Source organism: Nycticebus coucang, chromosome 11, assembly GCF_027406575.1.
Source record: "Nycticebus coucang isolate mNycCou1 chromosome 11, mNycCou1.pri, whole genome shotgun sequence".
NCBI classification, from domain to species: Eukaryota; Metazoa; Chordata; class Mammalia; order Primates; family Lorisidae; genus Nycticebus; species Nycticebus coucang.
Window position 1 is genome coordinate 120,267,568 of NC_069790.1, and position 60,948 is coordinate 120,328,515.

At 40.8% G+C, this 60,948-nt stretch overlaps 1 protein-coding gene across 1 annotated transcript; it reads right to left on the reverse strand.

The window, feature by feature from the left end:
• Window positions 1–15,352: 15,352 nt before the first annotated feature.
• GIMAP8 (GTPase, IMAP family member 8) lies at window positions 15,353–56,745 on the reverse strand. The gene is made up of 5 exons (XM_053609170.1): window positions 56,329–56,745; window positions 31,052–31,712; window positions 21,131–21,176; window positions 17,582–18,205; window positions 15,353–16,692 (listed from the first exon to the last, which is right to left on the reverse strand). The coding sequence occupies exons 1-5, from the start codon at window positions 56,394–56,396 to the stop codon at window positions 16,001–16,003; spliced, it is 2,091 nt and encodes a 696-aa protein (XP_053465145.1). The 5' UTR covers window positions 56,397–56,745; the 3' UTR covers window positions 15,353–16,000.
• Between the last annotated feature and the right edge of the window lie 4,203 nt (window positions 56,746–60,948).

Here is a 60,948-nt window from a genome sequence, read left to right on the forward strand (position 1 = left end):
CACATTAATTTGAAAAAAAAAAAATCAACAAAAATTAAGTACCCAGTGAGGAGCCAATATTGCATTAACTTTCAGAAAACCAGTTAGAAGAAATGAAGAAGTCATTGATCTTAAGTTGCCTGATAAGGGGGCCACACAGATTATGAAACTATAAGGGCAAATTACAACTCATTTCCAAAAATAGCCCCTACAAAGAAAGAATAAGGCCCAAAGCAGCAAAACAGGAAGCAGAACACAAAATATCTTCTCTCAGCCAACATCAGATGACTTTGAACTAGGCAAAAAAAAAAAAAAAAAAAAAATTTTTTTTTTTTGAGAACCTGAATAAGAAATTGAAAGCAATCAAACAGGCAAACTGTTAGAAAAATCAGTTGGAGAAAATTGAAAAAGAGATAGCCTTCTCTGGGAGCTAGGAGATTTGGAATTGAGTCTTTTAGATATTTATAAAAAGCAAGAAATCAGTGCAAATATATCTTCTTGTTGAACCCAATGAAGTATCCTGAATATTCTTATCTCCATACTTGATGTTCATCTATCATTTACCCAATATTCTGGATATGTAGGGTTTTAAAATGTTTATTACATTGATTTTTACTACCTTCAATATAGCATGGAGGGGAAAGGAGTGAGGTTTCCTTTTAACCAAAGCTTGACAAACTAAAAGAGAAATATTCTTGTTATCCACTAAAAACACTATCTCTTATACACAAATAAAAGAATCTTATAACTTCTTTAAAAGAGGAGAAAGGGTGCAGACACAGTGGTTTACACCTGTAATCCTGCCACTCTGGGAGGCCAAGGCAGGAGGAAAACTTGTACTCAAGAGTTTAAGGCCAGCCCAAGCAAAAGCAAGACCCCATCACTACAAAAAATAGAAAAAATTAGCTGAGTATTGTGGCCCATGTCTGTAGTCCCAGCTACTTGGGAATCTGAAGGAGGAGGGATCCCTTGAAGCCAGGAGTTAGAGGTTGTTATGAGCTAAGATGATGCCATGGTATTCTAGGCTGGAAAACAGAGTGAGAATGTGTCTTTAAAAAGAGAAAGAGTGGGAGATAGAAAGGAAAGGAGGAAAGGGAAGAGAGTGATCAAAATAAGGAAGGAAGGCTGTGTCCTGACTCTTGTATTCTGCATGATCGCCATTAAATTTTCTGAAAATAAAAAGGAGGGAAAAGATAAGCTAAATATGAGTATTGTATGTGTGTTGATATCAGTTTTTTTTAAAGTAAAAGTAAATAAAGCCATAATATAGGCTTTCAGAATCATGGGCTGGCATAGAACACAGTGCATAACTTCATGAGACTGAGAAAACAGAGGAAAAAGTACAGAGAACTCTTAGAATCAGTGAGAAGGATTTTGAACTTGTACCTATTGTGTAATTATAATTTGGACCAAATTTAACCAATTCATCAAAGAGTGAGCATATTCAACTGACATCTGAATGATAAATTATAAATCGAGGGCCTCGGACATATCAGATATTTACCAAAGAGTCTTCTGTCTTCAAGGATTTCACAACACACTTGAGGAGAGGGACAAGCAGCGATAAACACTTGATCAGGGCATAGAATGTGATATAATCAAATAGGAGGAGTACATAAGTCAACCTTGAGAGGTTCAGAAAACATTGCTTCAGAACATGAGATTTAAGATTGATTTTTTTTTTTTTTTTGAGACAGAGTCTCACTATGTTGCCCTCAATAGAGTGCCATGGTGTCACTGCTCACCCAACCTCCAACTCTTGGCTTAAGTGACTCTTGCTTCAGCTTACCAGGTAGCTGGGACTACAGGTGCCCACCCCAATGCTAGGCTATTTTTGATTGCAGTCATCATTGTTCTTTAACAAGCCCAGGCTGGACTGTAACCCACCACCCTTGGTGTATGTGGCTGGCGCCCTACTCACTGAGCTACGGGCGCCTAACCTAAGACTGATTCTTAAACCTAAATGATGAATTGCAGCAGCCATCCAAGGCATGTGTGTCTGTCTGGGGAGGAGGGAGGACTGTCAGAGATGGGGAAGCTGCTGTCGGGTAGCAAGGCAGGAGGAGGCCAGGGCTTTTCATATGGATGCTTGAGGGAGAATGGTGACAGGTACAAGTAAAGACTTAATGGAGGCCACAAAAGAAAGAACCTCATTTAAACCCCTAAGGAGTCTGGACTTTGTGAGGAGAAAGGAAAGGCATAAAAGGCTAAAGCCAAAGAGCATCAAGATTATGTGTATTTCTAATTTGTTGGTGTTTTAGTCATAAACCGATGTTGGATTTCATCAAAATTTTTTTCCATCTATTGAGATGATCATGTGCCTTTGTTCTTCATTCTACTAGTATGGTGTGTTACACTGACTAATATTTGTCTATTGAACCAGCCTTGCATTCCTAGATAAACCCCATATATAAGGAACTTGTACATGGATTATGCTTCTTCGTACAAGCTGCTGCATTCAATTCACTAGCATTTGTTGAGGATTTTAACACCTAGATTTATGAAGGATACCTGTCTGGAGTTATCTTTCTTTACATACCACTGACCTCATAGAATGAATAGTAAAGTAACATTCCCCCTGCCATTTTCTAAAAGTGTGTGCAAAGTATTAGTGTTAATTCTTCTATAAATGTTTCTTAGAATTTAACAAAGCTATCATGCACTGAGATTTTCTTGGTAGGTGAGCTTTTTGCAATTATTTATTCAATCTATTTCTTTGTGATAGGTAGATAAACATTTTTATTTCTTTTTGAGTCATTTTCAATAATTTGCATCTTTCTAGGAACTTATCTATTTCATCCATGTTATATAATTTGTTCCTAGCATTTCCTTATAATCCTTTTTATTTCTGTAAGGGCAGTAGCACTGACCATCTTTCATTCCTGATTTTAGTAAGTTTAGTCTTCTACCCATTTCTTGGTCAAACTAGGTAAATATTTTTCAATTCTATTGCTCTTTTCAAAGAACAAACTTTCAGTTTTTGTCTTATCTTGATTTCTCATCTAGTCTCTATTTTATTTCCATTCTAATTTTTACCTTTCTTTTCGTTTATGTGTAGTTCCTTATTCCTGTGTGTTGGTCATACTTTCTTGTTTCTTTTCCTGTTTAATAATTTCTGTTGGAAACTGGACATTTTCCATAATATAATGTGGTAATCCTAGAAATAATATACTTCTCCTTACCCCTAGGGCTTGTCTTTATTGCTGATACTGCTGTTGTTTTTGGTTAGTGACTTTTCTAAACCAATTTTGTAAAGTCTGTATTCTTTGTTATGCGGGGCCAATGACTTCTCTGCCCAAGAAGTTTAGTGGTGAACTAATGATTAGACAAAGAATTCCTTAAATTCCTGGAATCTATAAATCCCCCAATCTTGGCCCCAGGGCTCTGTGTGCTTCTTGGGACATACAATACTCAGCTGGGAGGTTAAAGCTCTGCCTTTATTTTCACTTCCTGCTTGGGCAGCATCTCTAGCTCAGCCAGAAGTGGAATAAACTAGGGTGTTCTCGGTTCTTTCTGGGCATTTGCATTTTCCTGGGCATGCACACAACATGGTGCATTTATGTGGCCTTCTGGAGTTCCAGGAATATGTCAAGCCTTTTTCAGATTCTCAAAGATATCTGGTTCCACAGCTTTTCCTTTTAAGCCTTTTGTTATTTTGTTATTTAAACTGTTATCTTCCTCATTTGTTATCCATTGGCCTATGCAATCATGACGTTAAACAATTATTATTATTTTTTTTTTTGGCTTTTCTATTTTTTTTTCTTTCTTTTTTTTTTTTTATTGTTGGGGAGTCATTGAGGGTACAATGAGCCAGGTTACCCTGATTGCAATTGTTAGGTAAAGTCCCTCTTGCAATCATGTCTTGCCCCCATAAAGTGTGACACACACCAAGGCCCCACCCACCTCCCTCCGTCCCTCTTTCTGCTTCCCCCCCATAACCTTAATTGCCATTAATTGTCCTTATATCAAAATTGAGTACATAGGATTCATGCTTCTCCATTCTTGTGATGCTTTACTAAGAATAATGTCTTCCACTTACATCCAGGTTAATACAAAGGATGTAAAGTCTCCATTTTTTTTAATGGCTGAATAGTATTCCATGGTATACATATACCACAGCTTGTTAATCCATTCCTGGGTTGGTGGGCATTTAGGCTGTTTCCGCATTTTGGCGATTGTAAATTGAGCTGCAATAAACAGTCTAGTACAAGTGTCCTTATGATAAAAGGATTTTTTTCCTTCTGGGTAGATGCCCAGTAATGGGATTGCAGGATCAAATGGGAGGTCTAGCTTGAGTGCTTTGAGGTTTCTCTATACTTCCTTCCAGAAAGGTTGTACTAGTTTGCAGTCCCACCAGCAGTGTAAAAGTGTTCCCTTCTCTCCACATCCACGCCAGCATCTGCGGTTTTGAGATTTTGTGATGTGGACCATTCTCACCGGGGTTAGATGATATCTCAGGGTTGTTTTGATTTGCATTTCTCTAATATATAGAGATGATGAACATTTTTTCATGTGTTTGTTAGCCATTCGTCTGTCATCTTTAGAGAAAGTTCTATTCATGTCTCTTGCCCATTGATATAAGGGATTGTTGGCTTTTTTCATGTGGATTAATTTGAGTTCTCTATAGATCCTGGTAATCAAGCTTTTCTCTGATTGAAAGTATGCAAATATCCTTTCCCATTGTGTAGGTTGTCTCTTTGCTTTGGTTATTGTCTCCTTAGCTGTACAGAAGCTTTTCAGTTTAATGAAGTCCCATTTGTTTATTTTTGTTGTTGTTGCAATTGCCACGGCAGTCTTCTTCATGAAGTCTTTCCCCAGCCCAATATCTTCCAGTGTTTTTCCTATGCTTTCTTGGAGGATTTTTATTGTTTCATGCCTTAAATTTAAGTCCTTTATCCATCTTGAATCAATTTTTGTGAGTGGGGAAAGGTGTGGGTCCAGTTTCAGTCTTTTACATGTAGACATCCAGTTCTCCCAACACCATTTATTGAATAGGGAGTCTTTCCCTCAAGGTATGTTCTTGTTTGGTTTATCGAAGATTAGGTGGTTGTAAGATGTTAGTTTCATTTCTTGGTTTTCAATTCGATTCCAAGTATCCATGTCTCTGTTTTTGTGCCAGTACCATGCTGTCTTGACCACTATGGCTTTGTAGCACAGACTAAAATCTGGTATGCTGATGCCCCCAGCTTTATTTTTATTACTAAGCACTGCCTTAGCTATACGGGTTTTTTTCTGGTTCCATACAAAACGCAGAATCATTTTTTCCAAATCTTGACAGTATGATGTTGGTATTTTGATAGGAATGGTATTGAATAGGTAGATTGCTTTGGGAAGTATAGACATTTTAACAATGTTGATTCTTCCCATCCATGAGCATGGTATGTTCTTCCATTTGTTAATATCCTCTGCTATTTCCTTTCTGAGGATTTCATAGTTTTCTTTATAGAGGTCCTTCACCTTCACCTCCTTCGTTAGGTATATTCCTAGGTATTTCATTTTCTTTGAAACTATGGTGAAGGGAGTTGTGTCCTTAATTAGCTTCTCATCTTGACTGTTATTGGTGTATACAAAGGCTACTGACTTGTGGACATTGATTTTATATCCTGAAACACTACTGTATTTTTTGATGACTTCTAGGAGTCTTGTGGTTGAGTCTTTGGGGTTCTCTAATAAACAATTACTTTCAAAAACACCCATAGAAAACACTGTTGGCACTGAGTGGGCTCCAAGTCAGGTCAAAGAAAGATAAACCTTGTTAGTGGGAATCACTGGACAGGTCAAAATGACATTTCTCCAGGAATGGGGTTTTTAAGGAGCTGCAACTTCACTGGGTCCTTCCAGCAGCTGCTGGGTTGCTAGTCTTCACTGGATTTCAAGGCTACCACAGAGTTGGGGGTGATGGTTATGAGGTCAGTTGAAATACTATAAAACTCACAGTTCTTATTATTTTCTTCAATTAACTCTCCAGTATAGCTTCAAGCCTTGGTTAACTAACATCCAGAGCTCTGAAAAAAAGGGAATCTCACTATGTTCAACATTGTTCTCCTTGTTTGCATGGAGATAAAAATTTTGGATGACATTATCCTGCCATTCCCACTGACATCACCTCATAATTATATTTAGGCCTCATCAATAGCATCATGGGTGCAGCATGGAGGGTAGTCAGAGAGCAGCAAGCCCTGAGACAAGCTCCATCCTCAGAGACAGTCGCAACCAGATAAGACCATAAGTGGAGTAGAGACAAAGGGAAAATGTGGATGCTCCAGAGAGAGCTAAAGCCATTATAATGCACAATTTTTTGTTATTTATTGGGAAGAAAAGTCAAGATTGACTGGTTTGGACATCTTGACAGTTATGGTACCATTCCCAGGTCAGGAAACCTAGGGAAGAAGGTTGAGTAGACAGTGGGACCAAGAGAGGCTGCATGAGAACCGCACTGCCCAGAGAAAACTAAACAGTGAGAAGAAACACTACCGGTGTTTGGTGAGTTCTCTGGTACACAGGAGACCTACAAATATTGACAACATAAAGACATGGTGGGGCCAACAGGACTGAAAGTCACGCTTTGTATTAATAGTGCCAAGTAAGCAGTACCCAGAAGAGAAGGATTCAGATCAGAGGAGCGTAAAAGCTTGGTAAATGCCACGACATGTGACAGAAATGTTCAATAGGTAATAGGGCTCATTCCCGGGCCACCTCAAACATATATCCTGGGAAAATGGGACCTGAGGGAAACTAGAATGCTGCAATAGCAGGCGGGTGCTGGCTGTGGACACACTCCTAATATTGTCAATGTGGCACCATTTTAAACTTCAGGTTACTGTAGACTCAGGAAGATGAATCACAGGTATGTTTCCTGAGGCTCCTTTGGGCTTAACAGCTTGGCCGTGGCTTGACCCCTTTTAATCTAGCTACACACTGCCTATATCTGTGGTCAGGACACCCAAGCCGGCCACACCACTACCCTCTAAGGTATGTGAGAATGGAGCTAACTGAAGAGCAAAAAACAGGAAATGTTTATAGCTAGAGAGAGAAATGTATTATTCTGATCACAGTTTGACTTCACATCAGCCTGTGGAGCACATCTTGTGTCAATTCCTGAAAACAGAGAGATATGAGGGTAAAGGCCACAGAGGTTTCTCACTAATGACAAGCTGCCTCTGTGGTAAAATGGAGAAGAGGTGCTCTGGTTCCTAGAGCCCCAGCAAGGGTGGCAGCACACCAGCAGGAGAGGCTGGACTGATGGGTTCCAGGAATACAGCAGTGTAATGGTGGGATAGGAAGGTGAGGGGCTTACTGGAGAGGGGGATATTTGGTTTGAGGTAGAAGGAGAAGGGGCTTTTGATCAGGGATCTGGGGACTTTGTCATGGGGGCAGCCTGTTTTTAGGTTCCATGAATTAGGCCATTCTGCCTACCCTTCAGGAAATTAGCCAATTTTATTCAATTTTCTATCTTTTTATAATCATGAAACTTTTTGTTTACTCTTTAAGCTGAAGTCATCACAAAAGCTGTGCTCTTCAGAACATCTTCTCAATGCAGGAAGGGAGAAAAGTGAAATAAAAAGGACTGCAGGGAGCCTTGAGGTGCTGAGTGATCCAGTGTGACAAATGTCACATGCTTACTGTCTAAAAAGAAAGACACTGTGATCAGGGAGAAACCACTTCCTTAGAGGTTGCCTCTCCCACTCTGCAGTATGTTACTGAACCAGTGCACCAGGCTCTCAGCCTCAGGACTGCTGACACGTGGGGCCAGATAATACCTTGCTGTGGGGGACTGTTGGGGGCATTTGAGGGTGTTCAGCAGCATCCCTGGCTTCTACCTAGTACATGCCAGTAGCTCCTACGTCCTACATTGACAGTTAAAACTATCTCCAGAAATTGCCAAATGTCCCCTACAGAGCAAAATCATTCCCTGTAGAGAACCACCACATCCCATCATTGACATCACATTGAAGAGGCAGGATGGGCAGCAGCTGTAAAGGATGCCAGTGGCATTGATAAGACACATAGACTAGGGACAATGGGCTATCAGTTCTGGTTTCCAGCTGAGAGAAGTGTTCTGGCTGAGGTGTGGTGCGTGACAGCCATTTCTGGCAGCGTGAAGGAGCTCTACTCCTGAAGGCTCTCCATTCAAGAAGAAACTTGCTGATCAGCTCCAAGCAGTGCAGCTGGCTGGAGCCTCCAGCTGCAACGCTATCAGGCCCAGCCAAGCTCCTGGAAGGCCTGATTTTTCCAGGCACTTCTTAAGGCCAAGCAAAGTAGAGAGCTGCTAGTGTCTTCCTAGTGCAGTACTCATCTGAGGGCCTGGCTTTGCCCCAGAAGGCCTGGCTTTGCCCCGAAGCTCCCTGTGGAACCAGCCTAGCCTTTGTCAGACCTGAGGCCTGGCCCCACCCAGCTCAGATCCTCCCTCTTTTCCCTTTCCTTTTCTCCATCACAGTCCAAAGGCTTTCTTTGCCAATTCTGCTTCCTCCCCTTCTACCTTTCTCTGGCTTTGTCCCCAATGAGTCCCTTGCACCTCTAACTCTCTCCCATCATGTCCTCAGAGAAGCTGACACAGCAGCTTTCTGTGGCCTGCAGAGGAATGTTCTGAAAAGAAAACAGTGTGAATGTTACAACCTACCTGTGAGAAGATGCCACATTGTTTAACCCACGCAGCCTCCACCATGTGCAGCTTCCAGTGTCCCCTGCTCAGCTGTGGGCAGCATGCTGGGATTTGTTCCTACTTTTAAGCAGAAGGGAAACCCAGGGAGGAGACACAAAATGCCCTCCAGACCTTATTCCTTCCATGTTTCTGGTCCCAAGACTGGTTACATTTATGTGTTCTGGGTGTAGCAAAATGTCCAGAGTGGAAAACACCTAAGCTGGCCAACACCTGCCACTCAAGTGGCTGCCACCAATCTAAAGGTTCTGAGTCACCAAAATTGCAAAAACCTCGGCCTTGGATTAAAGATGGCAGCCGAATAACAGCGTCCCTGCAACTGGGCACCGTGAGTCTGGGGAGATAAGACTCCAGGAATCTCTGGCTGGTGGGGTCTGCCTATATTTATCCCTTTGAGGATACAGGGAGTCAGCAAGGGACTTCTGGACCTCAAGAGGAGGACAAAAACTGTGGGAAACTGGCAAGTGGTTGCGTGTGTTTGATCGACCTAATCACACTGGCAACTGTAAGTACAAGCAGCAGTGAGACTGCAAACCAGAAAGGCCTTACCTATGAACTGTTTCGGTGTTTTTGGATGTGGCACTCAGTTGAACTGCCTTGGGGAGAGCTTGAGCAGGAGTGCGAAGAATGTTGGGCATTGTCTGGGGCTCCAGACAGAGCCACCTAGCTGGGCAGTAGGGAGCCATTGTGTGAGAGAACTTCCCCAGCAAGCTCCACCATCAGGGTCCCAGAGCAAGGATCGGGCGAGACCTACTAACCTAGTGACTGAGCAGCCTAAAGGCGGGGACTGAGTGCCTTACAGCCTTAACCCTGAGGGGCAGAGTGAGATGGTTTTGGCACAAGGCTCGGGCTGTTGCCCTGGGTAGAGTGCTGTGGTGTCACAGCTCATAGCAACCTAAACTCCTGGGCTTGGTGCCGCCTGGACCTCCATAAGATCTGTGCCGGGACCCGCACCAACCGGGCCTCCACATGCCCTGACCAGGAACTGCGGGAGCCCCGCAACCCAGTGTCCTCCCTCCTGTGTCCTCCCAGCCTCCACACTGGCCCACTCATCTGGCCAGGGATACGGGTAGCCGCCTGCCCTCTGGAGCCCTCCCTGCCTCTGTGCAGAGCCCTTCCCCTGGCCAGAGACTGCTGGAGCCTTGGGCTCTCTGTGCCAAAGTCACTGGGCACCAGGCACTCCCAGAACTGTGCACACTACCTCCGGCCCTGTTGCTGGATCCGGGTGTGTCACACGCCAGAGCTGCTTCCACAACCAGAACTCCCTAGCTGGAGCAGCCCCAGAGGAGCTACACAGGGTCACTCCCTACAAAGATCCAGCAACAATAGAGTGATCCCGCTGGAGTCTAATCTTGGAGAGACACCTCCCGAAGTCTGAGGATGGCCAGAGGCAATGGTGAAAAACAATCATGAGGCGAAATCAACAGAAAAACTCTGGCAATATGAATAATCAGAGTAGATGAACTCCCCAAGGATCAATGGGGCAGACACAGCACAAGATCCCATGCTCAAACAAACAGCTGAGATGTCAGAAATCGAATTCAGAATCTGGATAGCAAATAAGATTGAATTAGAACTCCAAGCAGTAACCCAAAAGATATCTCAAGAATTCAACAAATTCAAAGACCAAATGATCAAAGATTTTGACACATTGAGACAAGAAGTTGCATCCCTCAAAGATCTGACAAACACAGTAAAATCCCTCAGTAACAGAATGGAGCAAGCAGAAGAAAGGATTTCTGACATTGAAGACAAAGTTTTCGAATGCTCTCAAACTCTCAAAGAGGAAGAGAAATGGAGCAAAAACAGATCACTGTCTCAGAGAGCTCTGGGATAATTCAAAGAAAACCAATATTTGTCTTATAGGGATCCCTGAAAGCAACAAAGTGGCTTCACAAGGCACAGAGTCTCTTCTCCATGAGATGATGAAGGAGAACTTTCCAGACATGCCAAGAGATTCTGAAATTCAGATAGCAGACAGTTTCAGAACTCCAGCACGACTCAACCCAAATAAAACATCTCCCAGACACATCATAATCAATTTCACTAAAGTTAATATGAAGGAGAAAATTCTGAGAGCTGCCAGATGAAAGAAAAGCATTACCTACAAGGAGAAGAATATTAGAATAACTGCAGATCTCTCTGCTGAAACCTTTCGAGCTAGAAGAGGATGGTCATCAACTTTTAATCTCCTAAAACACAGTAACTTTCAAACCAGGATCCTATACCCAGCTAAACTGAGATTCATTTATGATGGAGAAATTAAATACTTCAATGACATTCACATGTTGAAGAAATTTGCCATAACTAAACCAGCTCTCCAGGATATTCTCAGACCTATCCTCCATAAAGACCAGTGTAATCCTCCACCACAAAAGTAAACTCACGCAGAAAATTTTGATCAAATTCCAACTTCCACAGTTGCAAAAGGATTAAAAATGTCCACCGGACTCTCGAAAGGCTTATCAATATTCTCAATTAATGTGAATGGCTTAAACTGTCCTCTCAAGAGGCACAGGTTGGCTGACTGGATACAAAAACTCAAGCCAGATATCTGCTGCGTACAAGAATCACATCTTACATTAAAAGACAAATATAGACTCAAGGTGAAGGGATGATCATCTATATTCCAGGCAAATGGAAAGCAGAAAAAAGCAGGCATTGCAATCCTGTTCACAGACACAATAGGCTTTAAACCAACCAAAATAATTAAGGATAAGGATGGACACTTCATATTTGTTAAAGGTAATATTCAATATGATGAGATCTCTATTAGCAATATTTATGCACCCAACCACAATGCATCTCAATTTATAAGAGAAACTCTAACAGATATGAGCAACTCGATTTCCTCCACTTCCATAGTAGTTGGAGATTTTAACACCCCTTTAGCAGTGCTGGATAGATCCTCTAAAAAGAAGCTCAGCAAAAAAATCTTAGATTTAAACTCAACCTCTCAACACCTGGACTTAACAGACATCTACAGAACATTTCATCCCAACAAAATGAATACACATTCTTCTCATAGCCCACAGAGCATACTCCAAAATCGATCACATCCTAGGCCACAAATCTAACCTCAGCAAATTTAAAAAAATAGAAATTATTCCTTGCATCTTCTCAGACCATCATGGAATAAAAGTTGAACTCTATAACTACAGGAACCTGCATACCCATACAAAAACATGGAAGCTAAACAACCTTATGCTGAAGGATACATGGGTTATAAACGAGATTAAGAAGGAAATCACCATATTTTTGGAACAAAACAACAATCAAGACACAAATTACCAGAACCTCTGGGATACTGCAAAGGCAGTCTGAAGAGGGAAATTTATAGCACTGCAAGCCTTCCTCAAGAAAACAGAAAGAGAGGAAGTTAATAACTCAATGGACATCTCAAGCAACTGGAGAAGGAAGAACACTCCAACCCCAAAACCAGGAGAAGAAAAGAAATAACCAAAATCAGAGCAGAACTAAATGAAATTGAAAACAAAAGAATTATACAACAGATCAATAAATCCCAAAGTTGTTTTTTTAAAAAGATCAATAAAATAGATAAACCTTTGGCCAACCTAACCAGGAAAAAAAGAGGAAAATCTCTAATTTTATCAGTCAGAAATGGTAAAGATGAAATAACAACAGACCCCTCAGAAATTAAAAAAATCATTAACAAATACCACAAGAAACTCTACTCTCAGAAATATGAAATCTGATACAAATCGACCAATACCTGGAAGTACACCACCTACCAAGACTTAGCCAAAATGAAGTGCAAATGTTGAACAGGCCTATATCAAGTTCTGAAATAGCATCAACTATACAAAATCTCCCTAAAAAGAAAAGCCCAGGACCAGATGGTTTTACGTCAGAATTCTACCAAACCTTTAAAGAAGAACTAGTACCTATACTACTAAACCTCTTCCAAAATATAGACAAAGAAGGAATATTACCCAACACATTCTATGAAGCAAACATCACCTTGATCCCCAAACCAGGGAAAGACCCAACAAGAAAAGAAAATTATAGACCAATATCACTAATGAATATTGATGCTAAAATACTCAATAAGATCCTAACAAACAGAATCCAACAACTCATCAGAAAAATTATACACCATGACCAGTGAGATTTATCCCAAGGTCTCGAGGCTGGTTCAATATATGTAAAACTGTAAATGTAATTCAACACATAAACAAACTAAAAAATAAGGACCATATGATTCTTTCAATTGATGCAGAAAAAGCTTTTGATAATATCCAGCATCCCTTCATGATCAGAACACTTAAGAAAATTGGTATAGAAGGGACATTTCTTAAACTAATAGAGGCCATCTACAGCAAACCCACAGCCAATATCGTATTGAATGGAGTTAAATTGAAATCATTTCCACTTAGATCAGGAACCAGGTAAGGTTGCCCATTGTCTCCATTGTTCTTTAACATTGACCTGGAAGTTTTAGCCATTGCAATTAGGGAAGAAAAGGCGATCAAGGGTATCCACATATGGTCAGAAGAGATCAAACTTTCACTCTTCACAGATGATATGATCATATATCTGGGGAACACTAGGGATTCTACTACAAAACTTTTAGAAGTGATCAAGGAATATAGCAATGTCTCAGGCTACAAAATCAACACCCATAAATCTGTAGCCTTTATATATACCAACAATAATCAAGCTGAAAAAACAGTCAAAGACTATTCCTTTCACAGTAGTGCCAAAGAAGATGAAATATTTGGGAGTATACCTAACAAAGGATGTGAAAGATCTCTACAAAGAGAACTATGAAACTTTAAGAAAAGAAATAGCTGAAGATGTTAACAAATGGAAAAACATACCATGCTCATGGCTGGGAAGAATCAACATTATCAAAATGTCCATACTACCCAAAGCAATATATAATTTTAATGCAATTCCTATTAAAGCTCCCTTGTCATATTTTAAAGATCTTGAAAAAATAATACTTCGTTTTATATGGAATCAGAAAAAACCTCGAATAGCCAAAACATTACTCAGCAATAAAAACAAAGCAGAAGGAATCACGCTACCAGACCTCAGACTGTACTATAAATCGATTGTGATCAAAACAGCATGGTATTGACACAAAAGCAGAGAAGTAGATGTCTGCAACGGAATAGAGAACCAAGGGATGAATCCAGGTACTTACCATTATTTAATCTTTGACAAGCCAATTAAAAACATTCAGTGGGAAAAGATTCCCTATTTAACAAATGATGCTGGGTGAACTGGCTGGCAACCTATAGAAGATTGAAACTGGATCCTTTCACAATTAACTAAGATAGACTCTCACTGGATAAAAGATTTAAACTTAAGACATGAAACTATAAAAATACTTGAAGAAAGTGCAGGGACAACTCTTGAAGGAATCGGCCTGGGTGAATATTTTATGAGGAGGACTCCCCAGGCAATTGAAGCAGTATCAAAAATACACTACTGGGACCTGATCAAACTAAAAAGCTTCTGCACAGCCAGGAACATAGTAAGTAAAGCAAGCAGACAGCCCTCAGAATGGGAGAAAATATTTGCAGGTTATACCTCCGATAAAGGTCTAATAACCAGAATCCACAGAGAACTCAAATGTATTAGCAAGAAAATTACACATAACCCCATCTCAGGGTGGGCAAGGGACTTGAAGAGAAACTTCTCTAAAGAAGACAGATGCACAATCTACAAACACATGAAAAAAAGCTCATCATCCTTAATCATCAGGGAAATGCAAATCAAAACTACTTTGAGATATCACCTAACCCCAATAAGAGTAGCCCACATTACAAAATCCCAAAACCAGAGATGTTGGCGTGGATGTGGAGAAAAGGGCACACTTCTACTCTGCTGGTGGGAATGCTCACTAATACGTTCCTTCTGGAAGGATGTTTGGAGAATAGTTAGAGACCTAAAAATAGACCTGCCATTCTATCCTATAATTCCTTTACTAGGTTTATACCCAGAAGACCAAAAGTCACAATATAACAAAGACATCTGTACCAGAATGTTTATTGCAGCCCAATTCATAATTGCTAAGTCATGGAAGAAGCCCAAGTGTCCATAGACCCACGAATGGACTAGCAAATTGTGGTACCTGTCTACCATGGAATATTATGCAGCCTTAAAGAAAGATAGAGAGTTTACCTCTTTCATGTTTACATGTATGGAGCTGGAACATATTCTTCTTAGCAAAGTATCTCAGGAATGGAAGAAGAAGTATCCAATGTACTCAGCTCTACTATGAAGCTAAGTTATAGCTTTCACATTAAGGCTATAACCCAACTATAGCACAAGACTATGGGAAAAGGGCCAAGGAAGGGGAAGGGAGTGGGGAGGTTTTGGTGGAGGGAGGGTAATTTGTGGGGCCACATCTATGGTGCATCTTAGATGGGTACAGGCGAAACTTACTAAATGCGGAATACAAATGCCTACATACAATAACTAAGAAAATGCCATGAAGGCTACGTTAAACAGTTTGATGAGAATATTTCAGATTGTATATGAAACCTGCACATTGTACCCCTTGATTGCACTAATGTACCCCTTGATTGCACTAATGTACACAGCTATGATTTAACAATTAAAATAAAGAAATTAAAAAAAATTGCAAAACCCTCACCTGAATCAAGGTGTCAAAACATCTCAATTGCCCTTTATGAAGGCATACTCTCTCTCTAAGTCAGAAAAATAGAAATCAGAATGATACCAATTCATAATCTAATTCATCTTTATTACTTGTTTCAACTGAACATATTTACACATACATTTTCCAGAAGTTATTTTGTAAAGTGTTATGTGAAGTCCAAAAATAATAGTGACAGTCCCTGCTTTTATGAATGGGCTAATCTTGAAAGCTATCCGATATTATGGGGGTCAGGAGAAACCAAATGACAAAGTTCCTACCATCAAAGCATGTATAAATAAAGTAGTTAATATTGAAAACATCTGAGCCTGTATCTACCCTGAGGATGATTCCTTGTTTTCTATCTCACACACCTCTGGCAGCTTTCCATGTTACCCGCACAGCCACAGATAGAGCACCAGGGTCTTGAAACCAAGAAGCAAGCCTCAGTGTGGAATCTGCATACCAATGAAGATGGGTAGAGAGAGAGAGTGAAGCTGGAATGTCCATGCCTGCCAACCCAGACCGTTTATTCCTGGACTTCTTTCTCCTTTACAATTCCCTACTATTTGCCCCTCACAGTTCATTACCTACAAGTAGCTAAAGCATCACAAGATGGGATGCTTACCTCACAAACCTCAAAGCCGTGGACCCTCCTCCCATTTATCAGTCCTACTATGCCCTGCTCCCCAACCCAAGGGTGTCCCTAACTTAAAGAGACTCCAGACATTTCAGCTACTTAAACTATCTTTTATATTCTTTAGGAAGTTTTTGAAAGAGGGCTTTTCCTGGGCATGTTTAATTTGTTTACTGACATATTCCCATGTATGTGGGTACCCTTTCCCATTATGGCTCCTTCTCAGATCATTGGCCATTCTCAAAAGAGTATTCACCTGACTTTCTCCAGCTAGGCCAGTTTCTTTGTTATTAAAACCACAATATCGCTTTTTACACTTTTTAATTATGTTTTTAAGGGCTTTGTTATTTGCATTCTCGATGTAATTTTCAAGCATCCCATCTGCAAGGTCCTCTGTCCGGGTGAACAGCACAATGGCATGACTCATAAGTTCCTCTCCAAAGGTGGCCTCCAGTTCCTCCACTACTGCTTTGTCCTCTTCTGTGAACCGCCCCAGCTGGAACACCAGGACAAATGTCTTGGTCCCTTCTTCGCAGAAGGACCAGCAGCGTTTGACCTCCTCCTCTAACCAGGATGGATCTCTCTCAGCACCAGGCATCTGGTTGAAGAAGGGAGTGTCTACAACCACCACGTCCTGCCCATCCCACGTGGTCCTGCTGCTCTGGCACGCCAGGGTGACTGACTGGGCTTGGAGCTGAGACAGGAAGATGTCATGCTTCAGGATGGTGTTCCCAGTTGCACTCTTCCCATTCCCACTCCTCCCCACAAGGATGATGCTCAGGGCTTCTGTCAAAAGGAATGTGGGAAAGATTAATGACCCTGGGCTGATCTGGAATTGGACTTTAAAATTAATGTAATAGACAACCTATAGAATGGGAGAAAATGTTAGCAGACTATGCATCTGACAAATGACCAATATCCAGAATGAAACAACTGAGCAAGAAAAAAAATGAGCAACCCAATTAGCAAGTGAGCAAAAAACAAAAAAAGGAAAAAAGTGGGCAAGGGCATGAACAGGCATTTTTCAAAAGAAGCTGTACAAATGACCAACAAATATATGAAGAGATGCTTCACATCACTTATCATCAGGGAAATGAAAATTAAGACCACAATGAGATACCATCTTTCTCCAGTCAGAATGGTCATTATTAAAAAGTCAAGAAAACAATAGATGTTGTTGCAGATATGACAAAATGATAACGCTTATACACTGTATACACTGTTGGTGAGAATTTTAATGAGTACAACCTCCATGGAGATCAGTATGGAGATTTCCCAAGAACTAAAAGTAGATCCACCACTCAACCCAGCAATCCCACTACTGGGTATTGACCCAGAGAAAAAGAAATAGTTATATCAAAAAGACATCTGCATTCTTCCATGTTTATCCCAGCACAATTCACAATCACAAAGATATGGAATCAAGTCCTTCCCTCAAGACCTTCACCATTCAGTTGGGGAGATGAGGTAAGGGTCACTTAAAGACTAGTTCAATAAGGCATGCATAGAAAGGTCAGCACAATCTGAGAAAGAAAGGAGATAGGGGAAAGTGTTAGTCAATGGAATACACCCATTCTTTCTATCTCATCTATGCCTTTTAGAAGATAAATGTTCTTGTATACTGTATATCTACTTTTAAACATTATATGTGAAAAGATTTTCTTTGTCATTTTACCTTTTTCTCTAAAGATGCAAGGCTTGCTTCCATTCTGCTGCACCATGTTCTCAATGTTTTGCAAGAGCTCATCCACCTGCCTTTGTTCCTCTCTTCCCGTTACACGGTAGTTGAAGGCATTGTATCTGTTTTTGCATTGCTGGATGAGCCCATTGAGATCAGCTTCTTGTGTTAAGAACATTTCTAAATTTCTATCCCCTAAATCTTCCTTCCTGGTTAGGAGAATGATCATGTACTGAATGAATTTGTCCCCAAAATTTCTTTTGATGGTTTCCAGCACCGCTTTATCTTTCTTGCTGTATGAGCCCAGCGGCGTCACCAGAAGGAAGGCATGAGGGCCTGTACAGATGTGTTTCCTAAGCTCTGATTCAACATTCATTGAAGATGAGATGTCTGGAGAATCAATGATCAAAACTTTCTTCTCTCTCCAGATTCTGCTCCCACACCTAAAGCTCTGGGTTACTGGACACTCACTAAATTTGGTCTCAAAGACCCGCTTCCCCAGAATGCTGTTCCCTGCTGTACTTTTTCCAGCACCGTGCTTCCCCACGAGGAGGACCTTCAGCTCTGATGTCCCCAAGCTATGCTCAGGTCCTGTGTCCTGCTTCTTCATCTCCCCTGGGCCTGTGAGATGACAAATAAATTCAGTGTCTCTTCCTGCAGTTGAATATGAATGTGGATGGATTTTATGGTTTCTCATCCCTGTCAATTGCTGTAGAGAAAAGCAACAGCACCCTGAACCACTCTGGACTTAGTTTCAGCCAGAAACTTTTGATCAGGGTAAAAGTCATAAAAGGGGGCATGAGCAAACTGAAAGATATGTCAGGAGCTTGAGATTTCCCATAAACAGGAACGTGGAAATCTGGGCCTCATTGGTCTTGCTCCTTAGGGTTTCCCTTATTTTGCCACCAAAGGCAAGTACTGGGACCTGAGTACATGGGCTAAGGCAGGAGTGGAGAGAATCTGATTTTTAAATGGCCCTTAGTGGTATATTGATAAAATCAAATATACTCAGCAATTTTTAAAAAATAGACTAAACTAGTGACATGGAACATGGATGGATCTCAAGTGAAAGATGCCAAATACAAAAACTACATACTGTATGATTCCATTATACAAAGTTCAAAAACAATAAAAATTACTCTATGTTGACAAAAGTCTGCACAGTGGTTCTCTCTGGAGAGGGACAGTAAGAATTTCTAAGGTGAAAGAAATGCTCCATATCTTTATCTAAATGGTGTTCACACCAGCCTGAGCTAGACAGAGACTCCATCTCTAAAAAATAGCTGGGCATGGTGGTGGCACCTGTAATCTCAGCTACTCAGGAGGCTGAGGCAAGAGGATCACTGTGCCCAAGAGTTTGAGGTTAATGTAAGCTATGACACCATGGCACTCTACAAAACATGACAAAGTAAAACTCTGTCTAAATAAATAAATAAATAAAAACAAATAAATGGTGATCACATATGTGTTGATACGAGGAAAACATTGAGATGTATACTTAAGATTTGTACATTTTACTCAGCTATATCATGGCACATTGCTATAAAACCCTGCAAACTGGCACCCTAAAACTATCTGTCCACTCATCCCCTGCTCTTATCACTTCTCCTGTGACCCAAGGTCAATACCAGACTCATGTACTGAGCAAAAGATAGAGTCAGCAACTGCAGGGAATATTCACAGGGGCTGATGCATCAACAGCCCTCAAGGACAGGGACCATCACTCATCATCTGAGCAGTAGACCAGGAAGATGCAATGAACATGGCATTGTGTGCAAAGCAAGGTGGCTAAAATGCTAGTGACATAGGTCTATCTTATGTCATCTTGGAAAAGTTCCCACATTGTGAATCTCAGCTAACATGTTGGTAAGATGGGATATTAATGCCCGTATCTTGGGGCTGTTGAAAGGACTAAAGGAACAGCATGAGTAAAGTCCTTACTGTCCTGACTAGCTTCCTGGATGAGGAGGAAATTGAATCTGGCCTCAAAGCCTACCTTCCTCACTGCTTTCATCCTTTACAACTTTTGGGACTTCAGTAGACATGGCAGCGCTTTCCTCCTCTCTTATCCTGTCTCCCTCTTGCTGCTGTTCAAGTTCACATCTATATAACTCCTTAGAACTTCCCCTAAAGTGCTTTCCCCAAAACCATACAAATTAGGTGCCACATATTTTTCCTTATGACTCTTACCAAAATAATAATTCATTCTTTCAGATATTGTCTCTGCCTTCAATTTGAGAGAGACCATACAATGTAGTGGTCAAATGCTAGAAACTGAGGAAGAAAAATGGAGCCCCCAAGAGCTGGTCTGGCATCCACAGGAAGACCATAGCACCCTCCTCTTCCTCATGTAACAGCATCACAGATCATCAGACACTGGTGTTCTGTGGCCATGATTACTCCATAGTCATGTCTGAACACAGAAAACCCTCCCTTTCCTGGCTAAGAGGACAACAGCTGCTTCCCAACAGCATTAGCATCACTTCACCCTTACCCCATTTGAGAAAAGAATTATTAAAATACCCAGTCATAAAACTACTCTCACTGCCTGAGAGCATCCATTAGGAGCAATGGCCCCCACCTTCTTTCTGAGGTGCCCCATGGTTCCCCATGGTGGGCTAGGCCCTCACTGCCGTAAGTCAATAAATCCAATTTCATTCATTCATAGGTTTGTTCCAGGGGGTCTTGGTTGAAGAATATCAACAGAATTTCGAAGCCCTACTGACTGAATTCACGAATTTCTGCCTTAGTTCCTTCATTTGTGAAAAAAGGATAATGATAATAATGCTTTCTCTACAGCCTTGTTAGGAGAACTAGACTATATATTTTTAAGTGGATTGTATATTATAATATACAATAGTGATGATTGAATTAGATATATAAAAGTTATTTCCATGCACATAAAGTCAGCCATGTTTATCAGTGTTATCAAATTTATGATTTTATTTTATGGGGAAGTTCCATGAGGAACTCATGGAATAGTCTCTGCTAAATACTTAGATCGTGCACTGGGTTGACCCAGAAATAACCTGCAAATCCATCAGTGAAGGTCTGGCTGCACAAGTTCTGGATGTCCACATTATGAAGCAAATTTCTATATAAACAGAAATAGATAGAGCTATATGTATTGATGTGTGCAGATGGGCAGGATATATCACTAATAGCCATCACTATGTGGCATTGTTGTCCATCAGCAAATTCTGAAAGTTGTTATTGTCCATGAAGGACTAACTTCTGCTTTCCAAACAGTGCTGGATCCAGGGCCAGAAAGAAGAGGCTTAAGTTAGGAAAGAAGCCATAAAAGGCAAGCCCAGCTCTATAACATTTCAGAAAAGTCCAGAGACAATGTGTCCAAGACCCTTGCTGGTACTGCACCTATTCATAAGTGTCAGGAGTTCCTTGGAGAACAGTTTGTGGTCGTTAACCTAGACTATGTCTCCAGGGTACATTTTTGTTTTGATTTATATGGATAATTTATCCACTTTGAATAATGCATTAAGAAGAATACAGATAGGAGCTTAACATTTTTTTAAAGGTCCAACTTACCATGTCGATGGCCCTTCTCCTGTGGTACAACTTCATTTACGCAATTCTGGAAAATAGAGAGGAAAATGATGCATGTAGATCTAAATCCCATCATCTCACAAATAAAAAAAAAAAAGGAAACTCAAGTATGTAATTCAGAGTAATCTGCTGATTAGAAGATGGTTAAATCAAAGCCCTGGTCATGGTTTTCATTAGCCTTTGTGGACCTGTCCAGAATGACAGTTGATCTGCTGTATCCAGTTCCCAGAGATGTCACCCCTGTCTCCAATATCTCCTTTCCTCTCTGCTCCCAATATGGAGATGAAGCTTCTTTTAACAGGAGAGCCAATAAAATTTGAAAACTCCCTACAATTTTGGCAAATAGAGACAACAAGATAGAGGGCCAAAAACATAATTAACATCCCCTTTTCCTGCCTGGAAAATCCTGTACTCAGTCCCCAAATTTAAATTGTCAAGGAATAAAGAAAGGGAGTTAAAAAAATGATATGCAATCCTGATGAACCTGCTATTCTTAAAACTTTGTGGACTGCATTGTAGCCTCATCTTTGTCAGCCAAAGAAACCTGCTATCTGCTTTCTTGCCTGGCTTTGCCACATATCATGATACTTTCTCCCCCCAACCCTTTTTTTGAGGCAGAGTCTCACTCTGTCTCATTGGGTAGAGTGCCATGGCATTGTAGCTCATAGTAACTAAAAATCTTGGGCTCAAGAGATCCTCTTGATTCTTCCCAGTAGCTGGGACTACAGGTACCAACCAGGACTCCTGACTACTTTTTCTATTTTTAGTAGATAAAGGGTCTCACTGTTGTTCAATCTGGTCTTGAACTCCTGAACTCAAGTAAGCCTCCTGTCTCAGCTTCTCAGAGTCTATACACTTGTGAGCCACCTCTCCTGGCTTGATACCTTCAATCATCCCTCTCCCAGAGTCCTCTACATTCAGCTCTGATATCTTTCACTTTGCGTAGCCCAGTCAAATTTCTTTGGGGTTATTTAAATACAGAAGACTGTTACAAATTAAATGTGTATAACATAAAGGTTAATAATCTCCAACACACCATAAAAGTTACAGTTTATATTTATATCCTTCTGTGTTTTTCTTTATTTATTTATACAATACAAGCATACATGAACCTATGAAGACACTAGATTTTTGTTCTGCAGTCTACTTAACAATATATCCTGTACATTGGTAGAAGTCAATGTAGATATATCTACATCATTCTTTTTAGTAGATACAATTTATTCCATATGTGGACATACATAACTAATTCTACCATCCCTTTATTGATTGATCTCCAAGTTATTTCTGGTTTCACTATATAAAAGATGCTGTGATAATTATTCTTATACATATATCTTTGTATATATTAATCTTTTTATTTCCATGACATAGAGTCCTAAAAGTAGGGATCTGGTTTATTTTCCATATTGTTAAAGTTGTTAACATCTCCATAATTTATTTGATTCTCATACATTTTCATAATGATAGATTTAAGAGCAAGATGGCAGACTAGAGACAGCTTCTTTGCAGGCAGGCATGGTGAGATTGGGGAGAGAAGACTGTGGGAACCTCTGGCTTGTGGGCTTCAGGGGCACAGAGAGGCAGCAGGAGACTTCAGGACCCCAACAGAAAGATGAAAGCCATGGAGATGTGGCAAGTGTTTGTGTTTAGGCAGAGGCTGGCCAGCTGTTATGGCTGCAGCAGCAGCAGCAGTGAGACTTTGCATACAGGGAAAGCCTTCCCTGCAGTTCTTTTTTTGGGGGGAGGGGGGAATTCAGCACTTGGTTAAGTTACCTTGGGAGAGTTTGAGTGAGTGAGCAAGTGAGTTTGAACAGCCACCGAGTGAATTTGAACAGCACCCAGAAGCCAGAACTGAGCCACTACAGTGGAGCGAAGCTTTCGTTGTTCAGCTGCAGGGCAGGTGCAGCCATTGTGGGAGACCTGTTTTGCAGGCTCAACCCTCAGGATACTAAAACAAGGTTGGTCTGGCTTGCCTGGTAAATGGGCAGCCAATTTTGGAGAGATATGAGCAACACATGCTTTCCTGGGAAAGCCACTGCATAGCCAAGGGACACAGTTTGGAAAGGTGGAGAAGCGTCTATTAAGTGGGCTGAGGTGAGATCCAGGCTCCCAACCCTGCAGGGGTTGAGGGCAAAGAAGTCAGCAGAGACTTCCAGTCTTTGTCTCATACAGCTATATTAGCATTGTGATTAGCATCTCATACCCCAGTTGATCATCTATTGCCCAGGCAACATTCAACAAGATAGTTTTTTTTTTTTTTTTTTTTGCGACTTTTTCCCCAAGATTTTTCTTTTCTCTTCATTTTGCTCATGTAAGTATAATGTTTCATTGTTGCATTCTTTAATAATAGGGGCTCTATTTTTGCTTGTTTTTCTGCCCCTGTTATTCATTCCCCCCCTTTCCCCAATTCTATCCCTTAAGTTTTTTTGTTTGTTTTTGTTCGGTTTATGGTGTTTTTGTTTTTCTTCTCTATTTGGTGGAAGTGGTGTCTTGTGTCTACTCAGGCTGGCAAAGATCTGCAGACGTCAAGGGACCCACCCAACCCAGCTCTGCCAGAGGTTGGGACTTGTGGTTGTGGGTCAAAGTACCCTACTGTACACCATTACTACTCCTGTCTCTCTCTTTCTGTTCCTCTCTTCTTTTTGTCAATATTCCCTTTTACTTCCCAGCTTACCTTTCTATTTTCTCTCTTTTTATTTTTTATCCCTTCTTGTTCTTCACTTTTCCCTTCCTTTTAGTCTTTTACCAAAAGGCCACTTCAACACTTTAGGTCAGAGGTATGGTAACTTAAAGAGCAGGAGGAAGTGAAAGGAAAAGGTAGGGCAAGGAAACAGACAAAAAGAAAACAGTCATGAGGAAGAAACAGCAGAAAAATCCTGGCAACATGTAAAACCAGAACAGAGAAACCCCCACAAGGAATCATGACATAGGTACTGCAGAGGATTCCACCTATAAAGAAATGCTAGAAATCACAGAAAGGGAATTTAAAATATGGATGGTAAAAATAATGAAGGAAATTTCTGAGAAAGTGGAAAATAAACAAAAGGAAATCCAAAAACAGAATCATGTAAGAGATGAATGATATGAAGAATATAGAGAGGATACGGCAGAGTTTAAGGACTTGAAGCAGTCAGTCAGTGAACTTAAAGATGCAGTAGAAAGTATCAATAACAAATTAGACCATGAAGAAGCAAGAATCTATCTCAGAGGTAGAGGATAAAGCTCTTGAGGTGACTCAGGCAGTTAAAGAGACAGAAAAAAGAGAAAGAAAACAGAACATTCACTGGCAGAACTATGGGACTTCATGTAGCATTCAAACATATGACTTATAAGTATCCCAGAAGGGGAAGAAGAATGCCCCAGAGCAATGGAAACTCTACTAGAGGATATCATAAATAAAAATTTCCCAAATATCACCAAAGATTCTGACACACTCCTTTCAGAGGGATATCAGACCCCAGGTCATCTCAACTCAAATACAACTTCTCCAGGACACATTGTCAAGAAATTGTCCAAAGTCAACACAAAGGAGAAGATTCTGCAAGCGGCCAGGAGTAAGTGCCAATTGGCCCCCAGGGGGAAATCCATCAGGGTGACCACTAACTTCTCAAATGAAACTTTTCAAGCCGGAAGAGAATGGTCATCTACTTTTAATCTACTTAAAAAAATTTTTTAGTGCAGAATTCTATATCCTGCTAAATAAAGCTAAGCTTTAAAATTGACAGAGAAATCAATTCATTTACTGATATGCAAACATTGAGGAAGTTTGCCACAAGACCAGCTCTACAGGAAGTGCTTAGACCCATTCTACATACTGACCATCACAATGGACCACCAGCAAACTAAACACCCAGAAACTAAAGGACAAAACCTCAAAACCTACAATGACACAAGAGATAAAACTAAGCAAAGGACTTTCACAAAATAAGATGTATAGAACTCCATAACACTTATCAGTTATCTCAATAAATGTTAATGGCTTGAATTCCCCATTGAAGAGACATAGTCTGGCTGATTGGATAAAAAAGGACAAGCCATTCCCTTGGTGTCTGCAGGAAACACACCTAGCCTGGAAGGACAAAGTAAAATTCAGGGTGAAGGGATGAAAGACAGTTTTTCAGATTTCAAAATGGAAATCAGAAGAAAAGAGGGGATGAATTTTATTTTAAGATACAAGTGGATTTAAAGCAACTGAAGTAAAAAAGACAAAGATGGACACTTCATTGTATTGGTCAAGGGAACAATACAATAAGAAGACATTTCAATTCTAAATATTTATGCACCTAATTTAAATGGTCCCAGATTCTTGAAAGAGACCTTAATTAGTCTGAGCACTATGATATCCCATAACACCATAATAGCAGGGGACTTTAACACTCCCTTTAGAGAACTGAACAGATCCTCTAAACAGAAACTAAACAAAGATACAAAGGACTTAAATGTGATACTAAAACAACTGTGCTTGATAGACATATACAGAACACTCCATCACAAAGCTAAAGAATATACATTCTTCTCATTGGCCCATGGAACAGTCTCCAAAATAGATCATACCTTACGACACAAATCAAACCTCAACAAAATCAAAAGAATTGAAAATTTACCTTGTATCTTCTCAGACAACAAGGCAATAAATGTGGAACTCAACTGCAACAAAAATTGTCATCCCCACACAAAGGCATGGAAATTAAACAACCTTATGCTGAATGACAGTTGGGTCAAGGAAGAAATAAAGGAGGAAATCATTAATTTCTTTGAGCATAACAATGAAGACAAAAGCTACCAAAACCTGTGGGACACTGCAAAAACAGTCCTAAGAAGGAAATTTATCGCTGTGGATACCTACATCCAAAAAAAAGAAAGAAAGAAAGAAAGAGAGGACATCAATAACCTAATGAATCATTTTAAAGAAATGGAAAAGGAAGAGCAATCCAATCCCAAACCTAGCAGAAGAAAAGAAATAACCAAAATTAAATCAGAAATAAATGAAATTGAAAATAAAACAATCATTCAGAAAATTAATGTAGCAAAAAGTTGGCTCTTTGAAAAGATAAATAAAATTGATAAACCATTGGCTAGAAATAGAAAAGTAAAATCTTCAACAATCTCAATCAGAAATGAAAAGGGGAAAATAACAACTGATACCACAGAGATACAAGAGATTATTTCTGACTACTACCAAAAGCTTTACAACCAGAAATTTGACAATGTGCAGGAAATGGACCAATACCTGGAATCACACCATCTTCCTAGACTTAACTAGGAAGAACTAGATCTTTCGAACAGACCGATATCAAGCACTGAGATTACAGAAACAAAACAAAACAAAAGCCCAGGACCAGATGGCTTCACATCAGAATTCTATCACACTATCAAAGATGAGCTTGCACCTATACTGCAGAATCTATTCCAAAACATTGAGAAGGAAGGAACCTTCCCCAGTATGTTCTAAGAAGCAAACATCGCCTTGATTCCAAAACCAGGAAAGGACCCAGCTAAAAAGGAGAACTACAGACCAATTTCACTAATTAATATCAATGCAAAAATACTCAACAAAATCTTAGCTAATAGACTGCAGCTACTCATTAACAAAATACACCACAATCAAGTAGGCTTCATCCAAGGGATGTAAGGTTGGTTTAACATATGCAAATCAAAAAAAAGTAATATATAATATCAATAGAAGCAAAAACAAAAACCATATGATCCTCTCAATAGATGCAGAAAAAGCATTAGACAAAATTCATCATCCTTTTCTAACAAGAACACTTAAGAAAATAGGCATATGTGGCACATTTCTTAAGTTGATTGAAGCCAAGTATGACAAACAGAAAGCTAACATCATACTGAATGAAGTAAAACTGAAAGCTTTTCCATTTAGAATTGGAACGAGACAAGGATGTCCACTATCACCACTATTATTCATCATAGTTCTGGAAGTTCTAGCCAATGCAATCAGGCAAGAGAAGGATATAAAGGGCATCCACATGGGGGCAACGGAGGTCAAACTCCCCGCTTTTGGTGATGGCACGATCTTATACTTAGAGAACCCCAGAGACTCAACCACAAAACTCCTGGAAGTCATAAGGAAATTCAGTAATGTCTTAGAGTATAAAATCAATGTCCACAAATCAGCAGCCTTTGTATATGCCAATAATAGCCAAATGAAGGACATAGTTACCTTCACAGTAGCATCAAAGAAGTTGAAATACTTAGGAATATACCTAATAAAAGAAGTGAAAGATCTTTCCAAAGAGAATTATGAAACCCTAAGAAAAGAAATTGCAGAATACACTAACAAATGGAAGAACATACACACTCTTGCCTGGGAAGAATCAACATTGTCAAAATGTCTATTCTACCCAAAGCAATCTACAGGTTCAATGCAATCCTCATTAAAATACCAACATCATATTTTGAAGAACTGGAAAAAATAGCACTTCATTTTGTATGGAACCAGAAAAACCCCTGGGTAGCTAAGGCTATTCTTAGTAATAAAAACAAAGTCAGAGGCATGACCCTACCAAACTTCAGGCTATCTTACAAGTCCACAGTAATCAAAACAGCATGGTATTATACAAAAATAGAGACATAGACATATGGAACAGAATAGAAAAATCAAGAGAAGAAATAGGTCTCTACTTGCCATCTGATCTTGATAAACCAAACAAAAGCATACAGTGGAGAAAAGAATCCCTATTCAACAAATGGTGCTGGGAGAACTGGATAAGCACATATAAAAGACTGAAACCCGACCACACCTTTTATGCCTTACAGAAATTGACTCAAGATGGATAAGAGACTTAAATATAAGACATGAAACAATAAAAATCTTAGAAGAAAGTGTGGGGGAAACTCTTGACAATGTTGGACTAGGGAAAGATTTTATGACAAAGACTTCAGCAGCCATAGCAACAACAACAAAAATTAACAAATGGAATTTAATTAAGATGAAAAGATTCTGCACAGCTAAAGATATAGCAAGTAAAGCAAAAAGACAACCTTCAGAATGGGAAAAGATATTTGCATGGTACCAATCTGACAAAAGGTTGATAACCAGAATCTACAAAGAACTCAAATTAATCAACAAAAAAGAGTAAACAATACCATCTATCTCTGGGCAAAAGATGTGAACAGAACCTTCTCTGATGAAGACAGACAAATGGCTAACAAACATTTGAAAAAATGTTCATTGTCCCTGATCATTACAGAAATGCAAATCAAAACCACCTGATCATTATCATCTAACCCCACTGAGAAGAGCCCACATCACAAAGTCTCAAAGTTGCAGATGCTGATGTGGATGTGGAGAGAAGTGAACACTTTTACTCTGTTAGTGGGACTGCGAACTAATACAACTTTTTTTGAAGGAAGTATAGAGAATTCTCAAATAACTCAAATTAGACCTCCCATTTGATCCTATGATCCCATTACTAGGCATCTATCCAGAAGGAGAAAAAATTATTTTATCATAAGGACATTTGCACTAGACTGTTTATTGCAGCTCAATTTACAATTGACAAAATGTGGAAACAATCTAAATGCCCACCAACCCAGAGTGGATTAACAAGCTATGATATATGTATACCATGGAATACTAGTCAGCCATTAAAAGAGACGGAGACTTTACATCTTTGTATTAACCTAGATTGAGTTGGAACACATTCTTCTTAGTAAAGCATCACAAAAATAGAGAAGCAATAATCCAATGTACTCAATTCTAATATGAAGCCAGTAGATGGCCTAAAACATGGTGGGGGTGTTGGGGGATGAGAGATCAGGGAGAAGGGAAAAGGGGGGTTCATAGTGTATGGCACACCCCTTGGGGGTGGGACATAATTATAAGAGGGACTTTACCTAACAAATGCAATCAGTGTAACCTAATTCTTTGTATCCTCAAGCCCAAACAATTAAAAAAAAGATAATAATAACAGCTAATAATTACTGAGCATGTGCCAGGTTTCATGCATCTCATTTAATCATCTTATTTTTGTAAGCATCTCATTTATTCCTCACAGCAACTCCTGAGATACATGTGATTATCTTCTCCATCTCACAGAAGACAAAAACTAAGACACTGTAGTCAACACAACAGATGTGATTTCTGCCTCATGGGGTTTGTGGTGAGGCAGCCCCTGGAAATGACTTGCTATGGTGGTGACCAGTGTGAGGGTTACCATGAGGGGAGGGGAGCTATGCAGGCTTGTTCCAGGGGCCTGAGACTCAGGATGGCCAGAGAGAAGTCTGGAGGAGTGCACTTAAGCCAAGACAGGTAGATAAATAAAGCAGACATAAAGCAGGGAGGGACAGGGGTGAGAAGGGGCAGGGAGCAGTATTGGTGCAGAGAGAATCACAGGGTTGAGGCTCTGGCATGGGCATGAGCATATCTCAAGAATGAACAGGAAGGCCAGTGACACCAGTGTATAGAGAACAGGGCACAGGGTAAGCAGCCAGGCCAAATTAAAGTGCAACCAGGTTCTGAACTTAATTGTAAAACCAGCAGGAATTGGCTGAAGTATGTAAGCAAAAGGAATGGGCTGTAGAAAACTCATCCTCCTATTTGCTGGCATCCCTATTTCACACAGCCTTCAAGAGAGACAGATTGACATAAAGGAGAGATAGCTGAGGCATAGAAGACAAAAAAGCAGGAAACATTGGTTCTCTTGAGCCTTGGTTCCCTCGTCAGTAGAACATCTGTATGTAGAGATGCTATGAAGACTTAACAGTTCACGTATTTGTCTGGAATTTATCAGTCACTAAATGTTCTTATTTCCATCCTGTTTAGGCTTATCACTCTCCATCCCTAAGAAGTCTCTCTCCCAGCCAAAAATCCCCTAGGCTCAACATCCTGCTTTTCATCCTCTGGCACTTAGGCCTGAAGAATCCTCTGTCTCAGCCTCCCCTACTTACACTGTTGGTGAGTGCTTTGTTTCCTATGCATAAGTGACTCCAATTGAAGTGTAACCTCTGCAAAGGCTAATGTCTGCATATTTGTACCATCCTTAGTTACAAATACATTTTCCTTTCATGTTAAAAAATTAAATAAAATATCACCCTAGTTATAATGTGTACAATGGATTAGGGTATAATGTCCAAGAATGAATGTCATTAGTATGTTAAAATAGTAAAGACAAGAAAAGATGCTAAGTTGGGCCAGGTGGTGGCCTGGAAATGGAGGAAAGTAGGGGGATTCCAGGTAGATTGATCCCATAGGACCTGATGATTTCTAAAGCAAGCCAGCAGGGTATCAAAGCTGAATCTGACTTTAGTTATGAAGATTATAGTAAGCAGCACAACCATTGACTGATTTAAGAGGAAAAAGTCTATAGATTTAAGAGAGATCAAAGATAGAGACAAGTGGAGATGCCAAGTAGTAACCCGAGTAAAGCAGTCGGAGTTCTCAGGACAGATTCTAAACAGACCAGAATTCCTACTAATTTGGAAACTTCTAACAATAGATAGAGCTTGGGGGCATAAAAATATGGCATAATCTGAGAAGAGAGTATAAAGAATCGAAGAAGGGCCAGAACCAAACCATGAGGATGTCAGCTTTTAGGGGTCAGAGATTAGAGGAGGACTCAGCAATCTCTGGAGTAGCCGAAAAGAAAGCAGGAAAAAAACAAGAGAGTAGTTTTGTTGAAACTAGGTGAAGAGAGAGCCCAAATGAGTGATGGGCTGAAATTTGTTCATTAACTTGCCAATATAGTCTAAAGTCCTTAGGCTGATCTTAAAGTAACACACAGTCTGATATCTCCTTTTACTGAAGATTATTTATGAATATTTCCTTAAATAAAACTCAATTTCACTACACAATGCTATATTTCAATTATTTGTACCCATCTTTATCCCACTAGCTTTAGCAACAAAGAGATCCTTGGAGACATTAACGAGAATTCTTACCTGGAATCTGCTGCCTTCCATTTTGAAGTTCACATGATAGGGTCCTTCATTCTTAACTACTAAATTCTCAATCTTGTGCAGAAGCTCTGACACCTGAGTGGTCCGCTGATCCTCACCTGCCTTGTTATTGAAAGCGTAGTATCGGTGCCCACATCTTTGAACCAACTCCTTGAGAGACTTGTCATTATCAATGTAATCTTCCAGCAAGTCATCCCCCAAATCATCTTTCTGAGTGAAAACAATAATGGTGTACCTCCAGGCTTTAGGTCCAAACACATCTTGGATGCCCCTGACTGTTTCCTTGTCCTCCCTTGTATAATGGCCAATGCGAATTACCAGGAGCAGGACATGGAGAGTCGGAGCAGAGAGCTCCAAGCAGTGCTGGATGTTGTATTTCTTCTCTTCTGTGCAAAATTTTGAGGAGAAAAGGTCAGGGGTATCAATGACCACAACCTCCCTCTTGTTCAGGGACCCTTTCTCTCTCTGGCATGTTTTAGTCACGATCTGACCACAAGATTTGGACTTAAACACAGGTTTGCCCAGAATGGTGTTTCCTGTGGCACTTTTTCCTGAGCAGCTTTTCCCCAGGAGGAGTATACACAGATTGGACATACGGAAGTTTTGCCCCAACATGCTGGCCGGACGTAGGCTCCCACTGGTTCTGTTGGGACAAAAAGCAACACACAAAGTTAATAGGGCAACACTAAGAAACACATCCTTTTCTTAATCAAATTGTCTCCAAAGCATTTGACATACTAAAGTCCTAGACTCAGACTATACTAGAAAAAAAACTCTATTTCCTAGGATAGTTCTGTGCTGTCATCTCTGAAACAAACCCAGAGATCCCTCATAGGTCCTTATTTTTTTTTAACCATTAGGAAGCACAAAGAGTTAGTTATGTTAGAAAGCATAGTGAGCAGACAAGTTTCAAATTTTAAGGAAATTTCATACTTAATGCAAGAGCCCCCAGATTCATATGACAACTTTGACTTGATCTAAGCAAAGTAATAAACAGTAGCATCATAATTTCCAGGGACTTCAACACCCCAGTGACAGAGCTGGAAAGATCATTGAAGCAGAAAATTAGTGAGAAATAATGGACTTAAACAGGAACAAATGGATCTCATAGACATTTACAGAACATTCTACCCAAGAATTACTGACTATACTTTCTTCTCATCAGTACATGGAACGTTTTCCACAATCGATCACATCTTAGGCCACAACAGATGTCTCTGCAAAGTTTTAAAAATGAAAATCATACCACATATTTTCTTAGACCATAGTGCAATAAAACTAGAAATAAATTCCAAGAGAAAGACTCAAATCTATATGAAGTTATGGAAATTAAACAACCGGCTGCTGAACAATGATGGAATTAAGATGAAAACTAAAAGATTCCTCAAACTGATTGACAAAGGGGACACAAGCCACCAAAATTTATGGGATATGGAAAAAGTAGTCCTAAGGAAGAAATTTATAGTCTTAAATGTGTATATTAAAAAGACAGATCGCAAATTAACAACCTAAACTCACATCTCAAGGGACTAGAAAACAAAGAGCAAGCCAAGTCCAAAACCAGCAAAAGAAACAACAAAGCTCACAGCAGAACTAAACAAAAAAATATTACAAAGGAGAAACACAACAAATATTGTTTCTTTGAAAAGATAAACAAAATGGATAGACCTCTATATAGCTAGATTAACAAGAAATAGAAGAGAAAAAACTCAAATAAGCTCAATCAGAAATAAAAAAGGAGACATTACAATTGACACAATAGAAATACAAAATACTGCCCACGAATACTATGAAAATCTCTTTGCACATGAACTAGAAAATGTGGAGAAAATGGATAAATTCCTGGAAATGATCTCCCAAGCCTCAATCAGGAAGAAATAGAAATCCTGAACTGACCACTAATGAGCACCAAGAATTAAGCAGTAATTAAAAAAAAAAAAAAACTCCCAAAAACAACAAAAGAAGCCCAGACCAGATGCATTCACAGCCAAATTTTCTCATACCTACAAAGAAGAACCCTTCCTATAAAAATTATTCCATAACATCAATAGGAGGAGACAAGATGGCTGACTGAAGCTAGCTTTCCACAGAGGCTACCGTCCAGAAGGAGAGTTAAAGGACAAAAATTTAGCAAGTACCCTGGTGGATTTGAGCTGCACTAAGAGAGAAGGTTGACGAATGCACGTCAACACTGCTGAGGTGAGCTGCGACCACAAGGATACAAACAAAAGGTACAAAATCCATGACCAAGTGGACGGGAGTCCCCTCCTCCATGAGAACAGCTCGGAGTGCCCCACAAACAATCAGGCAGAGTTCAAAGATCCTCCCACTACTCTCCACAGGAGAGACCCTCTAATAACTGGACCTACCTCCCCTACTAGGGTGCCATGGCATTCTCCTGCCAGGCATAAGACTGTGTGGAACTGTATGTATTCTCTGCCTGCAACTCTGAGCTCCCAGCACTCCCCTCCACTCACACTGAGGTCTGGAGGCCAGTCCCCCAGGAGTTCAGAGTCTTGGGTGATTTCTCGAGGGGTGTGGATGGTGCCTGGACTGCAGCTGGTCGGCTTTGGCTCTGAGGCATGGGAGCGAGGAAAGGATGGTGGGCTGAGAGGGAACCGCACCAGAGCGGCAGTTCCCTGAGGCACAGTGAGGCAGCCGTCTTTTGGTGACAATACGGCCAGGCATAAAACTGTGTAAAACTGTATATATTTTCTACCTGCAACCCTGGGCTCCCAGCACTCCCCTCTGCTCTCACTCCGAGGTCTGGAGGCCTGTCCCCCAGGAGTCCAGACTCTTGGGTGATTTCTCAGGGGGTGTGGACAGTGCCTGGGTTGCAGCTGGTAAGTGCTGGCTCTGGGGCGTGGGAGCGAGGAGAGGACTGTTGGCTGAGAGGGAGCCGCACTGGAGAGGCAGTTCCCTGAGATGCGGTGTGGCAGCCGTCTTTTGGCAACAACACCACCAGGCATAAAACTCTGTGGAACTGTGTGTATTCTCTGCCTGCAACACTGGGCTCCCAGTGCTCCCCTCCGCTCTCACTCTGAGATCTGGAGGCCTGTCCCCCAGGAGTCCAGACTCTTGGGTGATTGATTGAGAAGTGTGGACAGTGCCGGGGCTCAGCCAGTCAGTGCAGACTCTGGGGTGCGGGAGCGGGGAGAGGATGGTTGGCTGGGAGGGAGCCACACCAGAGCAGTGGTTCCCTGAGGCATAAAACAGCAGCCATCTTTTGGCAGCAATACTGCTCACTACCGGATATTCTGAAGCCACACCCCCTGTCTCCCTGGGCAACCGGAGACAGTGCAGACTGAGACAATCGAATTGGACCTTTTGAACTGAGCCAATCGCCTGAGGACAAATCAGGTGGTGCCCTGGGTGCGCGGTTGTAGGAAGGTTAGATTTTCCTTCTCCGATTGTTGCCTGTGGTGGGTGGGGTGACTTAATTGCTCATATTTCTCCAAAGCTGAGACTTCAATCCAGAGTATCCGTTTCACTAGGGTTGAAAAAAAACCAGCTGAAAACAAAACAGAAACACTTAGTCCCACCACACCAGACAGGGCCCCAGTTTCTTAGGCCACAACACTGTACGGGCCCTCAACAACCCCCCAGGAAAAAAATGAAAGGGAGTAAAACAACCATGGGGTAGAACCAGCGGAAAAACTCTGGTAACACGAATAACCAGACTAGATCAACCCTCCCCCCCACCAAAAAAAAGATATGGCAGATGTAATTGAAGATCCCATTCATGAACAAATGGCTGAGATGTCAGAAATCGAATTCAGAATTTGGATTGCAGACAACATTAATAAACTGGAATTAGGAATTCAAGAAGAAATTCAAAAGTTGTCTCAAGAACTTAACAAATTTAAAGACAAAACCACCAAAGACTTAGACACACTGAAGTAAGAATTTGCAGCCCTCAAAGATCTGAAAAATACAGTAGAATCCCTCAGTAACAGAATGGAGCAAGCAGAAGAAAGGATTTCTGATATTGAAGACAAAGCCCTTGAACACTCCCAAATTCTCAAAGGAAGAGAAATGGAGAGCAAAATGGATCATTCTCTCAAGAGCTCTGGGATAATTTGAAGGCTAATATCCGACTCATTGGTGTCCCTGAAACTGATGAAGTTGCCTTGATACATACAGAGGCCATTCTCCATGAAATTATGAAAGAGAATTTTCCAGACATGCTTAGAGATTCTGAAATTCAGATAGCACACAGCTTCAGAACCCCAGCACGACTCAATTCCAATAAGATATCCCCCAGGCATATCATAATTAAATTCACTAAAGTTAATATGAAGGAGAAAATTCTCAAAACAGCCAGACGAAAGAAAGCCATTACCTACAAGGGAGGAATCTTTGAATGACTGCAGATCTCTCTACTGAAACTTTTCAAGCCAGAAGAGGGTGGTCATCGACTTTTAATCTCCTAAAGCAAAATAACTTTCAACCCCAGATCCTGTATCCAGCCAAACTGAGTTTCATTTATGATGGAGAAATTAAACACTTTAATGATATTCATATGTTGAAGAAATTTGCCATAACAAAACCAGCTTTTCAGAATATTCTCAGACCTATCCTCCATAATGACCAACCCAATCCTCCACCACAAAAATAAACTCACACAAAAATTTTTGATCAAACTCCAACTTCCACACTGGTGAAAGGATTAAAAATGTCCACTGAATTTTTGAAAAATTCGATACCCAAAATTTTACCAGACTTATCAATATTCTCCATTAATGTGAACAGCTTAAACTGTTCTCTAAAGAGGCATAAGTTAGCTGACTGGATTCAAAAACTCAGTCCAGATATTTGTTGCATACAAGAATTGCAGCTTAACTTAAAAGACAAATATAGACTCAGGGTGAAAGGATGGTCATCTATATTTCAGGCAAATGGTAATCAGAAAAAAGCAGGTGTTGCAATTTTATTTGCAGATACAATAGGCTTTAAACAAACAAAAGTCAGGAAGGATAAGAATGGTCACTTCATATTTGTTAAGGGTAAGACTCAATATGATGAGATTTCAATTATTAATATCTATGCACCCGACCAGAATGCACCTCAATTTATAAGAGGAACTCTAACAGACATGAGCAACTTGATTTCCTCCAGCTCCATAATAGTCAGTGATTTCAACACTCCTTTGGCAGTGTTGGATAGATCCTCCAACAAAAAGCTGAGCAAAGAAATCTTAGATTTAAACCTAACCATCCAACATTTTGATTTAGCAGACATCTACAGAACATTTCATCCCAACAAAACTGAATACACATACTTCTCATTAGCCCACAGAACATACTCCAAAATAGATCACATCCTGGGTCACAAGTCGAACCTCAGTAAATTTAAAGGAATAGAAATTATTCCATGCATCTTCTCGGACCACCATGGAATAAAAGTTGAGCTCAGTAACAACAGGAATCTGCAAACTCATACAAAAACATGGAAGTTAAATAACCTTATGCTGAATGATAGCTGGGTCAGAGATGAGATCAAGAAGGAAACTGCCAAATTTATGGAAAAAAATGACAATGAAGACACGAATTACTGGAACCTCTGGGATACTGTAAAGGCAGTCCTAAGAGGGAAATTTATAGCACTGCATGCCTTCCTCAAGAGAACAGAAAGAGAGGAGGTTAACAACTTAATGGGACATCTCAAGCAACTGGAAAAGGAAGAACATTCCAATCCCAAACCAAGTAGAAGAAAAGAAATAACCAAAATTAGAGCAGAATTAAATGAAATTGAAAACAAAAGAATAATACAACAGATCAATAAATTGAAAAGTTGGTTTTTTGAAAAGATCAATAAAATAGATAAACCATGGACAACCTAACCAGGAAAAAAGAGTAAAATCTTTAATCTCATCAATCAGAAACGACAAAGACAAAATAACAACAGACCCCACAGAAATTCAAAAAATCCTCAATGAATACTACAAGAAACTTTATTCCCAGAAATATGAAAATCTGAAGGAAATTGACCAATACTTGGAAGCACGTCAGCTTCCAAGACTTAGCCAGAATTAAGTGGAAATGTTGAACAGCCCCATATCAAGTTCTGAAATAGCATCAACCATACAAAACCTCCCCAAAAAGAAAAGCCTGGGACTAGATGGTTTCACATCAGAATTCTACCAAACCTTTAAAGACGAATTAGTACTTATATTACTCAACCTATTCCAAAGGGTAGAAAAAGAAGGAAGACTACCCAACATGTTCTATGAAGCAAACATCACCCTGATCCCTAAACCAGGAAAAGACCCAACAAGAAAAAGAAAATTATAGATCAATATCACTCACGAATATAGATGCAAAAATATTCAACAAGATCCTAACAAACAGAATCCAGTGACACATCAAACAAATTATACATCATGACCAAGTCGGTTTTATCCCAGGGACTCAAGGCTGGTTCAATAACAATAAATCTATAAGTATAAGTCAGCACATAAACAAATGAAAAAACAAAGACCATATGATTCTCTCAATCGATGCAGACAAAGCTTTTGATAATATCCAACATCCCTTCTTGATCAGAATATTGAAGAAAATTGGTATAGAAGGGACATTTCTTAAACTGATAGAGGCCATCTACAGAAAACCCACAGCCAAGATCATATTGAATGGAGTTAAATCAAAATCATTTCCACTCAGATCAGGAACCAGACAAGGCTGCCCATTGTCTCCATTGCTCTTTAACATTGTAATGGAAGTGTTAGCCACTGCAATTAGGGAAGAAAACGCGATCAAGGTTATCCATATAGGGTCAGAAGAGATCAAACTTTCACTCTTCGCAGATGATATGATTGTATATCTGGAAGACACTAGAGATTCTACTACAAAACTCTTAGAAGTGATCAAGGAATACAGCAGTGTCTCAGGTTACAAATTCAACATTCATAAATCGGTAGCCTTTATATATACCAACAATAGTCAAGTTGAAAAAACAGTTAAGGACTCTATTCCATTCACAGTAGTGCCAAAGAACATGAAATATTTGGGAGTTTATCTAACAAAAGACAGGAAAGATCTCTATAAAGAGAAATATGAAACGCCAAGAAAAAAAATAGGTGAAAATGTTAACAAATGGAAAAACATACCATGCTCAGGGCTGGGAAGAATCAACATTGTTAAAATGTCCATACTACCCAAAGCAATATATAATTTTAATGCAATCCTTATTAAAGATCCACTGTCATACTTTAAAGATATTGAAAAAATGATACTTCATTTTATATGAAGTCAGAAAAAATCTCGAATAGCCAAGACATTACTCAGAAATAAAAACAAAGCTGTAGGAGTCATGTTACCAGATCTCAGACTATACTACAAATCGATAGTGATCAAAACAGCATGGTACTGGCACAAAAACAGAGAAGTAGATATCTGGAACAGAATAGAGAACCAAGACATGAATCCAGGTACTTACCGTTATTTGATCTTTGACAAGCCAATTAAAAACATTCAGTGGGGAAAAGATTCCCTATTTAACAAATGGTGTTGGGTGAACTGGCTGGCAACCTGTAGAAGACTGAAACTGGACCCACACCTTTCACCATTAACTAAGATAGACTCTCATTGGATTGAAGATTTAAACTTAAGACATGAAAACTATGAAAATACTGGAAGAGAATGCAGGGAAAACCCTTAAAGAAATCGGTCTGGGCGAGTATTTTATGAGGAGGATCCCCAGGGCTATTGAAGCAGCTTCAAAAATACACTACTGGGACCTGATCAAACTAAAAAGCTTCTGCACAGCCAAGAACATAGTAAGTAAAGCAAGCAAACAGCCCTCTGAATGGGAGAAGATATTTGCAGGTTATGTGTCCAACAAAGGTTTAATACCCAGAATCCACAGAGAACTCAAATGTAAAAGCAAAAAAAGAACAAGAGATCCCATCACTGGCTGGGCAAGGGATCTGAGGAGAAACTTCTCTGAAGAAGACAGGCGCGCAGCCTACAGACATATGAAAAAATGCTCATCATCTTTAATCATCAGAGAAATGCAAATCAAAACTACTTTGAGATATCATCTAACTCCAGTAAGATTAGCCTATATCACAAAATCCCAAGACCAGAGAATGTTGGCGTGGATGTGGAGAAAAGGAAACACTTTTACACTGCTGGTTCGAATGAAAATTAATACATTCCTTTTTGAAAGAGGTATGGAGAACACTTAGAGATCTAAAATAGATTTGCCATTCAATCCTATAAATTCCTCTACTAGGCATATACCCAGAAGACCAAAAATCTCACCATAACAAAGATATTTGCACTACAATGTTTATTGCAGCCCTATTCATAATTGCTAAGTCATGGAAAAAACCCAAGAGCCCATCGATCCACGTGTGGATTAATAAATTGCGGTATATGTACACCATGGAATATTATGCAGCCTAAAAGAAAGATGGAGACTTTACCTCTTTCACGTTTACGTGGATGGAGCTGGAACATATTCTTCTTAGTAAAGTATCTCAAGAACGGAAGAAAAAGTATCCAATGTACTCAGTCCTACTATGAAACAAATTATGGCTTTCACATGAAAGCTATAACCCAGTTGCAACCTAAGAATAGAGGGAAGGGGGAAAGGGAGGGGAGGGAGGGGGAGGTGGGCAGAGGGAGGAGGATTGGTGGGATTACACCTGTGGTGCATCTTACAAGGGTATATGTGAAACTTAGTAAATGTGGAATGTAAATGTCTTAGCACAATAACTAAGAAAATGCCAGGAAGGCTATGTTAACCAGAGTGATGAAAATGTGTCAAACGGTCTATGAAACTAGTGTATGGTGCCCCATGATCACATTAATGTAGACAGCTATGATTTAATAAAAAAATTATTTCATAACATCAAGAAGGAGGGAACCCTCCCTGACTACTTCTATGAAGCCAGTGTCACCTTGATACCAAAGCCAGGAAAGGACACAAAAAAGGAATCTACAGATATCATACCAATATCCTTTATGAATACAGATGCAAAAGTCTGTATTCTAAAAAAAGCTAAATAACATACTTAAGAATATACCTAACCAATCCTCAACAAAATAATAGCAAGGCAAAATCAAAAGCCCATCAAAAAGATAACTCACCATGATCGAGTCAAAGAGATGCAATGTGGCTCAACATACACAAATCAATAAATATGAATCATCACATAAACAAAGCCAAAACAAAGATCGTATGGTCATCTCAATAGAAGCCAAAAAAGTATTTGATAAAATCCAGCACCCTTTCATGATATTAAAAATAAAAAAACCCTCAACCTCAACAAACTGGTAATAGAAGGAGCATACCTCAAAATTATAAAAACCATAGAAAACAAACCCACAGCCAACATCACATTGAATGGAGAAAAGTTGAAAGCATTTTCCCTAAGAACTGGAACAAGACAATGGTGCCCACTGTCATCACTTTTATTCAACATAGCCCAAGAAGCCCTAGCCAGAGCAATTAGGCACAAGATAGAAATAAAGGGCATCCAAATCAGGAAGGAGGTGGTTGAATTATCACTTTTCACTGACAATGTCATCTTGTATGTAGAAAATCACAAAGACTCCACCAAAACACCCCCAATAATTCATAAATGAAGTCTCACGTTAAAAAAATCAATATACACAAATCGGTAGTATTTCTATATACTTACAACAATCAAACTGAGAGTCAAATCAAAGACTCAATAGCATTCACAATAGCAACAACAACAAGAAAAATAACATGCTTAGGAATATACCTAACCAAGGAAGTGAAAGGTCTCTAAAAGGAAAACTATGAAACATTGATGAAAGAATTTTCAAACAACACAAATAAATGGAAAAACATCTCATGGTCATGAAATGATAGAAAGAACATGGTTAAAATGTCCATAAAAGATTTAAACGCAAGGCATAAAACCATATAAATTATAGAAGAAAATGTAGGGAATGCTCTTCTAGTCATTGACCTAGGCAAAGAATTTGTAATGAAGACCCCAAAAGCAAATACAGAAACAACACAAAGAAATAACTGGGACTTGGTTAAATTAAAAAGTTTCTGCACAGTGAAAGAAATAATAAACAGAGTAAACAGACAACCTACAAAATGGGATAAAATAGTCACAAACTATACATCCAACACAGAGCTAATATTTAGATTCTACAAAGAACTCAAACAAACCAGCAAGAAAAAAAAAACAACCTCATTAAAAAGTGAGCAAAAGGCTGGTGTGGTGGCTCACATCTATAATCCTAGGACTCTGGTGGGGGGGTGGGGGGGAGAAGGCAAGTGGATTACTTCAGCTCAGGAGTTTGAGACGAGCCTGAGCAAGAATAAGACCCTGTCTCTACCAAAAATAGAAAAACTAGCTGGGTGTTGTGGTGGGTCCCTGTAGTCCTAGTTATTTGGGAGGCTGAGGCAAAGAGTTTGAAATTGCTGTGAGCTATGACATCATGGCACTCTACCCAGGGTGACAGAAGGACACACTGGAAAGAAAAGGAAAAAAACAGAAGGAAGGAAGGAGGGGGGGGGGAGGAAAGGAAGGGAAGGGAAGAAAAAAATAAAAAGGCAAGAAGATAAAAAGTGGGTAAAAGACATGAACATAGAGACAGATGGGGAAAAAAATGAAGAAATTCTCAGTATCAATAATCAGCAGGGAAATGCAAATTAAAACCACAATGAGATATCATCTTACCCCCGTCATAATGGCCATTATTAGAAAGTAAAAAAACAATAGATGCTGGTCTGGATACAGAGAGAAAATAATGCTTGTACGTTGTAGTGACTGCAAATTAGTACAACCTCTATGGAAGACAGTATGGAGATTACTCAAAGAAATATATGTAGACTTACGATTTGCCTCAGCAATACCACTACAAAGCATCTACCCAAAGGAAAAGAAGTCATTTCATCCAAAAGACAACACTCCTTGTATGTTTATTGCAGCACAATTCACAATTGCAAAAATGTGAAATCAACCTAAGTGCCCATCAATTCATGAGTGAATTAAGAAAATGTGGTATATATACCATGGAGTACTTCTCAGCTAAAAAGGGGAATGGAATCTCTTTTGCAGCAATTTGGACAAAATTGGATAGAGGCCATTATCCAAAGAGAAGTATCTCAGGAATGTAAAAACAAACATCATTTTTTACTCTCTAATAATTGGAAGTTAATCAACGGGCACACATGGGCACAAAGAGATGTAAATGCCATTGGAAACCATGAAGGAGGGAGAGGGAAAGAGAAGTGTAAAAATGTACCTATCATGTACAATGAACATGATTCAGTTGAGGGGAACACTGAAAGCCCTGACTCAAGCACTATTAAAGGTATTCATATAATAAAAGCATTTGTACCCCCTTCATATTTTGAAATGTTTTTAAATGTAAAAAACAAGTGATAGTCAATTGTTAAAAATACAGACTTCTGGGACCCAACTTGGACATACTAAATCAAAACTTCAATGGAAGTAGGCTAGAAATCTGTACTTATTAAATGTCACAGAAATACTAATGATTATCCAAGTTTGGAGAATCCTATAAAATATGATAGAGCAGTACATCTAAAGCATACAGTCAAAACAAAAGGTACCAAGAAATGTATGCACATTTTAAGAAAGGACAAAACTGTATTAAAATTGTAATACTCGAGTCATGTTTTACTTCTGCAACTGCAAGATGTACAAGATACAATATTAGAGATAACAAATATTATTGGTGTATATTGAGTATTACAATTTTATTTTTTATTAACTCATAGCTGTGTACATTAATGCGATCATGGGGCACCATACACTGGTTTTATAGACCGTTTGACACATTTTCATCACACTGGTTAACATAGCCTTCCTGGCATTTTCTTGTTATTGTGTTAAGACATTTATTCTACATTTACTAAGTTTCACATGTACCCTTGTAAGATGCACCGCAGGTGTAATCCCACCAATCATCCTCCCTCCGCCCATCCTCCCCACTCCCTCCCCTCCCTCTGCCTCTTCCCCATATTCGTATGTTATAACTGGGTCATAGCTTTCATATGAAAGCCATAAATTAGTTTCATAGTAGGGCTGAATACATTGGCTACTTTACTAAGAAGAATATGTTCCAGCTCCATCCATGTAAACGTGAAAGAGGTAAAGTCTCCATCTTTCTTTAAGAGTGCATAATATTCCATGGTGTACATATACCACAATTTATTAATCCATTCATGGATTGATGGGCACTTGGGCTTTTTCCATGACTTAGCAATTATGAATTGGGCTGCAATAAACATTCTGGTGCAAATATCTTTGTTATAATGTGATTTTTGGTCTTCTGGGTATATACCTAGTAGAGGAATTATAGGATTGAATGGCAGATCTATTTCTAAATCTCTAAGTGTTCTCCAAACATCTTTTCAAAAGCAATGTATTAATTTGCATTCCGACCAGCAGTGTAGAAGTGTTCCCTTTTCTCCACAGCCACGCCAACATCTCTGGTCTTGGGATTTTGTGATATAGGCTAATCTTACTGGAGTTAGATGATAGCTCAAAGTAGTTTTGATTTGCATTTCTCTGATGGTTAAGGATGATGAGCATTTTTTTCATATGTATGTAGGCCATACACCTGTCTTCGTCAGAGAAGTTTCTCTTCAAGTCCCTTGCCCAGCCTGTGATGGGATCACTTGTTGTTTTCTTGCTTATATGTTTGAGTACTCTGTGGATTCTGGTTATTAAATTTTGTCAGAGAGATAACCTTCAAATATCTTCTCCCATTCTGAGGGCTGTCTGCTTGCTTTACTTACTGTATTCTTGGCTGTGCAGAAGATTTTTACTTTGATCAGATCCCAGTAGTGTATTTTTGAAGCTGCTTCAATTGCCCAGGGGGTTCTCCTCATAAAATACTCACCCAGACCAATTTCTTCAAGGATTTTCCCTGCACTCACTTCTAGTATTTTTACAGTTTCATGTCTTAAGTTTAAATCTTAAATCCAGTGAGAGTCTATCTTAGTTAATGGTGAAAGGTGTGGGTCCAGTTTCAGTCTTCTACAGGTTGCCAGCCAGTTCACGCAGCACCATTTGTTAAATAGGGAAGCTTTTCCCCACTGAATGTTTTTAATTGGCTTGTCAAAAATCAAATAAGAGTGAGTAGCTGGGTTAATCTCTTGGTTATCTATTCTGTTCCATACATCTATCTCTCTGTTTTTGTGCCAGTACCATGCTGTTTTGATCACTATCGATTTATAGTAAAGTCTGAGGTCTGGTAGCATGATTCCTCCTGCTTTGTTTTTTATTCTGAGTAATGTCTTGGCTATTCGAGGTTTTTTTCTGATTCCATATAAAACTAAGTATCATTTTTTCAAGATCTTTAAAGTATGACAGTGGAGCTTTAATAGGGATTGCAGTAAAATTTTATATTGCTTTGGGTAGTACGGACATTTTAACATCTTCCCAGTCATGAGCATGGTATGTTTATCCATTTGTTAACATTTTCAACTATTTCTTTCCTTAAAGTTTCATAGTTCTCTTTATAGAGCTCTTTCATGTCCTTTGTTAGATAAACTCCCAAATATTTCATCTTCTTTGGCACTACTGTGAATGGAATAGAGTCCTTAACTGTCTTTTCAGCTTGAGTATTGTTGGTATATATAAAGGCTACCAGTTTATGAATGTTGATTTTGTAGCCTGAGATCCTACTATATTCCTTAATCACTTCTAAGAGTGTTTTAGTAGAATCCCTGGTGTTTTCAAGATATACAATCATATCATCTGAAAAGAGCGAAAGTTTGATCTCTTCTAACCCTATATGGATACCCTTGATCACCTTTTCTTCCCTAATTGTGATGGCTAAAACTTCCAATACAGTGTTAAAGAGTAGTGGAGACAATGGGCAGCCTTGTCTGGTTGCTGATCTGAGTGGAAATGATTTCAATTTAACTGCATTTAATACGATATTGGCTGTGAGTTTGTTGTAGATGGCCTCTATCAGTTTAAGAAATGTCCCTTCTGTACCAATTTTCTTAAGTGTTCTGATCATGAAGGGATGCTAGATATTATCAAAAGCTTTTTCTGCATAAATTGAGAGAATCATATAGTCTTTGTTTTTTCATTTGTTTATGTGCTGAGTTATACTTATAGATTTACGGATATTGAACCAGCAATGAGACCTTGGGATAAAACCGACTTGGTCATGATGTATAATTTGTTTGATGTGTTGCTGGATTCTGTTTGTTAGGATCTTGTTGAATATTCTTACATCTATATTCATGAGTGATATTGGTCTATAATTTTCTTTTCTTGTTGGGTCTTTTCCTGGTTTGGGGATCAGGGTGATGTTTGCTTCATAGAATGTGTTGGGTAGTCTTCCTTCTTTTTCTATATTTTGGAACAGGTTGATTAATATAGGTACTAGTTCCCCTTTAAAGGTTTGGTAGAATTCTGACGTGAAGCCATCTGGTCCTGGGCTTTTCTTTTTAGGGTGATTTTGCATGGTTGATGCAATTTCAGAACTTGATATAGACCTATTCAACATTTCCACTTGATTCTGGCTAAGTCTTGGAAGGTGATGTGCTTCCAAGTATTTGTCAATTTCCTTAGATTTTCATATTTCTGAGAATAAAGTTTCTTGTAATATTAATTAAGGATTTTTTTAATTTCTGAGGAGTCTGTAGTTATTTCGTCTTTGTCATTTCTGATTGATGAAATTAGAGATTTTACTCTTTTTTTCCTGGTTAGGTTAGCCAAAGGTTTATCTATTTTATTGACCTTTTCAAAAAAACAACTTTTTGATTTATTAATCTGTTGTATAAGTCTTTATTTTTTCAATTTCATTTAAATCTGCTCTAATTTTGATTATTTCTTTTCTTCTACTGGGTTTGGGGTTGGAATGTTCTTCCTTTTCCAGTTGCTTGAGATGTCCCATTAAGTTGTTAACGTCCTCTCTTTCCGTTCTCTTGAGGAAGGCTTGCAGTGTTATAAATTTCCCTCTTAGTACTGCCTTTGCAGTATACCAAAGGTTCTGATAATTTGTGTCTTCATTGTCTTTGTGTTCCAAAAATTTGGCAATTTCTTTCTTAATCTCATCTATAACCCAGCTATCATTCAGCATAAGGTTATTTAACTTCCATGTTTTTGTATGAGTATGCAGATTCCTGTTGTTACTGAGTTCAACTTTTATTCCATGATGGTCCGAGATGATGCAAGGAATAATTTCTATTCCTTTAAATTTACTGAGATTAGACTTGTGACATAAGATGTGATCGATTTTGGAGTATGTTTCGTGGGCTGATGAGAAGTATTTTTATTCAGTTTTTGGGGGATGAAATGTTCTGTAGATGTCTGCTAAATCAAAATGTTGGATGGTTAAGTTTACATCTAAAATTTCTTTGCTCAGCTTCTTATTGGAGGATCTATCCAGCACTGCCAAAGGAGTGGTGAAATCTCTGACTATTATGGACCTGGAGGAAATCAAGTTGCTCATGTCTGTTACAGTTTCTCTTATAAATTAAGGTGCATTCTGGTTGGGTGCATAAATATTAATAATTGAAACCTCATCATATTGAGTATTACCCTTAACAAATATGAAGTGACCATTCTTACCCTTTCTTACTTTTGTTTGTTTAAAGCCTATTATGTCTGCAAATAGAATCAGAACACCTGCTTTTTTCTGATTACCATTTGCTTGAAATATGGACGACCATCCTTTCACCCTGAGTCTATATTTATCTTTTAAGGTAAGATGTGATTCTTGTATGCAGCAAATATCTGGAATGAGTTTTTGTATCCAGTCAGCTAACCTGTGCCTCTCTAGAGGACAGTTTAAGCCATTCATATTAATGGAGAATATTGATAAGTCTGGTAACATTTTGGGTATCGAGTTTTTTGAAAGTCCAGTGGACATTTTTAATCCTTTTATCACTGTGAAAGTTGGAGTTTGATCAAAAGTTTCTGAGTGAGTTTACTTTTGTGGTAGAGGATTGAGCTGGTCAATATGGAGGATAGGTCTGAGAATATCCTGAAGAGCTGGTTTGGTTTAGGTAAATTTCTTCAACATATGAATGTCATTAAAGTATTTAATTTCTCCATCATAAATGAAACTCAGTTTGGCTGGATACAGGATCTGGGGTTGAAAGTTATTCTGTTTTAGGAGATGAAATGTCAATGACCACCCTCTTCTGGCTTGAAAAGTTTCAGCAGAGAGATCTGCAGTCATTCTAATATTCTTTCCTTTGTAGGTAATGGATTTCTTACGTCTGGCTGCTTTCAGAATCTTCTCCTTCATATTAACTTTAGTGAAGTTAACTGTGATATACCTGGGGGATGTCTTATTCAGATTGAGTCTTACTGAGGTTCTGAAACTGTTTGGTATTTGAATTTCAGAATCTCTTGCCATGTCTGGAAAATTCTCTTTCATAATTTCATGGAGAAGGGCCTCTGTGCCTAGCAAGGCCACTTCATCACCTTCAGGGATACCAATGAGGCGGATATTAGCCTTCTTTGAATTATTCCAGAGCTCTCTGAGAGAATGATCCATTTTGCTCTCCATTTCTCTTCCTCTGAGAGTTTGGGAGCATTCAAAAACTTTGTCTTCAATGTCAGATATCCTTTCCTCTGCTTGCTCCACTTTGTTACTGAGGGATTCTACTGTATTTTTCAGGACTTTGAGGGCTGCAAATTCTTGCTTCGGTGTGTCAAAATCTTTGGTGATTTTGTCTTTAAATTCATTAAATTCTCAAGACAACTTTTGAATTTCTCCTCAAATTTCTAATTCCGACTTTTGAATTGCTCCTCGAATTTCTACTTCCAAAATTTCCTCCATTCTATTAATCTTGTTTGCAATCCAAATTCTGAATTCGATTTCTGACATCTCAGCCAGCTATTTATGAATGGGATCTTCAGTTATATCTGCCACGTTTCCTTGGGGCAGGGGTTGATATATGCTGGTTATTCTGTTACCAGAGTTTTTCTGCTGATTCTGCCCCATGATTATTTTACACTGTTTGACTTTTCCCCTAGAGCTTTGTTGTTACCCATACAGTGCTACAGCCTGAGATAATGGGAAGCTGTTTGGTGTGGTCGGGCTAAGTGGCTCTGTCTTGGTTTCAGCTCGTCTCTCCCCCACCCTAGGGAAACAGTTACTCTGGGTTGAAGTCTCAGCTGTAGAGAAATACCAGCAATTAAGTCACCCTGCCCCCCACAGGTAACAATTGGAAAAGGAAAATCAAACCTTCCTACAACCACACTCAGGATCAACCACTTGGATGATCTTCGGGCGATTGGCTCAGTTCAAAATGTCCTAATCAATTGTCTCTGTCAGCACCTGTCTGAAGTGGGAGAGTTTAAAAGGTCTCTGGCAACTAGATTGCAGGTGTCTGCTGACAACTCAAGTATGACTTCCTCTGGTGCTCTGTGAAGTCAGGTGGACCCACCCAGAAAACAGATTAGTCTGGGAAGGTTGATGCCTCCTTCCTCCACCTTGTACCTCTGTCACCCCCAGTCACTGATAACCCCGCAGGGCTGTGATGCAGTTGCCTCCAATGAGTAGATACTCCAGGGGTTTGCACCTGCCTGAATCACAAGGTTATCTATATCTGCACAGCCAGGCCACTGCTCTCTGCCTCTACCCAGCAGGGGGAGATGTGGCCTGACAACTTTGGGCACTTGATGGAGGCTGGAGGGTGTTCATTCAGTTCCAGCCTCGCCCCCGATTGATGTTACTGACAGCACAACTTTGTGGGAATTTATTTCTGTCCCTGCTAAATTCTCTTGCAGAAGAGAAGCTGTTTTGAGTTCCAAAAACCTGCACCTCAGGCCCTGCCTTTGCTCCTGCAGGTTTATATTTGCAGCACAGTTAGATGTCAGTTCTAGACTCCTGCCTTCCTTTGTCTATAAGCTGACAATCCCCTGGGGGCCGGGTGCATCTTAGGCTCAGTAAAGTGATCCTCTGGGTCAGCCCCACCCTGGGAGTCAGCCAGTACTGCGCATGTGTTTTCTAGTCTCCACGCTTTACCCAGGCCGGTACCACTTCACGCAAACCCTTTACTCACGGGACCTGTGTTTCCGTCCCAGATCTGTTCAGTGGTGGTTGCCATCTGAGAAGATGCCTGGCCCCCTCTGATTGCCCAGAGAGATAGGAGGTGTGACTTTGGAATATCAGGGGGTGAGCCCTATTGTTGCCAAAAACAGCTATTGCTCTGTGCCTTGGGGCACCGCCCCTTCAGCATGGTTCCCTCTCAGCTGACCATCCTCTCCCCACTCCCATGCCACAGAGTCAGCACTGACCAGCTGCAGTCCAGGCCCTGTCCACACCCCTCGAGAAACCAACCAAGCATCTGGACTCCTGGGGGACAGGCCTCCAGACCTCAGAGTGAGAGTGGAGGGGAGTGCAGGGAGCTCAGAATTGTAGGTAGAGAATATATACAATTTTACACAGTTTTATGCCTGGCAGGAGAATGCTGTGGCACCCTAATAGGCAAAGTAGGTCCAGTTTTTAGAGGGTCTCTCCCATGCAGTGTAGTGGGAGGAACTTTGAACTCTGCTCATTTGTTTGTGGGGCACTCCAAGCCGTTCTCATTGGGGAGTGGACGCCTGTTTGCTTGGTGATTGATTTTGTACCTTTTGTTTGTATCCTTGGGGTCGCAGCTCACCTCAGCAGGGTTGATGTGCGTTCTTCAACCTTCTCTCTTGGGGAAGCTCTAAACCACCAGGTTACTTGCTAAATTTCTGTCCTTTAACTCTCCTTCTGGATGGGAGCCTCTGTGGAAAGCTGGCTTCAGTCAGCCATCTTGTCTCCACCACAGAGTATTACAATTTTAATACAATTTTTCCTTTCTTAAAATGTGTATTCATTTTTGGCACCCACTGTATAATGCATGGTATACATGATACTCTGAAAATAATATCACAGGAGACAAACTAGAAAGCATTGGTTTACAGGACTCATGATCAACATGAGTAATGATGACACTAACAGAGAAGTGCAGAGTGGTGGGTTGGGCCATGGACTCAGAAGCATAGTACCCCATGGATGGCCAGCCACAGCATCCACAGTAAAGTTGTAAAATGTTCCATAATACATTACACCCTTGTCTAGCCTTTCTCCCTGCTGATGACCCAGTTTGTGGATATCAGTCAAGCTCTTTCCCTAGGCACCTTGTCATCACCCAATGGGATCATGAACAAAGTCACCATGGTGGCACAGAAGGAGATTACACAGGGGCCCTGCAACACGGTCTTCCACTCACTAAGGCTGACCTGATCATGACCACCACTGAGTACTCAATCTGCTAGCAGCAGAGACCAGGGCTGAGGTCCCTGTATGGCACCATTCCCCAGAGTGATCAGACAACTACCTGGTGGCAGGTTGATAACACTGAACCACTTCAATCATGGGGAAGAAAGCAGTGTTTTGTATAAATCTCTGAATATAGATTTGTATTCCTACATGTAGTGTTTCTCGCAAAAGTACAATCTATGGACTGACAGAATGCCTTGTCCACTGTCATAGTTTCCATACAGCATTACTTCTGACCAAGGAACTCACCTAACAACAGAAGAAGAGTGGCAAGGACCCTCACTCATGGAATTCACTGGTCTTACCATAGTCCCCACCATTGTGGGTCAGCTGGCTTAATAGAATAGTAGAATCACCTTTTGAAGACTTCATTACAGCACCAGCTAGATGACAATACTTTGCAGAGCTGGGGTGAGGTTCTCCAGGAGGTCATGCATAGCTTTGAATCAGTGTTCAATATATGGTGATATTTCTTTCACAGCTAAGAGTCACAGGTTCAGGAATCAAGGGGTAGAAGTTGGAGTGGCACCACTCAGTATTACCCCTAGTGATCTACTACAAAAATATTTGCTTCCTGTCCCCAAGGACCTTACACACTACTGACCTAGAGGTCTTGGTTTTAAGAGGATTCTCTGAGGGAATCCTTCCTCTCAGAGACACAATGGTGATTCCACTGAAGTGGAAGTTAAGACTACCACCTGGCCAGTTTGGGCTCCTCGTGTCTCTAAACAACAGGCTATGAAGGGAGTTACACTGCTGGCTGGGGTGATTGATCCTGTCTATCCAAGGGAAAGTGGACTCCTACACCAAGAAGGGCATGTCTGAGGGCATTTCTTAGTACTACCATGCCCTGTGATCAAAATCAAAAGAAACCAACCCAATCCAGGCAGGACTACAAAGGGCCCAGACTCTTCAGGAGTGAAGGAATAGGTGACCCAGCCAGGGAAAGGTCCACAACCAGCTGAGGTGCTTGCTGAAGGCAAGGGGAATAGAGAGTGGGTAATAGAAGAAGGTAGTTATAATACCAGTTGTGACCACATGAAAGGTAACAGAAACAAGAATTGTCATCATCATAAGTTTATTCCTTCTTTTGTTATGAATGTATGTGTGTGTGAAATATCTGTTTTCTCCCTTTCTTATTCCTTAGTTATGAAACATAAGATGTATTGACTTCATATCATAGTGTTTAAGTGTTGTTAACTTTACATCAAAGTATTAGTTATGGGATGTCAAGGAGAAAGGTAACATCACTCATGGACTGTACCTCCTTCTCCAGGGAAAGAGTGAGTGTACTTTCAGTTGTACACAGGACAACAATATCATGTTAGGCAGAATTAAGACCTTGTTATAGTCTTTACTGTCTTTACATTATAGACTTGTGATGATTAATTTTGTGTGTCAATTTACCTGGACCAGAGTTCCTAGAGAGTTGGTCAGACATTCTGAATGTTTCCGTGATGGTGTTTTTAGATGAGATTTGCATTTAAATCAGTGGACTTTGAGCAAAACAAATTGCCCTCAGTAATACAAATGGGCCTCTTCCAATCATTTGAAGGCCAGAGTAAAACAAAAGGCTTATCTGCCCCATGCAAGAAGGAGCCCCTCAGGAGTGGGATTTTGGATTTCATCTGGTTCTGCAGCAGTCTGCCTTTGGACCCACACTGTAATTCTTCCTGAGTCTCCATAATCATGTGAGCCAATTTCTTAAATAAATCTCTTCACACACACACATACATACAAAGACACACACACACACACACACTCTTAGTGGCTCTGTTTCTCTGCAGCACTTGACTATCACACTTGGCAAAGGTATTGAAGTGCTCAAGAATGGAAAAGCAAACACCCTATGTACTGAATACTAATTTGAAATTAGTAGATGAATAACTACAGGCCCACATGAGAAAAAAACGCAATGAAATTAAGAAGTGGGGACCGGGGGAGGGAAAGAGGGTACTTAGTAAGCTCCCACCTAATGGGTGTATGGTACACTTTCTGGGTAGAGGACTCCAGTGCAAACAATGTAATCCAATCATATATACCCTTGTAGTAAACTGAAATTTTTCAAAAAGTACTGAATCACTCAGTGAGAGGGAAGAGCAAGTTCAAAGGTCTTGACCTATTGGAGGAGTAGCACAGAATACAGCACATCTAGAGAGGAAAAAGTAGCAGAGAGCTGCTCAGAGAACTGTTCATGAGCAAGGTACAGCTGTGGGATCTGGCAGGACTTTGGACCCAGGACATCTGCCCCAATAACCTCATCTTCCAAACTGTCTCCAATCTGGTTTGTATAAAATGGTATTTTATAAATGTTGCCCTTGTCTATGATGTTTGTATCTTTTCATATGCTTATTGGCTATTTGGACTTCCCTTCTGTGAACCGAATAGTTAATATTCTTTGTCCATTTGTCCTATGGATTTTCAGTATCATTTACTGATTTGTAGAAATGATTTGTATGTTTTGGTTACTAAACTTTTGTTGATTCTACACATTTCATAGACCTTCTCCCAAGCTATGTCTTATTTTTTAGGTTTCTTCATATTGCTTTTTGTCACAAACACACAAAAATAAATTTTAATCCACTTGTATTTATCAACCCTTTCCTTTATAATTTGAGCATTTTATATTTTATTTTAAAATCCTCTTAAAATGTAAATCAGCATATGAAAAAGATATCTCACATTTTTCTAAATATTTCCTGCTTTTAATTTTTAGATCTTTAATTTTCCTGGAATTTATTTTTTTGTGTATAGTATAAGTTAGGCAAGTAATTCAATTACTTTTCCATATTCACAAAAATGGTAAACACTGTTGATTGGCTAAACCAATTAACCACCTTCTGCTTTACAGATCACCCACTAAAAATGATGGGTTAAGGAAGTGATCTAGATATTTTTTAGGGTAGACAGAAAAATGGTCCCCCACAATGTCCAGGTACCAATCCCCAGAATTAACGGCTGCGTTATCTTGCACAGTAAAGGGACATTGCTGATGTGATTAAGGGTTTTGAAATGGAGAGATATTCTGGGATCATCTGGGGGGGCCAATATAGGAGGAGGCCAGGAAAGTCAGAGTGATAAAAAGGAGTTTTGAGGACAGAGGCAGATCAGAGAGTGAGAGACTGGAAGATGTTACACTGCTGGCTTTGAAGGGAGAGGAAGGGGCCAGGGCCAAGGGAGATGGAGGTGGCCTCTAGTGCAGTGGTTCTCAACCTTCCTAATGCCGCGATGTATTTTATTACAAAGGGGTCATGACCCACAGGTTGAGAACCACTGTTTGTAGAGCCTGTAAAAGGAAGGAAAAGGATCCTCTCACAGAGTCTCAGATGGATCACATTCCTGTCCAAAAACCTTGCTTTCAGGACTCTGGCCTCAAGAACTATAAAATGATAAATCTGTAGGTTTTAGCCACTAAATTTGTGGCAATTTGTTACAGCAGCCAAAAAAACCCTAATACATTCTCTATTCCCGCTTCCCTTTTAACTAGGGGTGTCCATGTGACACGCAGATGACAAATAAGGGAAATTGTGCTTGGAGCCTCTGGGAAGAGCACTGTTTTCTTGGTGATAGGGCCAGACTCAAGTAGAGAACCTCTGCTTCATCCCTTCCACCTCCTCAAATGGAATTGAAGTGTGGTCTGGAATTGTGACAGATGTTGTGGCCAGTGAGGTAACAAATACAAAAACAAAAAGCCAACATGTACCTGCAAGCTAATGTATGACAAAGCAGGAAGATAAAAGACCTTTCTCTGCCTGGTGTACCACTGAGCTGCCAGCATATCCTGGAGATGACCTCTCTGTTAAATATTCACTTAATAATCCTATGGTTTAAGCTCTTGCTAATCAAGGTGTAATTCATAAATTAGCAACATTGCCTACAACTGAGATTTCACTAAAATGGTAGAATGAGAGCCCACCGCAGACCCACTGAGTCAGAAGCTGTCACTTAACAAAGTCCAGGTGATTCTCAAGAGCATTCCAGTTTAACAAGGACTGGTTTAAGCCACATTTAATAAAAAATGAGCATTCCTAAATAATTCCACATGAAGGGCAGCACCTGTGGCTCAAAGGGGTAGGGCACCGGCCCCATATGCCAGAGGTGGTGGGTTCAAGCCCAGCCCTGACCAGAAACTACAAAAAAAAAAAAAATTCCACATGAAGAGCCAGGTTTCCCCCAGCCCCATTTATGAAATAGTTCATCCATCCTTCAGTGATTCTGTTGGATACCCAGTGCTTGCTGTTCCACAATTCTGTCCCTAAGTTCTATTTTGTCCATTGGACTCTTAGTCTTATATTCCTGAGCCAGAATGTCTCCATTACTAAAGCCAATGTGACTTAGTGTAACTTTAAAATAAGTCTTAGTTAATCTGACTGAGCAACTCTCAACATGTTCAAAATTGTCTTTGGCTATTCTAGGCTCATTAATTTTCTACAGGACTTTTAAAATCAGCCATGAATTTCCTGAGAAAGTCTGAATGTCATTGCATTGAATTTCTGAATGCTGAAATTCTGAATGCTTTTGCATTGTATTAATACCTTAGTTTGAGAGCAACTGACATCATTATAGTATTCAGCCTTTCCTCTGCTCTTTTTGTTTACCAGTTTTAAATATGTTCTAATGTCCATTTTGATTTCTTTGTGACCCATAAAACAGGAGAAGTGATGACTAAATTTCAAAAAGCATTGAGAAGTTGGCACCTTTTTATTTATTTCAAATGTCGAACCACGGCAAGAGAACAATGTCTATGTAAAGTATGTGTTATTGGTTGAGATTTACTTGTTGGCCCAATAGTTTATTTTAAATGTTCACGTGGGCTTGAAAAGAATGTGCAGCCTGGTACTGTGGTGCTTATACCATCAGGAACCCCACCTCATCTCTGCCCTTAGCTGTGGTCCCCAGATCACTAGTGAGTAAACACCGAACTGAAGGAAGCAGAGACCTCCTGCAGGACTGAAGTAGAAAGAAATGTATTTCCCAATGAAGCAGCATTGTTTTATATGGTTTTCCAGCACCGTGTGACTAAATCTGAGTCTTTGTCAGAATTCTACCTGCAGCTTCATATTGAATCAGGACTTACACACAAACTCTTACCATACATACAATTGTCCAACCTGTACAATTTCCTCCTAAGCACATAGAAAATGCATTTAAAGACCAAAAGGAACCCAAACTCACTCTTCCCTCACTCTCTCCTTTATTGGTTCACGTTTCCTTCTGATCACATCTCCCAGGCCACTCTGGAGCCTCTGGCAGAGCAACTGAGAGAAAAAAGGAGAGCTTTCTCCCAGGAAGTCAGTGAAGACTCTACAGGCAGCCTCCACCCTCTTCTCAGGAAATAGCCCAAGCAGGATGTGGGTTCAGGCCTCCCACCACAGCTGCCAAGGACAGTAGGGACTCATCCCACATCTAGGGGCCATTTCCACGCACAGAAAGGTGGTCAGAGAAGCTTCCAGAGCCCAGCATGGGGAGGGCTTTAGCTGCAGTTCAGCAGGTGAGTCAGAAAGAGGAAGGGAAGGGTTAAGGTGAGGGCCAGGTTGGCTTAAATGTGGGTGAAATCAGAAATATTCTTTGCAGTAAAGTATTGCCCACCTCCCATGCCCAGTTAACAGAATCCTAAGTGCAGAGACTGAGAACTATAGCAAAAGTGAATATGGAAAAGCAGCGAGCCTCTGGTGACTCCCCATCCAGCACAGGGCTCCTGGGAAGCCTCCTTCCCACATGGTTTTTCCTCTTTGGGGCCAAGCGTCCCCTCCCTGAGACCCTCTCCTCCTAGGACAGGCCCTCCTACAGGCATCCCCAGTGAGGTGAGGCGCCCACTCTTGTTGAGGCTGCTCTGCAGCAGGTTGGGGAGATATTTTTGGGACCAAGTGGAAACCTTCCCGGAGCCCTGCAGTCAGAGCTGGCAGGCAGCCCCTTCTCCATGGCTGGGTGGACTGCCTTCCCTGTGGCAAGCCCACCATCCCCCCACAAGCGCGTAGAGAACACGCGGGCGCACACGGGCACACGTACTGTGGTCCTGTCCTCTGGTCTTTCCTGGTCTCAGAGCCTCCCAGATCTACCAGGTCCGGTCTCTCCATCTCTCGGCCTGGTGGAGGCAGCTGCTGTGGAGCAGAAGCAAATCCTGCAGAGGGTGAGGGTCAGAAAGAGGACGGCAGGGACTGGTCAGCTTCCCAGGGCCTGAATCCTGCTGGCAGGAGAATTTCGAGTCTTTTTGCAGGTGGAGGCACAGAATGCAGTCCAAGAGGGACGTTCAGGGCGTGCCAGGCCCAGGGTGAGAAGGTCGGGAGCCCTCTGGACTCAGGAGGAGCCAGCTTCCGGGACACACCCGCATTTCTTCCTTGGCCACTGTCTGCCTTTGGGGGTCAAGACACAGCAGAAGACTTGAGAGCACAGCCCCTCAGGCCCCTGCAGACTGGGAGGATTGGGGGAGTGTCATTCTCAGCAGGGGGAGGGGCCCTGCCCGTCCAAGAGGGCTGGCTGCTGGAGGAGGGGCTTCGGTGCTGGCAGGAGAGGGAGGGAGGGAGGGCTTGTTGTCCCCAAGGCAACAGCTGTGAGGGACGCCTAAAGGCTCTGAGCAAAGCCAGTGGCCTGAAGTGGCCTTTTCAACCTTCTGTATCGAGTCCTCAGTGGCCCACCAGGCAGGGCTTCCTTGGGCAAACTCTGAGCCTGGTGCACCAATGCCGCGCTCGGGAGAATGAGTGCTTTTCCCCAGCTTGGAAAATACTACACCTTCATGCTTACAAATTCCTCATAAGATGAAACTCCTTTTGTAAGAAATCACAGTGTCCCAAAGCCCCAGCCTCTACTTTATAAGGAAGTGGGACACTGAGTAGGACTTTGTTTTTAAGCAGGGTAACAAACACACAACGTTCAATTTACCGTTTTAACTATTTCTCAGCATACAGTTCAGTGCTGTTGAGCAGGTCCACAGTGGCATGCAGCAGACGGCAGAGCCTTTCACAGGTGACACTGAAACTCTAGATGCCTTAGACTCCACTCCCCAGCCCCGCCCCCGGCCCTGCTGACCGCCTTCCTGCTTCCTGTTTCTATGTATCTGACCTCTTCACGTTCTCATGTAAGTGGACGCAGACAGTACCTGCCCTTTGTGACTGCCTTATTTTGCTTAGGAGAATGTCCCCACATTGCATGGGACATTCGCATGAGCCGGACCCTTCACCTGGATGCCCCATGTGGGATGCAGAGGCTGAACACTGCAGCCACATTGGTTTTTCAAATATCTGAAGTGATCTGAGCCTTCCCAGGTGGCCCCGCAGAAGGGGGAGCAGAGGGGTCTGCTAAGGTATGGGGGTGCATGCTTTAGATATGAAGGCTCTAAGGCAGGCAGAATCATAGGTTGTGAGGTGCTGCTCTCAGTTTACCACATCCCCTTGTATTGGTTCTCATGTCCTGGGCTGGAGGACTCCTTCACCTTGTTATGAACCCAGAGAAAAACCGGGTTGTGTTGGGATGGCCCAAGAAGGGTTTGGGGAACACACAAAACACACTTTGGTGGGGAAAAGTGACAAAGCCTCTGCCACCTTCCACCCTCTTACCTCCTTAGTAAAGAAGGACCCCACCCTTCATCAGGCAGAGGGTCAACACAGGTAAAGCCACAAGACGATAAGACAAGAACCTTCATCCAGGTTGGTGCTGCTCACCCCACTGGGTTACTGCCAGAGCCGGGGGTCCACTTAGGGGCAGAGCTAAAGGCCTAGGAAGAAATCGTGTCCCCCCAAAACAGAGAAGACTACAAACTGAGTGAAGAAAAAGCTCGCTCCTTCTTAAATGAAATACTAAGTATCCATTGGGTGCTTAGACTGCTGTTAAGACTCCACAAAGTCAAATTAAAAAAAAAAAAGACTCCACAAAGTCTTAACAAATGGATTACTTTCTATGTTGACCATTTTGCAAAATGATCTTGCAGCAATTTGCTCTTGGAGTGTTAATTCTGATTGGAAGATCAATGCCTTCCTTTTGTCAGTGATCTGAGGAAGGAGGGAGCTCCCTGCCCCCTAGCGGCATTATGACTAATGACACGTGCAGATTTAAAAAAAAAAAGCCCCTCTTCCCCAGGGGCCTAAAGCACCTGGTGGGCTGGCGAGACAGCCCTGTCCCCTCTGCCCATCCCAGACTCTGAGGGAGTATAGGAGGAGAGGGACCGGATCGTCCAGAAATCAGATAAGCCAGGAAGACACAAGTTAATGCAGGGAGAAATCCACTGGAACCAAGCACCATATTAGACACAGGGACGGCAAGAGTCAGCAGGACAAATCCCTGGCTCAGGGAGCCCTGACCCAGCCTGATGCAGGGGAAAGGCCCAACCTGTGGGTATGAAACAGTGTAACAGAGAGGTATCCAGGCACCAGGGAGTGCAGAGGAGTGCTGCAAACCCTACAAGATGGGAAAACCACCAAGTAGAGAAATAAACTTATAAACAAATCAACAAAGTGGTCATTTGCCGTGGCAGGTGCTGCAGTGAAGAAGATTGCGAGGCACCGCGGGGGAGCTGGCTGCACGGGAAAGGTAACATCCACTGAAGTCTCGGAAGGCAGGTAGAAATGTGCCTGCCAGATGATGGAGTGAGGGGCACCTGAGGCAGAGGGAGGTAGCAAAGGCTGTCACAGGCAAGGGGTACTGAGAACCCCTGGCATAGAGGCTGTTGAGGTATCCAGCTAGACATGTGTTGTGTATAGGGAAACAGACACATGATGTATTTACTAAGAACAATAAAAGATTTAGAGTTGCTGACACAGTTGCCACATCAAAGGGAGTACTATTGCACTGACATCTTTCTTGTTTTGAAAATTATTGTATGTTGTTTCACTTCAAAGATGGAAAATGTGTGTGTTTACCACAGTTTTGGTAGATGACAGTAAAGTGAGTTGTAACTAAATCTGTATGTTTTGACAATTTTGATGGAATTAAGTGTCTTATTCAAACAGAGTCCATGTTTGTTTCAATCATAATTAAAAGTAATATGCTTATTTTAAAACTTTTCACTTGAAGAAAGTACACCTTTTTCTGATTCACATAAAGGGTAGGGTCTCAGGGCTGACTGGACAGGAACAGCCTGGGATTACAGCACCTTCTAGTGGCTGAGACCCTGGTGTTCTGTGGGAAACGAGGGTATCAACGTGGGGACACTGAGGTGGATGGAGGCTTCTAGAGACAGGCAGGCAGAAAGTCAGAAGGCTGTGACTGATTCCTGTTTCCCTTGGGTTATTCATGTCAACCCTCCTACAGAAAACAACTAAAATTAAACAGGATGAATATGTTCCTAAATCTGCTCAAAAGCATTTCAGGGGCATTAAGACAAGAAGGAACCACCAGGCCAAAGCAAGGACACTGACACCAGGCCAAAGCAAGGACGCTGACAAGTTGGCAAGCGGGAGGAAGGACCTTTCCTAGAGGCATTTGACCGTCCTGGAAAATAACAGCCTTTGCTCTGCACTGGGGAGAGGCAAGAGCAGGGCAAAAGTGGCACTAGATAAAGTTAAACAGGCAGAAAAGACTTTACTCAAGGCTCCTGCAGCAGGGAAGAGAAGCCAGTCTGAACTCAGCTCCACTGCAACGGGACGTGGAAGGGTCTCCAAGCACTGGAGTAGCTACTAGATAGTCCTGAGGATGTTAGGGGAGGTGGGCCACTGGGATATGTCCAGAGAGGTGACTTATTCCTCAATTTGCTCATGTTTTTCTCCATGATTAGGCCACTTGTGTTTGCTAATTGGTACAAATCAGGCTCCTACTGTCCCTCACTGACAAGAAGGTGGATCCTTGAGAAAGATGGTACCAGTTGTAAAACTGCCGAAAAACATTTTAAAAGATTTATATCTCAGATGGCAAAGAAAGAATTTATAAGTTCTCAAAGAAAACAAAGTTCAAGGGCCTGAAGTCAGAAAGAAGTTTGTCTTATAATTCATCAAACTAGGGAAACACAAAGTTAGCTTGGTCAGAGTCTAACAGAAGATACACTCCAAAAAAAACTCAGCTTCTGAAATGTTGCCCTCTCTTAGGGTGACAGTGACCTTGAAGTGGAACAACCACCTGAAATGACAGCTTTGTTTGGGTCCTCTGGTGGCTCAGGGAACTTCAAGTCTGGAACTTGGTTTAAGGCTGTTCAGGTTAAATACTGACCACAGGGGTGTTGGAAGCAAATGCAAATCCTCTCTGAGGATTTTTATTTTAATGTTCATTGTGGGCCTCAGATGGCACCTATAAATAATCTCTAAGGACAATATCTAGCCCATAACCAAGTTAGCCAAGTATATTAACATAGCCCTGGGAAATCCATCCCCATCAACACCCAGCTAGAAGGGGCTCAGCAGTCATGAGTCTTGGAAGGTTCCCCCTCCCCTCTTTGGCCCCGGAATTCTCATCCTACCACCTCCCCCAATCCCTCAGCCCTGGATTTTGACCAGACAGGCTGCCAAGAAGCCCTCTGGCGCTGAGCGATGGCTGCTCTGCACCGTAGTGGGATCCAGGGAGTGAACAAAGGGGAAGTGATAGATCCCAGGCCTAGGAAGAGCCCAAGCTCTAAATCCCAAAGGGTGTCTTCCCTTCTGAGGGAGAACCCAGATATTAGGCAGGAGTGGAGGCAAAATTCAGGGAGCAAATAGAAGCAGGTGCAGC

Bases quoted from the DNA above. Each gene is read 5' to 3' on its own strand.
- GIMAP8 (XM_053609170.1), bottom strand. From the start codon at position 56,396: ATGGAGAGACCGGACCTGGTAGATCTGGGAGGCTCTGAGACCAGGAAA. The intron at 31,713-56,328 runs GTACGTGTGCCC...TTGTCCCAACAG, and splicing joins GACCAGAGGACAGGACCACA to AACCAGTGGGAGCCTACGTC. The intron at 16,693-17,581 runs GTAAAATGACAA...TCCTTTTGACAG, and splicing joins TTGCATCTTTAGAGAAAAAG to AAGCCCTGAGCATCATCCTT.